This window comes from Perognathus longimembris, chromosome 12 (genome assembly GCF_023159225.1).
Source record: "Perognathus longimembris pacificus isolate PPM17 chromosome 12, ASM2315922v1, whole genome shotgun sequence".
In the NCBI taxonomy this organism is placed as follows: Eukaryota; Metazoa; Chordata; class Mammalia; order Rodentia; family Heteromyidae; genus Perognathus; species Perognathus longimembris.
Window position 1 is genome coordinate 26,573,630 of NC_063172.1, and position 72,089 is coordinate 26,645,718.

Here is a 72,089-nt window from a genome sequence, read left to right on the forward strand (position 1 = left end):
CCGGGGGGGGGAAATGCCTGAACCTCGATTCTGTGGAAGAAACTCCCCCTACCCCTCATACCGGCAGAAGGAGTAAGGTGTGTCCTTTTTGGACTGCTCTAGGCTGAAGTGGGATGCCGAAATCCCTTCCTCGGCCCCCCATAATGTGTCAGGAACCGCAGGACAAAGATAACGGGGAGACGGCTGGATGGTTGAATGAGTCTCAAAGGATTTAATTGGGAGGGGGGTTTATATAGCGGTAATGGCGGGAAAGGGAAGGACTTGGGCCATTGGCTAAGCTGGACTGCCTATCAGGTGATGTCATGAAACTTCCTTTGTGGGCTGGACAACCCTATCATGGTGGCACGCACATGTTCGCCCCCCAGGGGCGGGGAGCTTCTTTTCCGGTTGAAGCTGGAAGGTGGGAGGGACTCGCTGTTACACTGTCCCAGGGCTGGGGGAAGGACAGCATCTCACTCTTGGCGCCCTTCCCCCACCAAGGCCAAAACTGAGTCCCTAACATCCTATAGGCTTCAGTTACCTGGATGGGGTCCTTTGTGAGATTGGGGAAGTTTTCTGCAATCACTTTATTGAGAATATTTTGAAGCCCTCTGCTCTGGTATTCAGCTCCTTCTTCTATTCCAATTATGTGCAGATTATATCTCTTGTCTTTGTCCACTAGTTCCTAGATTAGTCTGCCCTGGAGCTTTACCGTTTTTTGGAGTGTGGTAATTTTCTGGTTCTTATCGGCTGCATCATCGTCCAAGAGAGAGATTCTGGCTTCCATATGGTCAATTCTTTGTGTTGTGGATTCAAGTGCAGAGTTTATGGATGTCAGGGAGCTATTTATGGTTGTCAGTTCAGCTCTGATTGTGGAAAATTCTTCCTTTAAAGAGTTGTATTTTAAATCTATTTTTTCATGCATTTCACTTCTCAGGATATTAAGGTCTTCTTTGATGGAGGTTTGCACTGTATCCATTTTTGCTTCCATTTCTTTCTTGGCTTCCTGGATGTCCTTCGAGACTTCCACTCTGAACTCCTGGAATTGTTTTCTGATTTCGTTTCTGAGGCTTTCCTTCATTTCTGCTAACATGGCCTCATTTGCTTTTTTATTCTCCATCTCCTCTTCAGTCGTGCTGCTTTTTGGAGGTGGCGAGTTGGCTTGCCCTTTGATGAACTGTGTTATATTTCTTTGTGATTTGCGCATCTGGAGATCTGTAGGTGGCTTTCTTGGGTTGGCTTTGTGCTGGTTCCCGCTGGTCCATCAGTGGGAGACTTGTTTGTGTCCTGGCTCTGGGTTTGAGTTTGGCTGTTGAACCTTACTGCCCAGTGGGTGAGCATGCCCGTCTTGGTTGTTGCCGAGGTGTTCACCCTCCCTGCACTTGGGGGCCGGTAGCTTCTGTGTCTTTCTCTGCAGGACAGTGTCCTGCCGCTGTGTTGTGCTGACCCTAGCGTGCCCCTGGTGGGGGGTTGCTGGTTGCTGATTCAGCGTGGCGTAGAGGCTTTTCTCTTCTTAGGTTCTTTTTTCCACTGGGTACCTTGGTTAGAGGAGCTCACCCCTCAGATTGAGAATTGCTGCTGAGAGGTGGCTTGCCCCCCTGTGCGGAGTGTGCCTACCGTGGACGCTGCCGCTGGGGGGCCCTGCCTGCCTGTGTGGCGGGTGTTGCAGCTTGCCTGCCTGTGTGCTCCTGTAGGGGGTTGGGTAGATGATCCTCCTGCTGGAGGACTAGCACGCTGGCCCACGCTGGCCCTCCGGGGGGGCACGTGCGTGTGTACTCTAGTGCTTCCTTTGGGGGCGAGTTGACCCGAGTTGTTGGAGAGTGCTTGTGCCCTCTCCCGAGTTTGCTGTGGGGGGCGGTATGGGTGGGCCCCGGTAGGATCAAGTGTCCGGGTGCGGGTTGGTGCCCACAGACTCTGCGCCTCCACTGTGAGGGGGGCATGTGATCGGACCCAGATGTGCCTGCTGGGCTGGTATTGTACACCCGCGAGTCTGTGGTTGTTGTTCAAAAAGACCTCGAGGACCAGGCGCCTCAGGTGGGGCTTCCAATGCCTACCAGCCCCCGGCCCCTGCTGGGGAGGGGGCGAGGCCCGTGCGGCCAGGTTCTGGCTCCTGTGCTGGGGGGTTGGGGGGGATGCCTTGGCACAGCTCCTTTTTTCCCTCGGAGTAGGGAGGAAGCTCTAGCTTCTTTGTAGGGTTTGGGTCTCTGCTAGGGCTGGTATCCTGTTTGGGGGGGGGTGGGCAATGGGGAACTTACTGGTCCTGGATTGTGTGTGTGTCCCACGCTGCTGTGAGCTTTTCAGGGCTGGGTGCCGGGGTGTGGCGAGTGGTTGTTTGGTGGTGGTGGTCCCAGCACTCCCCGTCTGCGCCGCCCGATTCCCGGCCACTGGGTCCTGCGCTGCCGTTTGTCTCCGTCGGTCTGCGCTCCGTCTGGGGTCTGTGGAACTCATGGCGTGACTTTTCGGCTGTTGCTTCTCTGGTGGCTGAAGGTCTGTGGCCTTGCTTGCCGGCGCTGGGTCTCCTTTCCCAGCCTGGCCCTGTTCGGGCCAGGGTCGGTGGGTGGGTGGGGCTATCCCGGAGATTTTCCGGTTCTGTGCAGGTTATAGGCTCTTCTTTTTTTTGTTGTTGTTGTTGTTTTGTTTTGTTTTGTTTTTGTTTCCTGTGTTTCCCTGTTGCTTCTGGTTATTGGGTTTGCTGGGTTCTTGATGGGGTGTTGGGTGCTAAAGTTCCCAGCTCGCTATTCAGTTGGAGCAAGTTGGGGTACCTCCTTACTGTGGCAGCGCCATCTTCCCTCTTCTTTTTCTTCTGTCTTGATGGCTCTATGGCCTTCTTCGGTGTGACTTTGTGGGCTTTGGAATTCGTTGATTTTCATGAACACTGATTCTCTTCTTTGTCCTTATCCTTGTTCACAGCATGCATTTCCTTCTTCCTGACCTTCTCCAAATATGGAATGACTGATATGCTCCCTTTCAAGAGTGAGAACATGGGCTGGGAATGTGGCCCAGTGGTAGAGTGCTTGCCTCACATACATGAAACCCTGGGTTCAATTCCTCAGCACGACATATAGAAAAATCCAGAAGTGGCGCTGTGGCTGAAGTGGTAGAGTGCTAGCCTTGAGCAAAAAGAAGCCAGGGACAGTGTTCAGGCCCTGAGATCAAGACCCAGGACCGGCAAAAAAAAAAAAAAAAAAAAAAAAAGAGTGAGAACATTCCTGTCAGAGTCCTCTCTGCAGACTTCTCTCTTGTCTCCACGGTCAGGGTAAGAAAACCATGCTTGCTTCTTAAAACAAATTTCCTGATGAATAATATTATCCTTATTCTATTATCCCTATGGGCCGAGCAAGAGAAGATGCCTTCCTGAAGGACACAACTGCTGACACAATGGTGAACATTTGAATTCTTGTAGCAAAGAAGCTAGGTTACTTCCGGTGAACAACTAGAATTGTCTACTACAGAATACTTTCTTTCTAATTAGTGATTTTCTTATCACTTTCCTCTTTCTGTCAACTCAAGAAGGTCTGGTTTATGTAATCTTGCAATGTTATCAGTCCATCCTAGGCATCTTTTGGAAATGAGAAACATCCAGGGAGCTGGCTTAGCATAAATCACCATTGGGAACTAAATCTCTAAATTCAAAGAATGTATCACATGCCATTCAACCATACTAGCCTATGACACCTTCTATTTTCTTCTCTTCTTGTATCAATTGTTTTTCTAGTACACTAAAGCTAATCAGAAAGCCAAGTTCTATTTTTAGAGAATTATCCTTCGCTTACGAGTGGTTGTTATGGAATGTTTTACAGAAGATCCATTTTGTGAATGTTTTTGTACAAACACCAAAAAGCTTATATAAATTTCTTTGCTGACTGAGTGTCTTTGTAATGTGTTTCTTTCCTACATCTCCAAGGAGTATAATCTCGATGGAATGCACTTCTTTTCCTCTTGGGATGATCCTTTGTGGTCCACACTCACTGAGAAGTCTTGACTAGGTCTGGAAAATGTCACTGACATGCTGGATTCTCTGGTAAGCCATTTTTTCAGAAGTATTTTTCTAATTTTCAGTAATTTCCCAAGCAAGATGTTATGCTCTCTCACAATATTCATATTCTTTCCTATGCTCACGACAGTCTTCAATTCCTGAGGGATTGGTCCATTGGCAGAAACACAATTATTGGGCATTTTTTTTGAAATTGTTATCAATGAGTGCTACCATATCTCAATCTCAATAGTTCATACCATTTCATGATGTTACTTGCGTTCAGTGGTTTGTTTCCACATTGGTCTTCACTGCCACAGTGTGGCCTTCAATTCCACACAGAAGTATTAGTCTTTGTAATAAATCTCTCCTTCCAGAGTCTTCCACAAATGTATCTACTGAAAGCAGGGCCTGCTTTTTGTTCTAGTCCCACTTCTAGTCTGCTATAGGCCAGTAGAGCCATAAAACTGAAATGATACGTGATAGAAAGGTGCTCTCCCACTTGAGCCATGCCCTCAGCCCTTGCATTTTCATTATTTTTTTTTAGTAAGATCTCACCTTTTTGCCTGGGTTTGCTTGGACAGCAATTCTCCTATTAACACTTTCTGTTATAGCTGAGATGACAGGCATGTTTCACTGCACCCCACAGTGGGTAGGTTTGGTTCTCAAAATACAATTTACCTGCCTAATTTTTCATCACCTTTCATTAAACAACCTTTACATATAGAGAGAAAATCTGAGTTTTATGTGGACTTAAATACTTAAGAGACTACGGTTTGACAGTTCATTTTTTATGTCCTTCAGTGTTGTCTATTTTTTTTATTGCTGTATTTGCTTTCCCCAGAGATTGCCAGACTGACACCTTTGTAACGTTGTATACCCCCAATGGTTTCCAGGAGTTGGGGTGAGGGGAGAGAGGAAATGGCAGAGCATGGAGGAATTATCAGGGTAGTGAGACTCCCTTGCTTGGTACTATAACTGTGAGTACTTGTTCACAGCACACGTGTGCAAAGCTTTAGAATCTGTAGCACCAAGAGTGAATCCTAATGTAAACTAGAGATTTGGATAACTATATATTTTATTTTGTCAGTGCCATAAATGTGCTACTCTTAATGAGGATTCTGAAAGGAGGGGAAGCTTTGAGCGGTTGGAAGGCAAGGATAAATGAGAAAGCTTTACATCTTTTTTTCCCCCTAATTCTCTTCTAAAAATAATGGGTTTTTAAAAAATGCATATGATCTGGTAAAATAGCAAGGGGTTGACTAAAGGCTGCAAGATATCATAGCTCTGTTCTTTTTGTTTGTTCAAAGGATACCTGGGTCATCTTTGGGACAAAGGCTCCCTAGATTGTCATAGCCAATCACTTCTTGGCTTTGCGCTAAAATCAAAGGAAGAATTTCTATTACTTCCAGTGCAAAAACGACTTTGCTTGTCCAATATGCAAAGAATACCCATGTAAAGTAGCATTTCTTTAAGTACCACAGACTAAAGGAATTCAGGTCTTCACAAAAAGCCTTCAGCTTGTTGTAGACTAGAGGCTCAGTGTCTGTTTCGTTTTCAACCCTTTCTCAGACTGGGAAAATCTTTCAGCTTATCACTTGTCCTTTTCTCGCATTGTTTCCTAATGTTGAAAGCAAAATGTTCAAGGATTTCATATTGAAGGTTGAAATCCCCATAAGCATAAATCACATGTCTCCAGCCAGATGGTTGCTGTTTCTTTCTCTCCACTCTTCACCATCTGTGGTTCCCAATGCCCTCACTCCATGTGAATCCTCCTGTCCTCTTACTTTGCTACTCATTTTGCAGTTAGGTTCAAGTTCAGGATTACTTGGATGGAATGATGGCTTCTAGTTGAGGCCATCAGAGAATCTGTTGCATACTTACTTAGCATATTTTAATTTAAAAAAACTGCCTTTCATGTGACGGAAATTTTGTATTGGGGGTTGTATGTTACCTTCAAGGAGCCAATTATTAAATCCATTAGGATGCTTACAACAAACCAGGTACTTGTAGCTCATGCCTGTAATTCTGGCTACTCAGGAGGCTGAGATCTGAGGATCATGGGTTGCAGCCAGATGGGGCAGACAAATCCTTGAGACTTTTATCTCAATTAACTAGCCAAAAGCTCGCTATGAAGGTATGACTCAAGTAGCAGAATGCCAGCCGTGAGTGAAAACTCAAGCGTGCAAGCGAAGACCAAAGTTCAAGTCTCAGTACTGGCACACACATGCACACCTATGCATGTGCAGACACACAAATGTATATATCAAGTGATCAAAAATTGACTTAATGTGACTTAAATAGTCACCAGTGGCTCACACCTGTAATCCTAGCTACTCTGGAGGCTGAAATCTGAGGATAGTAATTTGAAGCCAGCTCAGTAGGAAAGTCCATGTGACTCTTATCTCCAGGTAACAACTCAAAAAGTCCTAGTGGTAGAGCACTAACCTTGAGCAAAATGAAACTCAGGGACAGTGCCTAAGCCCTGAATTCAACCTCCAGAACTGGTGCGCACGTGTGCGCACGCGCACACACACACACACACGAAAGAAGTTCAGAAGGAGGCTAAATCCAGTTAATTAATTCAGTGACTCACCACATCATAAAGGATTCAGATTGTTTTTCTTCTTTCTGTTTTGCCATTCTTTGGGTTTGACGCCATTATCTCCACTGTGAAACAACTGGTCCAGGTACCTATGCCATATGCATCAACATTTAGAAGAGGAACAGGACTGTCTCTTCTTGAGAAGACGATAGGCCTTCTCAGCAGCCCTTTGTCCTCTTTGTATCTAATTTGCTAATAGTTGGTCATATACTCAACTTTAAAATAATACTAAACCAGTAGAAAAAGATAACCACAATTGATGTAGGCCAACCAAGAAGAAATTTCCTTCCAAGCAGAATAGAATTTCTACTTGAGTAGATTGAGGTTCTCCTATGAACAATGTTGAGGGAGGGACTCAAGGGTGAGTTGGCAATGAGCAGCTTAATAAAAAATGTGTTAAAGATGACTGTTCCTGGGGATTGGGGTGGGGGAAGGAAAGTGAGAGAAAAATGAGGGAAGGGGTAACCAAGTTTGACTAGAAATATACTCACTACCTTATGTATGTAACTGTAACCCTTCATACATCACCCTGACAATAAAATTAAAAATTTTAAAAAGATGATTGTTCCTTTGTCTCAGATGAAGCTCAAATAGGTGAGCTGTACATTCAACAGAGAGGTGCTAAACATACTAATACAATCTTTGACCCTTCTGCAGACCGGCCCATCACTAATGCACTTCATCTAGACCCTGTACTCTTTATGTATTTATTTGTACCTTGTTGCCTTTATTTAGCATAATGGTTTTGGGATTTACCCATTGTTTCATACTTTTTGTCACTGATAATAATTCCAAAGTTTGGTTGTCTATGTACAACCTGTCACCACCCTTTACATTTGAAGCTAAACAATGAGTATTTGTGCCATTGTTGTTTTAATCCCCGCCTCCCCAGCATACTGTTTGAAACTGGGGACTAGAGCTCTACCACTGCAGATTCACTATACCCAAAGTCAGGGGAAAAGGATGGTGAGCACTCCCCCTCAACCCATTGAAGGAGGAAGTCCGGGTGCAAGCTGGATTAACTGAAAGACTCTTGGGGACTCCCCGTGCAGCCTTCCCCTTTCCCTACAACTTATCACCACAACTCCTTTTGTTTGGAGAGTCTTGGGCTTTATATCAGAAGCAAGAATCCAATGGATAGTTAAATAATTCCCCCCTCCTGCCTGACAGAGTCTTGGAATGCAGAAGGCAGAGAGAGACAGGGAGGTTCCCTTCAAGTTAGCTCAACTGGGTGCATTATTAGCAAACTGTTGGCCCTGAAGTTAGAAGTCAAGGCCAGTATCTCTAATTCAATCACAATTTTCTGTTGGATTTACAGTTATCCCAGACCCCAGCACATCCAGAGCTATAAGCCAAACACTTCATCCTTCAGTATATTTAACTCATGTGGCTATGAGTCACTGCTAATACGTTCAACAGATATGTGGGTTTCCAAGCTGCATATCCAAAGTCAGGGGTTTAATTATTTTTCTTAGTGATTTGCTCATGTCTGCATACCAGCAGTAGGGCTTGGCTGACCAGAGACCAAAGTCATCTTGAAATATTTAACTTAGCATTCAGTATAGGTCTGAGACATAGCAAATATTCCTAAGATCTCTATCCAGAGGCCAGGTCACTTGTCAATTCAGTTCTAAACCAATGTTACAGTAGAATGCAAAAGCAAGTAATATATTTTGTTTACTAATGTCATAAATAAATGAATAGCATCTTTATGTTTCAGGAAGAAGTAAATCACATATTTTGCAAAATTGTAGAAAAATAAAGGACGATTTTTATCTGGTGGGCAATTTTGAAAGTTCTAATTTAGCAGATAATGCAATTCATTGGCTATCTTTATTTATATCTAGATATATTTGTGTACATACATATGTACATACATCCACATATAGATACATACACATACTAAATATAGATAGAACTACAGCGTGTCTCTGAATTACTTGAAGTTGCAAGCTTATAAAACAAGTACTAGAAGTTTGCTAAACTTACACATAGGTAACCAAAGTAAACATAAAATACTAGAGGGTTCTAGAGGGTATATATATATATTTTTTTTCCAAGTATAATTTTGAAACTTGGGTTTTTCTTTTCTTGCACTTAATGTCTTGCAGGTGTCCTGTTAATGCACTTAAATTTCATTTCAGTCCTTTTAAATGCCAACCTCTATATATTCTTACCCCGACACAGATTCATTGTCTCCATTATGCTGTGCTTTTTGAGAGGAGATCACACATTTTTGTTTTGTGTTTGGTCTCTAGGCATCTTGAGGGGAACCCCCAAGGCCCCAGAGGTCCCCTTCTCCATTTTGGATGTGTTATGTTCCCTTTTGTGGTTTTTCCTTTTATGAAAAATACTTTGGAGCTGAGAGTAACATGCATGAAGCCTTGGGATTTATATCACCAGCAGCAGCACAAAAACAACACAAACAAAACATCTTTGGACACTCAGTGTCTAGAAGGCTGGCATATGGGGCAGATAGAAGGATCTATCTCTCCTAATGGGATTTGGCAGTGTTAGGTAATGTTAAGGATGTTAGTATTAATAACAAATCTTCTTTGGAACACCCTTTAATGTTTAGTTTTCCTTCAAATAAGCCAAGCTGTTGGGGGATTAGTTTGTCCATTTGACTCTCATCTCAGACCCTGCCCAGAGTACCCAGTCTATTGGCAACTGGCCAGGCTGTCATAATGGCATTCTGCCCACTTTGAGCACTTTACAGATGTCTTGAAGAAACTATACTCCATCCCTGTGCTCCACAGCCACTGAAAACACTAATGCCTACCTCATGGAGCCTTGCTTCTGTCACAACTGTCACCAGAAACAGTAGAGCTCTTCAGCCGTGACTTCCCAATGACCTTGCCAACAGCTTCTCCTGCAAATCCTGCCCCAGGCTTATAAGATCTACCTTCTAGGACCTAAGAGGAGGAACACTGGTTCCTAGAGATAGACAGAAAGGAGGATATACCTATGCAAGCCTTGTGATCCATCCTTAGGCAAGGCTGGGGTTGGTGGAATTGGAGACAGAATCTTAAATTCATGACTGGTGGGATTAGAATCTGAGCCTAAGTATATAATGTCCCTCTTCTGGATTTATAAACTGGATGTTGCTGTGTTTTATAGGTTAGCCTGAGCACATTTTTCATTCCATACTGCATGCAATATTAGCCCCTAGTGTTTCTCTTGAATGGTAGTTTACCTATTTGTGGTCTTTATCTCTGGTACAGCAATATGGGACAACTACTTTGAGTACAAAATAGGGGAAAAAACCCAACTAGGTGCTGATGGCTCACATCTATAATCCCAGCCATTCAGGAAGCTGAGATCTGAAAACTCCTGAGACTCTTAACTCCAATCAACAACCAAAAGACCGGAAGTGGAGCTGTGGCTCAAAATAGTAGAGACCTAGCCTTGATTACAAAAGCTCAAGGACAGTGCCCAGGCCCTGAGCTCAAGCCCCATGGCTGACAAAAAGATTACAAAAACATAACAGTAGAAAAACTCCAGGGCTTTCAGCCCAGGGAATGGCAGTGGCAATGAGGAGGCCACTGAAGAGTTTGTCACTCAGAACCGAGAGCCCTGATAACCACAAGTTACAGCTGTAACACCCAGAGGAGGATAAGCATTCCAGAGAGCTAAAAGCACCAACACTGGAAGCTCAGGAGTTCTGAAGAAAAACTAAGGGCAGAATCAACCTACGAAGGACACAAGTATGGAGAAGCCACAGGGAGGAGCCAAGATTACATGGACTGCAAACTCTGCATTCCAGAAGACTTTGACAGATCCTCACCAAGGGATAAAGGGCTGAGGGCCATAATACCCAAAGCTCTAGTTGCTGGGTGTGAGCACTTTGCCTCAAGCCCCCACAGTAGTTAACCCCCTGGCTTGGAAGTCTCTAGTTTGCAGAGCTTGGAAGAGCTCAGGTTTGGAAGCCCAGCCTGTGAGCCTCTATAACTCCACACTGTCAACCGAAAGGGAGCTGCCCTTGCCACTCCAAGACTTCTACCTCGCTAAAGCACAAGAAGGCCAGCCAGCCACTTGGGACACTCAGTTTGAAGGCCAGTGACAAAGAAGCCATGATGATTGTCACTTGAGGAAGCACAGTCGTGCTGTTTTGTTGTACTGTACTTCCTGTTTGCTTTGAGCCTGCCAACAGGGGCAACTCTAGAAACATGAAACACAGCATGCCTTTCTTTTTCCAGAGCCTCCACAACAGCCAGTTCAGAGGCACGAAAGGCCAGCCAGGGTTCCCCACTGGTCAACTTTCTTTACAGACCTGCCGTTTCCTGTCTAACAAGCAGTTTTCATTTTCATGGGGATTTTTGAACTGGCCTCTGGAAGGCTGAGCATCACTAGGGGAGCTCTGAGTTTGCTGGTCACTTTTGTAGATAAAATGGGGAGTTGATCTATTCCGACTTGCAAATTTCCTGAAAGCAGAAATAAATAGGTGGTGGGATTGGCCCCTAAGGAAATAAAGCCACAAAGTACCCACAGTTTTACTCTAGTTGGTTCTTTGGTGAAGTGATGTATTTTATTTTCTTCTGAGTTTAGAAAACACTTTCCAAACCTGATTCCATGCTCCTTCTGTAATAGTATAGAATAGTACACGTAGAAGCATCAGTATTAAATGTAGTTCAACAGAAGCTTTGCAGTAGATATGTTTTCCTTTTTCTTTTTTTTTTTTGTCGGTCATGGGGCTTGAGCTCAGGGCCTGAGTGCGGTCCTTGAGCGTCTTTGTGCTCAAGGTTAGCGTTCTACCACTTGAGCAATGGGGCCACTTCTTAAATGTTTTGGGTTTTTGTTGTTGTTATTTGTTTTTGTGTTGGTCCTGAGGCTTGAAATTCAGGGCCTGGGTGCTGTCCTTGATTATTTTTGCTCAAGAATAGTGCTCTACCACTTGAACCATAGCTCCACTCGGGATTTTTTGGTGGTTAATTGGAGATCAAAGTCTCACAGATGTTCCTGCCCTAGCTGGCTTCAAACAAGGACCCTCAGATTTCAGCCTCCTGTGTAGCAAGGATGACAGACATGAGCCATCTGCGCCTAGTCTTGCAGTAGGTATGTTGAAATCCAATGTAAGTGGAATATTATTTTTGTAAGTGAAATATTTGAAGTGTATTCAGTGAAGATCATCTAGTGAGGAAATTACCTGTTTGAAAGACAATTTCCTTGAAAACCTCTTTAGGACATTTCTATCAAGAATTAAGTAGGTTCATATTCCCTTACCTCCTTTTGTGGTAGAAAATTAGGAAACATCTCTTCAAACTTTTTTCCTAGTTTTTCTTTCTTTTGCTTTTTTTCTTTCTAGGGATGGAAAAATTCAAACCTTAGATTTGGCTATATAAAATGTGCTCAACAAAAGGAGTGATATTGATCAAGATGCATTGTATTCATAAACTGATTTTTTAAAAGAGGATACTGTATTAGTTGTTGCACAACTATTTAAGGGTAATAAGATATAATTTGAATATGTACTCATCACAGCAACAATTTTCTATTTATTTCCATTCCTATTTAGCATTCACCACTATGTCTTTTCATTTCATTTTCTGGTTCCCAACTTCTCTGATGTTTAGCATAAACTTCATTTACTGTGTCACTTTCCACTGCCACCTAGCCCGAGGCCCTATGATATTTGGTCATTTTGGATCAGTAGCAGTTTGATGCCTCTGTACATGACAGGGCACAGTGGCTGCAGTTAAGGCCTTTACTATCTGGAACTAAAGTCTTTGGCTCCAGCTGTGGGCAGGGAGGTATTAAAGATTATGCTTGGTGCTGGGAATGTGGCTTAGTGGTAGAGTACTTGCCTAGCATGCATGAAGCCCTGGGTTCGATTCCTCAGTACCACATAAACAGAAAAAGCCAGAAGTGCTGCTGTGGCTCAAGAGGTAGAGAGCAAAAAGAAGCCAGGGACAGTGCTCAGGCCCTGAGTTCAAGCCCCAGGACTGGCAAAAATAAATTTTAAAAAAAGTAAAGATTATGCTTTCCAAGCAGAAAAGCAATGGTGGGGATTTCTTGTGGTTATTACAAATTACACCTTTCATTTCCTGAGAGCACCGGTGTATGTCTTGGCGAAATTGAGCTTTCCAGCAGCAGTAAGTAGACACACCCATGGTGGGGGGAGGCGGAGGGGATTTCCAAGATGAAAGTAGAGAAATAGGAAAACTGACTTTGGGGATGAATAGGCAATTGCAAGCTGGTTTTGGTCTAGTTTTACCAGATTCCAGTGGGTGTGTGTTCTGGGTCCTTTTGAAACATGTCATTTTGTACAACTGTGTTGAGAGTTTGTAGCAAACTTTCACTGTGAAATAGTGTTGTAGCAAATCTTTGCTGCTTTTGAGTGTAGTGCCACATTGCCTAGGCCAACTTTATTATTTAAATGTAAACCTGATGGAGTAATTTAAGTGAACTTGATTGAAAAATGCTATATAATTCTAACAAGAATTAACATGGTGTCTTTCTAAGATGCCAGGCATTTTCTGCGTCAAAGAAGCTGGTCCCAAGTCAGGGAGGTGAGCCACTCTGACATTTTCTTTTGAATTAAAGGGTATTTTTGAAGTTGCTATTTGAAATGAGTTACTTGAAATTCAAGCTCAGTAGTTACAAGTATTAAATCTATGGCTGGAAATTTATCTAGACTGAAGAATGTGCAAAGTTTTATCCTTACATATCACTAATAATACAAATGTAGCAGTAAATAAGTATTTCTGTAGAATCTCCACATAGGATGGTTGTTTTTTTTTTTTTTTTTGCCAGTCCTGGGGCTTGAACTCAAGGCCTGAGCCCTGTCCCTAGCTTCCTTTTGCTCAAGACTAGCACTCTACCACTTGAAGCACAGAGCCACTTCTGGCCTTTTCTGTGTATGTGGTGCTGAGGAATCGAACTCAGGGCTTCATGTTTGCTATGCAAACACTCTACCACTAGGCTACATTCCCAGCCCACACATAGGATGTTTTCCTGGGGAATGCTTTGGTGATGGAGTTGTGACCTGCATTACCTGATTTTTAAAAAAATGAGATACTGTTTTTTATTACTTGAAATAATGAGCAACAACAAACCACAGATTTAAGGGTTTGGCAGGCATTTTCTTGCAAATAAATAAGATGAGCCTGTCCTGTGAAGGAAAACTACTTAACTATATTCATTGCCAAAGATACAGTTTTACTTTCTAAATAAAATAAATACCTTTGAAAAAAATTCATCACGATCAGGAAAGGTTATTCAAAGAACTGAAGGATGAGATTTATTGGACTGAAGAGATTTATTGGACACATCACCTTAGTAGGCTGAAATGCAAGCCAATGGCTGGCCGAACCTGTTTCTTCTCTACCAAGCGCTCATCCAGACTACATTTCTCAACCTGTTGCTGTCAGATGTGGATTTGTGCACAAGTTCTGATAAGTGCAACAATATTGGGAATGCCATGCACCACTTCCAGCTTTGGCCTGTGAAACTCTTTCCCATGTAATCTTCCTCTAAAGATGGCAGAGCCCACAGATGGGAATGGTGGACGGAAAGGGTGAAAAATCATTTGGAAGGCTACCTCAGAAACATTTGCATATGTCATATGAATATAACTGTTACATGATTAAGATTTCAAGGGGGGCTGGGGATATAGCCTAGTGGCAAGAGTGCCTGCCTCGGATACACGAGGCCCTAGGTTCGATTCCCCAGCACCACATATACAGAAAAAAACGGCCAGAAGCGGCGCTGTGGCTCAAGTGGCAGAGTGCTAGCCTTGAGCGGGAAGAAGCCAGGGACAGTGCTCAGGCCCTGAGTCCAAGGCCCAGGACTGGCCAAAAAAAAAAAAAAAAGATTTCAAGGACTGTTGATTATAGCAGTTAGCCTAATGTTGATATTGATAGAAAAAGATAAGCAATAAAAATCAAAACCTATAATTTTGTAAGATAATCATTAAGATATCTAGCGAAAAGTCTAACATGGCTTTTAATGAAGTATTTCATGAAAGCATTTTATTAAAGAAACAAGACAAGGATATCTCTTGCTACCACTATTAACAACTGGCTAGAAGCTAATATATAAGAAACTACTATTTGAGGAGAAAAGATTACCCACCTAGAAAATCCAGGAAAAAAAAAAATCAAGGTTGACCCACCAGACACTATGTTGAAAATGATTCTAAAACTTTTTGGGTGGGGACAGGATGGAAAAGCTAGGAGACAGTAGAGGAAGGATGACATTGTCCAAAAAGACATGTACTCATTACCTGACTTAGGAAACTAAAACCCTTTGGCATACCACCTATTTATAATAATTTTTTTAAAAAAACAGAGTGACAAAGGGTCTTTAACAAAATCACTTGTTTAAAAAATAAAATTTAAGTACAAAGTTTTCCATGTAACCTTTAAAAAGTAAATTATATACCTCATATCCATATATTATATGTTAGGATATAGTATTAGGATATGTAATATATTATAGGAATAGGAACATATTATGAAAAAAAGAGCAGACAAGATGTTCTGTAAAATTAGAAAACCAAATCAAAAATTCAATAGAAATGTAGAAGATAAGTGTTTAGTAAATTCTCATAGAATAAACATTTAGAGACGGGGGCTGGGAATATGGCCTAGTGGCAAGAGCGCTTGTCTTGTATGCATGAAGCCCTGGGTTCGATTCCTCAGCACCACATATATAGAAAAGGCCAGAAGTGGCGCTGTGGCTCAAGTGGCAGAGTGCTAGCTAGCCTTGAGCAAAAAGAAGCCAGGGACAGTGCTCAGGCCCTGAGTCCAAGCCCAGGACTGGCCAAAAAAAAAAAAAAAAAAAAATTAGAGATGGGTAAATAGAGGGGAAATAAGGGAAATTTAAGGAAGTCTAGAAAGTCAATTATCACAGTAAAAGGAGGTCCAGTGGAAAAAGAACAAGGAAAAGGGAAATTATTACATGTAATTAGAGGCATTTTACTGACTGGCTAAGGAGGACTAAAGCCCATGCTTTGTTCAGATTTTCTTAGTTCTTGTTTTTGTTTTTGCCAGTCCTGGGGCTTGAACTCAGGGCCTGAGCACTGTCCCTGGCTTCTTTTTGCTCAAGGCTAGCACTCTACCACTTGAGCCACAGTGCCACTTCTGGCTTTTTCTATATATGTGGTGCTGAGGAATCAAACCCAGGGCTTCATGTATCCGAGGCAAGCACTGTACCCACTAGGCCATATTCCCGGCCTTTCTTAGTTCTTTCTTTTAATCTAATGGACTTTTTTCTTTCCCATGCTATCACACTGCTTTTAGTTGCCATGCCTCCTTCAGCTCCTCTTGGCTGTGACAAGTACAGACTTGCCTTGTTTTCAATAATCTTGTCTCCTTTTAAGGAACACTGGACAAGTGCCTTGTAAATGTCCCTTTGCTGGCATTTAACTGACATTTTTCTCTAAAGATTGAGGATATGGACTTCGGGGAAAGATCACAGGGGTAGGTACTCCCAATATGACTTTCACTGTTGCTGTGTGCCTATTTACCTTCATTGGAAGGAGTGGAGCTTTGTATTCCACATCCACAACCGATTATTTATGCACATCAATCAGATAAGCACTTAGGAGCATGCCCATGTCCAGCTGGGATAAAAACTGTCAAATTGTTTTCCAAAGTGGTTGCGGCATTTTACATTCCTATCAGTGAACAGGATTCTGTTATTCTGCATCTTCCCCCAAAATTGGTATTGTCCTTTTTGGATTTTAATCATTTTAGTAGGTATACAGTATCTACCTCATTGTGCTGATACTTTTAATTTACATGATAGATGTCTCATAATTCAGGTACTTGTCATATTCTTCTGTAATCTAATATTGGTGCTAATTGATTCATTTATTCATTTGTGTCTCAGTCCTGGGGCTTGAACTCAGGGCCTAGACATTGTCCCTGAGCTGTTTTGCTCATGGCTAGTGCTCATCCACTTGAGCTATAGTTCCACTTCCAGCTCTTCCATGGTGAATGGGCGATAAGAGTCTCATGGACTTGCCTGCCCAGGTTGACTTTGAACCACGATTCTCATCTCAGCCTCCTGAGTAGCTAGGATTACAGGTGTGAGCCACTGGCACCCAGATCCTGTTTATTTTTGGTAATGTTTTTTGTTGTCCTTCATCATTTGATTATAGAATGAATATTGTATTTTAAAAAGTACTTGCTGGTATTAGAACTAGGGAAGGGAAAGGGAATATCATAATCGAGAGACAAAGGATAAAAAAACAAACAACTCCAAAAGCAGTACTTACAAAACCATTTGGTATAAACCAACTGAACAACTCAGGGGGGTAGAGGAAAAGGGGGAGGGGGAATGAGAGGGGTAACAAATTGTATAAGAAATGTACCCACTGCCTTACGTATGAAACTGTTACCCCTCTGTACATCACTTTGACAATAAATAAGTAATTATTCAGGAAAAAATTACTTCTGGATTTTATAAAGAATAACATTTTCTTTCACCAAGATGATTTTCATTTAGTTCTGCTTCATGTTTGGTTTTGAGTCCAGAACTACCCTCATCTACTGTGAGCTTCTTCTAGTTCACCCAGAGAACCTGAACTAGGATTGGTTTTATTTCCAGTGCATACCTACTCCACGGCCTCTGCCCTCTGAGGCATAGTTCCGTGTGTACGGGAGCTGCAGTTGTCCTGCTTGTCCTCTGCCACGCTGGCCTGTCTTCTTGTCCCCGGGTTTGTTAAACTTTTCAGTCACCTTTCCACATCAGCAAAAACCCCCAAACCCAAGAAACAAGAAAACAAAACCGAAAGCTCTCCAAATGTTGAATTTGACAGTGTAAAATTTTTCTTCTTTCATATACTACCTAGAATTCCTTATTAGCTTTTTTTGTGCTTGAGATGGTATTGTTTGATTTCATGCATATATTTTAGCTTTTGTTTTTTGATGTTTGTCCAAATTATCTAATATCTAATCCACTGCCAAGAGGAAGGGCAAGATCCTGGGTTTCCTTTACCTCACTGGCTTTTCAAAAGTTAGAAATACAGCTATCTAATTTACTTTTGGGGAAAAAGTATAACAATAAATTCTGTACCATTCTCTTCTGTTAAAAAAAGCTTATGAGTTATTACTGATAACATGACTCACCTGAAAAATTACACAACTTTCTAGGCTAACACTACAAAATACTCTATAATCTCTTATACAAAGACAATTTTATTAATGAAAAGTTCACACAAAACAAAGTTCTTGTATATAAAGTTATCTGTTTACAAATGTGGAAAAGTTAATGTTTAAAACATTTTCCATACAGTACATGATATTTTAAACTTTATCCGAGTGTTACATACACAAACAACATCTGAAAATTTTGTTCAAGAAATAATACTTATTGAGAAAGAAAACTAATTTTAAAATACATTGTACAAAATACATTTTGCTTATCAGGACTTTTTCCCATTTTGATTGGCACTAATATTTTTCAGCTGCAGAAATAAATTCTGTGGAATGTCTGAAAAAGAAACTTCATCACAAAAGTGTATCTAGAACTCTGAAGTTAAAAACCTATGCAAAGTTTTAAAAAAGGAAAAGTACAAGAAACTGTGACTGTAAATGCTCATTTTGAGTGTTGATAAAATTTTAAAAAGGGTAATCAATTGCACTTGGCTTCATTTATAAAAGACTAACATTTCATCTACTAATCTTCAGGACATTTGGTATAAAACGTACAAAGGTTAGGGAGCAGCCTAGACAATCAACACTGGCCACTCCTCCAGTAAGCACCGTTATTTGAGTTGCAGGACAGATCTGTGAAATTTCTAAGACAAGACTAAATAAAATTTACATAGGCTGAGATGGCAAAGTAGAAGTAGTTTCTGAAAGTTGAATGCTTATCACAAAGTTTTGGTGCATCAATTATTTGTTTATACTATCAAACAATACAGTTTACAACTTTTCTTAGAAATTCAGTGTAAAAGCTACCAAAGCAGTGTTAAAATATCAATAAAAATAAAAATATTTGAATCAATCTTTCAGGATTTCCAGTAAAGTTCAAATCCATTTAAGCTTATTTGCAAATATATATCTGGTACAACACTAAGTTTTAAATAGTGCTACAAAGAAAAATCATGACTTTATATAAAAAAGTGAAATAATATATATCTTAAAATAATCTCTAACAAGTGTAAAATCTTCATAAGTAGGAAAGAAGACTCCTTTAACTCCCTTATCCCACACAATTTAAAAATATTATTAACCTGAACACTTTTTGTTTTCTGGTATACTGCCGTCATTAACCTTTGTGGAAATTGTGTTATTGTTGAAGTCTGTTGTTTTTTGTTTTCCAGTTTAACAGTAGATAATGCAGTGTTAAGTGCAAAAGAAAAGAGATTTTTTTTTTCCAGTGCTGGGAATTGAACCCAAGACCTTGTGCCTGCCAGGCAGGTGCTCTACCACTGAGCTATATCCCTAGCCAACAGAGATTCTCATAAGGCAGTGTGTTGGTCAGCTCCAGTGTGACATGAATTGTTTCTAGGTTTTCAAGTATCTGAATGACTGCCAGTACCCTGTTCTTTTCTTACCCCGGAAGCCAAGTGAACAAGCAGTGATGTGGGACCCCTGAGGCTGCTCAGCTCTGAAGAACTGGGAACTTGCACATTGCTGCTCTGCACCAAGCCACTCTCAGTAATGTCATTCTTTGGACTTACCCTGGACAAAGGGAAAAAAAAAGTTGACATACGTACGTACACATACATACATACATACATATGTAAACACAAATACAATGCCAGCCATCTTTAAACTGCTTTTCATTTTCCATGAGTTTTCTCCTCTACCAGTATCAACCATTATGAAAAGCTAATCCATTAAAAGTCAGCATATTCTGAAAAGCTAATCCATTAAAAGTCAGCATATTCTATCACTTCAAAATAAAAATCCTGCTTTCAAATACAATTTTTGATGACTTCAGAAGTTTTATCAAGTGTTATTCATATATGAGCGTCGCATGGTGTCTCAGGGGAACACAATTACTAAGGCCAGATTGCTGCCTCCAGTTTAACATATATTTTGTTTTCCTACCACAAATAAACTACCATGAAGACTAAGGTGAATAAGACCTCGGTTCTGCCTTTAGGGAGCTTTTCAGTCTAGTGGAGGATAAAAGCATGGATGTAGTTGCAATGTAGTAATATGGAAGCTATCATGGACACAGAGAAGGCTCAGTTAGTCCATCCAGTCTGAGGGCCAGGCAGTTAGCTGTAAGAATACTAACTCAGTGCTTACTTGTGTTCTAATAGCCTATGGAAATTTGGGAAAATTCATTAAAGATGGCAAGATCTGGGGCTGGGGATATAGCCTAGTGGCAAGAGTGCCTGCCTTGGATACACGAGGCCCTAGGTTCGATTCCCCAGCACCACATATACAGAAAACGGCCAGAAGCGGCGCTGTGGCTCACGTGGCAGAGTGCTAGCCTTGAGCGGGAAGAAGCCAGGGACAGTGCTCAGGCCCTGAGTCCAAGGCCCAGGACTGGCAAAAAAAAAAAAAAAAAAAAAAGATGGCAAGATCTTTCCATGCTCAGGAAGTAAAAACATCTTATTAATAATCATCCCTATGTGAAATGACAGCTTTGAGACAGTAATGTAATTTAGTATTTTTCTTGCCTTTTTGTTTTTGTTGTGTGTATGTGTGTGCATTTTGTATTTTGGCACTGAGTCTTATGTATATAGTCTAGTCCAGATTGGCCTGAATTCAGCCCACACTGAATTCAAAACTCCAGATTCTCCTACCTCTGCTTCCCAAGTGCTGGGATCACAGTGTAATCCCATCCTGCTATAATGCAGTATTAACGAAAACAACCTGGAAGATAAGCTGTAAGTGTTCACCTAAATATACAAATTACCATAACAAACCGTTACTTCCCTACTTAACAATATATTTTAAGACTGTTCTTAAAGCTAAGAATTAAACTATTAAATGCTCTATTTATAAGGCTGAACCTAAACTTGCTTGCACTAAGAGATCTAGACACGTGATGAGATGTTTACTTTTCAGACATGCCACATTTGAATAAAAACGGATAATGCAGTATTTGGAAGCTGTGAATATTTCCGAGAACAACATTAAATCTTACCTTCCTTCACTCTGAGCACTTTCACACACACTGCTTTTCTCCCTCACGCTACCTGCTCGGCTTTTCTTGTCTGCCTGTTCCCCAGAGAGTTTAGAGCTGGATGCAGCTGGGGAGGCAGGTTCACCAGGGTCTTGTTCTCTTAAGTTGGGGGTGCACGCTCTGTCAGTTCTCAGCTCTCTCACTGATGCCTCTGGGGAGGTCTGAATTTCGGTCACTGTTTCTTGTCCTAGGTAATCATGATCAGTGATGGCCACGGAGGAAGTGCCGTGATTTGCCGCGGCCCCAGTGCTGGTTCCCATGGACTTGGAAATCACCTTCAGCTTGTGTGAACTTGGTTTGTAGTGCTTCTTTTTGTGTTTCACTTTGGAATTGTGCTTTAAGAAAAACTCACATGACTCCTGCAGCACTCTTCGACTTTCACTGATGGGGCTGTAGGAAAACCCAAGGAGAATTTACTTAATCCATTTTGAGTGTTATAGTAGAAGCCACAAAGGTTATCCTGTGTCTTTTGTCAAAAAAATCTTCACTCAATAAAGTTAGAAATCTTCAATGGCTGATAGCAGTTATAAAATCTGTAATTACACGTGCTATGAAATAAGTAGATTTCAAAATGTAAAATCTTCTGCATATGCTTTATTGCCCTTTGTCAGCACAAATAGTAAAGTTTAAAGAATTAAATCAAGAGTGAAAAGGGGGGAATACACTGTATACACATGTGCAAATGTCACAAGAAACTCCCTTCCTGTATAGCTGATGCACACTAATTAAAAGAAAAAACCCTCACGGATAATTACCAAGAAAACTGAATTAAAACTATCCTCACATCCAATGTAAAACTGAATTTTCCTTTTAAAAAACTGTACAAAGAAATTAAATAGTCAAAAATCAAAGAGTGAAGGTAAGGGAATTCAAACCAACATAAAACAATGGGCTGACTGTATTGGTATCATATATAAATAAACAAAATATAAAAGTACACCGGAAGAAAAAAGGACAAAGAACATAGTTAACAGTCTGTGTTACCAAGTTACAGTGACATTACTGTGGGTGTATAACAGGGGTAGACATAGGGAAAGTGCAAACAAAGCCCTGTTAAGTGCAATTGTTCAGACTTCAAATGCTCATTAGTAAAAAGGTCTACAGTTTTGAAAAAAAAACTTTTTGGAATTAGAGTTCATTAATCAAACCAATAGGGAACAACTTGCCCCAAACTATAATATAGTACACTACATACAATATCTATAACTAATACATGCATATCTATATTGTGATATGGTATTCCATAACTTGAACTCTTACTCTTTTGTAAAAGCTCTTGGTATTGTGATTTAATTATATTAGAAAAATGTCAGATAATGCAATAGGTTCTTACTCTCGTTTGCGATTTCGTTTGAAAAACCCAGCCCATTCTGCGCATGTTTTTTTGCTTCCAACCCAGAAGACGGCAGAGATGCCGACAATTAATGTCATCAGGTATTTTATCATAAATAAGGCCAGCTCTGGCCGAGCTTTTGTTTTTGCCTACAAACAAACAAACAAACAATGACATACTCAAAATGTAAACTCTACACTGTCAACGTTAAGCTAGAATAAAAACTATGAATCTTCAGTCTATTTTATTGCAAAAAGTTTGAAATAATACAATAAGTAGTACTTTAAGTGCAGTACATTTTTCACCTAAGTTCTGAACAAAGAACGGTGTATGTGTGTCAAAATAAATCTCTCCAAGAGAAACAATCTTCCCCTGCCCATTTTCTCTCCTGTATGTAGAGTACTTTCTTGTAACTACAAAATCATTTCCTCTAAATATTTACCCATTTTCCCCTTACTATAATCCACTATAAAAAGATCCACCCGAATTCATATTTCACAGTATTTTGCATTTACTTGTATGACTAGAGAAAAACATTAGTAAAGTGTAGAAATTTCATAAAAATTATAATGGTTTTGTATCAAGCATAACCTTCAACTATTAGTTTTAAATGTACAAGTATTAAAATATTCCATGTTTGGCACGATAGCTTACTTTTTGTGCTTACTAGCATTTCTGAGCGCATTCTAGATTAGTACAAGTAGGGCCTTTCTATCTTTTTAGTCTTAAAACCTTTTATGAGTAAACCAAAATGTATTCAATTTTTTTGTTGTTGTTGTTGTTGTGGGGCTCGAACTCTGGGCCTGGGCACTGTCCCTGAGCTGTTCAGCTCACGGCTAGTGCTCTACCACTTGAGCAATAGCACCACTTCAAGTTTTCTGGTGGCTACTTGGAAATAAGAGTCTCACAGACTTTCCTGCCCAGGATGGCTTTGAACCTCAATCCTCAGATCTCAGCCTCCTAAGTAGCTAGGATTATAGGTGTGAGCCACCGGTGCCCAGCTTTCCATTCTCTTTTATTTAAAGATATTCAAATTACTTCCAACTTACTTCTATTTGAAAATAATGTGGTAGTGATTATGGAAAATAATTTCCAAGTTGATATACTGTAATGATAGTGCTCATGTTCAATATAGTTAACATCATACTTCAGTATTGAAGAAAAAGGTGCAAAATGTATTATTATTATTACTACTACTGTTCTTTCACAGTGGTAGAGTCACAACTCAGAGCCTCCCATGTGCTAGGCAAGTGTCCTACCCTGGAGCTACAGTCCCAGCCCAGCTGAACCAGCCAGCCTGCCTGCCTGCCTGCCTCCCTCCCTCCCTCCTTCCTTCCTTCCTCGCCTGGCCTCGAACTTAGAATCATCCTGCCCCAGCCTTTCCTCATGCCTCAACCTTCCAAGCAGCTGGGATAATAGGTACACTGAACACTGCAGCTATATCTATCTAATTTTATTTTTCTACTGAGAAACTCCAAATGCTTTCAGAAATTATACAGTTTCAGAAATTTATTTTAATTTTTTTTTTCAAATACCACCTATATATTCATCATAAGTATCAGGACATTTTTTTCAACTGCTTTTTTTAGTTAAGAAATGACAGAATGGATTAGGCAAAAAATGAAATTCTATTTTTGCAAGCATATACCATGTAAAAAGTTATAATATGATGGGATTAAGTATATCTCAATATAGGGTCTTTCTACTAACGGAAGAAGTAAAAGAAGTAAAACCAATCCTTAACGCAGTAGAAGTTACTTCTCTTTTTCTCCCTCTGATGAGCCTATTCTTGTGGCTCTGTTCTTCCTTATTTTTCATCTTGCTTTTGCAATTAAATTAGTGTCAATAGGAGGGCTCGAAGTCAGAGCCTCCTGCTCTCCCTTAGCATCTTTTACCCAAGGCTGGTGATCTACCTCTATCTCCACTTCTAGTTAATTGGCAAGAAGAGTCTGTCTGCGCAGGCTAATTTTGAACCAAGATCCTTAGATATCAGCCTCCCGAGTAGCTAGGATTACAGGCATGAGCCACAAGCACTGGAAAGAATAAACGACTACGACTGAAACTACAGCTGAAGGAAAGAACTTATGGGACACATCTCTTTTTAACTAACACATGGGTAATAATTCCCTGTGTCTGCTGGCTTTCATATCTAATTTTCTGTTCACGATGAATACAAGTATATTCCTAGGAACACTTTCTATATTGAAAGTACACAGTGACAAAATCCAAATGATCGCTCTTACCTGATAAGGACATGGGATATGGTACTGACGACAGTGATCAGAGACCCAGGTTATCTCCCAGGTAAATCTGTTCACTAGCTCATAGATGTAACATCCAAGGAGTGTCACTAACGGCACAAGGTATAGGCCACTGAAGACTCCAATTCGAATCATAAACTTCTTCAGTTTCTCTTGGTTCCGACCATCATGCTGTATAACTTGGCGCACATGATTTAAGGAAATAATGCCAGCTAAAAGGAGAGACAGTCCCACAAACACACAGAGGCACAATGGTAAAAGCACAAAGTAGCGAGAAGCATCCAGGTCATAAAGGCCAATGAAGCACACCCCACTAATGTTGTCTCCTTCCACTTTGTTCATAGCAAGAAGCATAACAGTCAGAAAGCCTGGGATTCCCCAAGCCACAGCATGAAACCACACTGCTTTTTGTTCAATGGCTTCACAACTCCATTTCCTTCCTGCAGCTAAGAACCAAGTGATGGTCAGAATCACCCACCACACAGTGCCAGCCATTGTGAAAAAATACAAAAACATAAATAATACACTGCAAGCCTTATTTTGAGACCCTAGGACAACAGTGTCACCAAGCTCCAGCTTCTCATCTGCCCTATTACAGGCTGTGCTGTTGCCGAGCAAAAATCCAATGAAGTACATAAGAGATACAATGCTGTAACAGACAGAGTAATAAATAATTGGTCTTTCTGGGTATCTGAATCTTCTAACATCAATTAAGAAAGTGAGAAACGTAAAAAGAGTTGCACAAAGACAAAATATTGAAACTATTCCAATAAAACTTTTTGCAAAGTCTAGCTCGTCACTCTGAAAATACATGTTGGGGCATGGAGGTGCACACTGTTCAATCCCCAGAAACTTATAGCCTTGTCCTGCTGAAGTCTTAAGATGCCGCGGACACCAAAACCCAATGTCTCTGTGTACTTGTTCTGTTTTCTTCTGAGGACCAAACGCCTCTTTGTGTGGGTCAGAAGTTACAGGAACCGTGGCATCACAGTACTGCAATCTGTAAGGAGTACAAAAAAATTAGATATAGCAAGCCAACATTTTTGATTTGCTACTTTATCCTATGCTTTCTAACTATAAAATATTTCCTTATGAATTCATAATTGATAGGAAGACATACAGGTCTAAATAGCTTACAGGTTAGGATATAATAGTTTTTAAGCTGATTTAAAACTGTGGCTGTCATACTAATAGATAATGAAATACAAGGCAAGTAAATATGAAGATATACTTACTGGAAAACAATCAAATAATAATTATTAACTAATTTATGTTTTTAGAATTAAGTAGTTAAAGAGAAAACTTAAAATTTATATAAGCAGTAGTCTGACATGAGTACACCTTGCCTACATACAGCATATGAAATGTTTGAGAAATTTACTTTTTTTATTTTGCAGTGCTGAAAACTAAACCTAGAGCTTAGCACTGCACTTTTCTGATGTAATTATTTGATTATTATTTATTCCTTCTGTCTCACAGTAAGGGTAAGACCTAAGTCTGTTGCTAATCATTGTGTCTGCAACACTTAATACCACTGTATTTGGCATGTATTAAGTGTGCAAAATACATTTGTTAAATAAATAGTAAAAGTCTGTCACTAATACTCTGGAGAACTTAATTTATATTATTAAAATGTCATCAGTCATTTTCAGTGAGAAACGTAACTTACCTGTCACATTCAAGTTCCTCAGGCCATCTGATCCCAAATGTGTCAATTAGCTTTTTGCAATCAGAATATACTTTCTCACAAAATCTTCGACAAGGTGGAACCACATGAATTTGCTCTGTGCAAGTTGGTACAAAAGCTTCACAAAGGAATGTCTCAACATTTGGTGAACAATCCAGGTTTGCAAGTGGAAGAAAATGCTGTTACACAAAAATAGAATGACAGAATATAGTTTTGTCACAAATGAAGACAGGTGCCAGTGGCTCATGCCTGTAACCTTATTCAGATGGCAGAGATCTGAGGATTGTGGTTTGGTGCCAGCTAAGGCAGGAAAGTCTGTGAGGCTCTTATCTCCAATAAACCACTCAGAAAAAAACAGAAATGGTGCTGGGGCTCAAGCAATAGAGTGCTAGGCTTGAGCAAAAAAAGCTCAGGGACAGAGCTGAGGCCTAGAGTTTAAGCCTCAGGACCATCAAAAAAAAAAAAAAAAGAATGGAACTAGTTTCCTAAAGTATTTGCTTTTTTACTGCTATCCCCAAATAATCATTTTTTTTGGGGGGGGGGGGGAGTCAGTCTTAGGGTTTGAACTCAGGGCCTGGGCACTGTCTCTGAGCTCAAGGCTAGTTAGTGCTCTGCCACTTTCAGCCATAGCATGACTTCCAGTTTTCTGGTGGTTAATTATCCATAAGAGACTCATGGACTTTCCTGCCTGGACTGGCTTTGACCCGCAAATCTCAGCTTCCAGAGTAGCTAAGATTATAGGTGTAAGACATCAGCACCCAGCTTGAAATCTCCTTTTGAGTACATTTAAAGCTTAATTGTTGTGTTCAAGAATGGAAAAAATGAAAGTAACACATGTACTTTTGCTTAACTAAAATACCTTTCTTACAGGGCAAACATGTTTAATTCTTCTACAGTGCCAACACTGGTTAATCTAATAATGTTGAAGTTCACATATTCTGCAAAGGATAAATCAAATGTTGAAGACTCAGAGTACCTTTGGAGACCTGGCTGGTAAAGGGAAAGCAGTATAAGACACTGGGCATACCTGAGGAGCAGCTGTCACTCAACTCTAGCAGCCTGTCATTTGGAAATGTAAGCACAGAACTGACAGATAACACCCATTTTTCACAGGAAAACAGTACTTGAATTTTGTGTGAAATCTCCCAAATCTTGGATTTTTTTGGAGGGTGGGGTGAGTGGTACTAGGGTTTAGACTCTGGGCCTTAGACTTGCTAAAATAATCTACCACTTGAACCATTCTTTCAGATATTTTTGCTTTATTTTTCAGGTATGGTCTCATACTTTGCTTGAGCTGGCCTCAGACCTCAATCCTCCTACCTATGCCTCCCAACTACTTGGGATTACACACATGAACTACTCTACTCAGCTTGTTCTTTGAGGTAGGAACTATCCTACCCCTCACCCCCTCCCCTCTGTTCTAGCTGATTTTGAACAGTAATCCTCCTATTTCTGCCTTCCAAAAAGACGGAGGTTACAGGTGCGTGTCATTGTGCCCAGCCAGATTTTTGGCACTTTATATACCTAAATACCATGCAGGACAAACAAAACAGTATTGAGACAAATTTAGTTGAGCTAACCACTTGCAACTTTTGTTGCAGACTAATAGACAAAAGAATTTCAGACTTGGGAGGGAGCTGAAAGGACATAAAAGTAAATTTTTTTCAAAGTATCTGTGTGTACATGTGCTCATATCTTGCTTGCCAAGCAGCATTTCTTTAAGTGAGAAGTTACAAAGAAGCCTGAGATATCAAATAAATAGAGGCCCAGCTGCTCTGGCTGAGAAGGAAACCCTGCTGAGCCTTCTCAGTGTTCCCCTGGGCCACCACTGACCTCAAAGCACCTCCATCGCAGGCTGAAAACCACTGCTCTCATCCAAATCTCCGTCCAAATCCCAGTGAGAGAACTAAAGCAATTTCTTATGGAAATTATTATTGAAATTCCAAAATCTACTCTGGGCTAGAATCTAGAGTTCTTATTTCTGATCTCAGACTTTTAGCAACACCATGGCTACTGGCAACAAACCTATGCTCTCATTTATTCAGCACTTAGAAGAGAAGCACGGCCCTTTTCCACATATTACCTATGAGGTACAAGTTTTTATCTCCACCCCACAGATGAAGGAAGTGCCATGAAGAGTCAAGAAACAAAGCATTAAGAGGCAGAAGCGGTCTAAATCCACTTCAAATGGCTGCAGAGTTCGGATGAAATCCCCAGCCTTAACACTATGTGATATGCAAACAATTCTCCCTGAGAAACACCCTTGCCCACACACAAGGACAACGAAGATGAAGGACAACAAAGATGAAGGAATGAAAATGTATCCAAAGGATAAGAATTCTACCTGAAATAAGAATTCTACCTGAAAATAAAAAAAAGAATTCTACCTGAAGGAGCTGTTTAGGGTTGAAAAAATATTCACAAGTCACATTATCAAAGACTCAAGCTGTGCTTATCATGGGCATACTTCCCAAGGCACAGGTATTTGCGGACTAATTTAGAAGCAAACAATAGCTTTTTAAATAATGGGCCACACTACTATTGAATTCAATATACCAATCTAGTATACCAGTCAGTTAATCAACATAAACAGGATGAATATATTTCCTCAGTCTCAAAGTAAAAATCTTGATAGGAATCAATGTTCTTCTATAAAATGTCTAGGCACCATTTTTGGAAGCTAAATCTTAAGATGTAAAGACTACTAATATAACTGGTTGTGATCGTTCTTCCATACAGTTTTAAATTCTGAAATCCATCACAATATTACACTAGTATCAGGCACAGTAAGTGCTGTCTAAACCTATGAACTAAGAAAATATTCAAACGCTTTGGTCTCTTTAGTCTATTCTCCTCCCCCACTTCTTGATATGAGACGTACTGTATTTTTTTAAAATGTTTTAGCCATAGCAGGCACCAGTGGCTCACACCTGTAATCCTAGCTTAGCAAGATGCTGAGATCTAAGGATTATGGTCTGAAGCCAGCCCAAGCAGGAAAGTCTGTGAGACTCTTATCTCCAATTAACCACCAGAAAGCCTGTAATAGAGCTGTGGCTCAAGTGGTAGAGCACTTTCCTTAAACAGAAGAGCTCAGAGACAGGCCCTGAGTTCAAGCCCCAGGATTGGCACATACAAAAATAAAGTGTTTGTTTAAAAAAATGTATATATACACGTGTGTGTGTGTGTGTGTGTGTGTGTGTGTGTGTGTGTATCCTTAAGCAGAGATATCTTGGCAGTACCTTGTCTTCTTTAGTACTGAAGAGTCAGGATATGTACACACCTCTCACTTTTTTGAAGCATGAATCAGAATCCCAATGGCACATGGAACCAAGGCAAGAGACTGCCAATATCTGATCCTCAATTCAGGATTTGTGCTTTCTACTGCTGCCATGTACCCAGTAACTTACATGAAATGGTAAACAATTTACTTCCAGATTTACTATAGCATGGAGAAAGAAGCTCAGTTCTAGTGATAGTGACAGAAATCAAGGAAAGCAAGAAACTTAAAAAGTGAATTAAAATAGTGGCAGACCTCAGTGAAGTGTAAAGGGTTCTAGAATGTTCTCTGTTACACTTTATAGGGCAAATACTATCAAAGAATTTCTAAAATCCAGAGTAATTTCTTTAAGAAATCAATGGACTGCTGTATACAAGTAAAATTCTGTCACTTACTTTGATGAATGTGCTCAATGTTGGGCAACTCAGCTTCTTAAAAAAACAAAAACAAAAAAGGAAGGCAGAGAGAGCCTAAGAAAAATAAAAAGTAGAAGTTGCACCACTTCCACAATGGAAGATCTGTAATTTAATAGAGATATTTCTTGACACACAGCAATAGAAATTTTAAATTATTTCTCCCAAAGAGCTTTCCTTGGAAATTAGAGAAATGTAAATCATACCTGGTTGGTATTGCAAATCAGTTTTAATTTAAAACTTCAAAAATTTGTAAAAAGTTATAATTCTGAGGAAACTACAGATCCAGTTACATGTTCATCAAATGTTAATGAACATGTGACAAATATACAAGATAGAGTAGTAAGGCTTTGTTATCTACATGGCACATTTTCAATGACAGGAAAACAATCACAATGCAATAATCGTCCTATGGTTTGGTGGGCCTTGGGAACAAGCCTCCTGAGGGCATGACTATTAATATCCTACACCACAGAATTCCAAGAAATGGGAGAGAAACTCTAAGAAGCAATCAGGGTACTTTCCCTACAAGGGCAACTCAACATCACAAAGGAAGGTAAGCCTGTAGAACCACATTCTACACAGAAAAAAACAACAGTAGCCATTATATACACTACTGAATTGGAATGCTTTTTAGTATTTATTTTGCTACATGTGACTAATATTTTACTTTCAGAATAGCTACAGCCATGCTAATGTGATAGTCTCTGAAAAACAAAGAGGTTTAGTCACACGAAGCATTTCCTCTCCCAATATACCATGTACAGAATAGAGAATAAGCAGGAAAGGGGGTTAAGTGATAGTGAGATAGGCTCCACTATGTTCTTCTAATCAGAAAAATGAAAATGTGTAAATATTATGGCACAATAGTAACAACTTTTTTAGAAGTCTGTTGATCCAGTTGCCCTCCATTCCTTTATTTTTAATTAAACAGGGACATTTCAATAGTTCATGTTAAAAGGGGAAAGGAAAGGTTTTATGGTTCATTTCCTTTAGACTGCTTAAAAGTGGAATGGCCACATGCTGTTCCAAACACAATACAGGACTTTGCTTTTGCCTGGACCTCAATGAAGGCAATTTAAAATGAAAAATACAATATCACTATTTCCATTTTCCCTAGATCAGTCTTCTGGATGAAATCAGTTTCTCAAGGGATGTCAACCTCACAACCAGAGAAACAATGCTCTAGATAGGAAACAAAAGGAATACAATGGAAAACCAGCAGCCATTTGTTTTTCTACTTAGAATTTACACTGTACAACATCCTTTTCATGACAAGGCTAAGTAACTATTCAAAGTCTGAAGTTAACTCTTTGTACTACAAATGACTTTAGATTTAGACAATAAAATAAGGAAAAACATTTCTCACAGGTTTTTTTGCAGCATTACTAAGAACTATCCCAATCAGATTCTTCTGACTTAGGATACATTTAACTTTAAAAAATTCAGCTAGGCTCCAGTGGCTCATGCCTTTGGCCTAGCAACTCAGGAGGCTGAGATTTGAGGATCGAGGTTTGAAGCCAGGCTGGCAGGAAACTGTGAGATTCTGATCTCCAGTTAACCAACAAAAAGCTGTGGCTCATGTGGTAGATCTCTAGCCTTGAGCATAAAAACCTGAGATATAGCACCTAGGCCCTGAGTTCAAGCCCCAGAACCAGCATACATGCACACAAATTCATGCGAGGTCTGGAAATGTATCGCAGAAGCAGAGCACTTGTGCAAGGCCTTGGGTTTATTCCCAGTACCACAAGAAAAAAAGTTATGTGCAAAGTAAATAACATATTACTCAGGTGACATATTAATAAAAAATTCATGGTAATGTTTATTATATGATATTCTAACATTTTTTTTTCTTTACCTATACTAGGTTTGAACTCAGGGCCTGAGCACTGTTCCTTCAATTCTGCACTCAAGGCTGGTACTCTCCTTCTTGAGCCACATGACTACTTCCAGCTTCTTGGTGTAAGCTTGAAGATAAGAGTCTTAGGGACTTTCATGCCCAGGCTGATTTCAAATGGTAATCATTAAATCTCATCCTCCTGAGCAGCTAGGATTACACGCAGGAGCCACCAATGCCCAACACTTTGAACATTTTTAAGTATATTAAACCAGAGTTCAGCAAATGTATCAAATATGGTCCACTGACCATGTTTGTAAATGCTGCCAAGTTCCACTGAAACATCTCCACTCATTTGTTCATATACTATCTGAGGCAGCTTTTCTGCTTCAACTGCTGAATAGCTGTGAGACTGCATAGTCTGTAAAACCAAAATTGGCACTTTACAGAAACTTCTTCCACTCCTTGCTCTTAACCAGTGGGTCTTAAACATTAACATTTGTAATAAACACTGGACAGCTTGTTAAAACAGTTACTAAGGCTCTATCTTCAGAGTTCATGATTCAGTAGGTGGGTGGGGTCCACACACTTGCATTACTAACAATCCCATAAGCTTGTTATGACCAAGCTATGAACTAAACTGTGAGAACACTGCTCTAAACAATCTCATAGAATCATAGATTAACAACAACCATAAATGCCTAAACTCTATAAATCTAGGCTAGCTGTCACAAAATGAAAAGTGAAACACAAGAGAAGAATGATATCTCCTAACTGAAATGGGATTCTTGGTGGCCACAAATGTAAAATTGAGCCAGATGTAGTGATAGTAATACAACATTCAGGAGGCTGAGGTAGAAGGGTAGAGTTTTTAGGCTAGCTGGGGATATGTAGCAAGCTATGGGCCAGTCTTTAAAAGAAGAGGAAGAAGGATGAGGAGGAGGGAAGAAAGGGGAGGGGGGAGAGGAGAAAAGACAACCAATTGCCATAATCATCAGGCAACTCTTCAGCCCGACTCTAATATTAATTCACTGAAAATTCAACAGTGACCAGGAAACAAAGGTAGTTGGGTCAGACCCAATCTACTACTAGGTACTTAGAAGAGTGTAGAAAGTGGGTTCAGTAGTGAGGCTCGGTAGAAAAGTAAGAGATCTCACTCAAGGCAGAGCTGTTGCTTTAACTGAGACCTGAAGGAACTGAGGAGATTAAGAAGAGAAAAGGGCAGGTAGAGAGCTCACCAAAAGATTCAAAAAGTGCTCGCTTCGGCAGCACATATACTAAAATAGGAACGATATAGAGAGGATTAGCATGGCACCTGCACAAGGATGACATGCAAATTTGTGATGCGCTCCATATTTTAATTAGCATATATTTACAGTAAGAGGATTTTATTGTAATAATTCCATAGATAAAGTATATTTTGCATGTCTATTTTGAATTTTTTTCCATTTCTTTTTTTTAGATTTTTAATTTTTTATTGTAAAGGTGATATACAGAGGGGTTACAGTAACATGTCAGGTAAGGAGAGTACATTTCCTTTTGAACAGTGTCACCCCCTCAATCCTTCTATCCCAGGTTTTCCCCTCCTGATTTCCTTGCCCCTGCCCAAGTTGCATAGTTCATTTCCAACATAGTGTCTAGTGGGCTTCACTGCTGAACTGGCTCACTCTTTGTCCCATATAATTATACAAGAAGGCTTCACTTCAACATGTCAGTTTATGAAGTCAATGTGTCTCGATCAGTGTCACCACTTCCATCATTCTCCCCCATCTGTCTCAACCCTACCTCCCCCCAAGTTGCCTACTTCCATTTGCACATATGACTGTATTCACCTATTCTGGATTTTAAATATTATAAAGCCATTGTAAGTATATAAAAAAGATTAAAAAATACACAAATGTACAGAAGGGAGAGTGGATTTGGGTCTTGCTGAAGTGGTGTGTGCAATTTGGAGAGGAAAGATGAAAGCTGGACAGGAAGGGAGGGTCTCACATGACAAGCCGCGGGTACCACTCTAGAGTCAGGTTTTTAGTTCTCTGATTTTAAAGATTAATGGTAGATAACTTTAACTTCAAGGTGGACTGCAAAGATTTGCATTTTAATAAAATTATCTTGGCACTAGTAAAGCAGAGGGACTGGAGGGTAAGAATGTTATCTAACAGAACAAGAATTTTGTAATCTAGACGCTGATGAGATGAAAAACAAAGAGGTGAAGCTGAATAGAGGTTAAAAGAAGTCATCTAGTTCAATTTTTATCTGAAATTCTTTCATCCACTAAGTCTGCAAAGAAGTAAAAGACTAAATTTAAATAGTACATTCTGAATCTTAGGATATATTATCTGTTCTTCCAATAAGGTCAATGGAATTAAAGATGAAACTATGGGTCATGCAGACAAGATTGTACCAGATCCTACTGCTCAAACCCTGGACAAATCATCATTTCTCTGGGCTTCAGATGCCTCATTTGTATTATAAAGGAGTCATAAGTTCATGCATAAATAACAGTATCTTTCAATATAATTGGCTCATTTTATAATCCTGCTCATTTTATTTATTCAAGATTCTTTAGAAGGAATTAATAGCATAAAATTCACTTACAGCGCTTAAATGACAGGATTTGAGCAATTCAATATGGAAGCTAAAGAAAATGCTGCTGGCAAAGGACAAATAGGAATGGAACAATAAGAAAACACAACACTACAGACTGAGAAATTATATATGGGTGAACAGTCTGACCCAGGTTGATGTTATTTTGCCCCTTCTTTTCCCCTTTCCCTTTTTTGTATTCTTAAGTTAATGCTGGTATTAATACTACTTGGTGGCTTTCTTTCTTCTCACGTATCCTTTTATATCCTACTTAAGAGAGATTTGTAACTAAAACATGGCCAGGTATGACTATGGCTCCTGCCCAGTTACTCAAAAGGCAGAGATGACAGGATCATGGTTCAAATACAGCAGTAAGACTTTAAGTCATCAAATAACTCGAGCATGGGGGCGGCACAGGTAGAAGGATCAAAGTCTGGGACTGACTGGCTCTGGGGAAAGATCCTATCTGTCAAGAAAGGTCTAGGACGTAGCTCAAGTGGTAGAACATCTGTCTGGAAAACTTGAGGCCCTGAGTTCAAATCCTGGTACTTCACAAAAAAATTTTCATTAGTAAATGCTATAAGGAATTTTAATACATGAAGAAAATGGCATAGGACAAAGAGATCAAAGAGATAACAATATGTCACCTTGATATGCCTACACACAAAATTACCTGGGGAAGAAAGTAGGTGAAGAAAAAAATACCTTTTTTTTAAGTCAGAAAAGAAGTTGACATCAGAAATAAATGTGTGGAATAAAAACTTAATTGTTACTGTCTTACAATTGTAGGTGGTTAAAAATAGCAGGGATGGGTCTCTCCACTATCATTCTACTGGCATCCTACAATAAGGAACTTGATCTAAACGATAGGAACTTATGAAATCACTGTTGGCATTGAGACTTCATCTATATGTAGTTACTGCACAGAAGGGAAGTAAAATGCTTTAAGAACATTACTGAAAAATGAGTTATAAAACATACATTGCTCCAGGAAAAGTGCTTTATGGTCTCTCCATGACTACTTAATTTAAATCAGATTAGGGCATTAAATGGTTCTGATTAATCAATGGAAGTCTTGCTGAATCATCTGTTCAGTATTCAAAAAGCTATCTTGCATGTAACAGTTATATTCATATGACAGTTGTTGCTTAGCATATGTAAGGCCCTGGGATCAATCCCCAGTATACATTAAAACCAAACGAAGAAAGAAAAGGAAAGAAGACCTTCCATCGGTTTGAAGCACTATTCAGCAATTTCAGTAATATAACAGTACGTCTATTTTGTATTTGAAAGCTTTCGTATTGTAGACATGAATCTACAATGAGGTAGTCAGACAACCATTCGACTAAACAACATTAGAAGACCACCAAAGCTGCAAAATCAAAAGTAGTTTTTAAACCTGCATCTATATTAGATTGGGGGGTGGGGTGGTTAGAAACCACGTTTACTGTCTTCAAACAGTTTTTCTGGAGAAAGACTACAAATATAATGCATTTGTCTTTTTTCCTCCAGGAAACTTATCAAGCTAACAGATCAGTTACAGGAGGGCAGGTTCCTGTCTGTACAGGCAGCTGTTTCTTCCCACACCTCCCTCCAAATCTGCATATCTCCAAACCAGAGACTGTAATAGGTAACTGAGGTGTACCTGAGGCAATCTTTACTGTCATTCTGCTCCTCACCTAATGTGTGCTTTCATTTAATAAGTATCTTACAAAGAATACTTAAGTGCTATTTTTAAAGTCACTTTTTAGTAAAATACTACCTTTAACCCATATTCCAATGATTTCTTTGCTTTGGAAAAACTGAGCTATGCAAACATTACAACTACTCATTAAAACATGTTAAGCAGGGTAAAGAAATGTACTCTTTACCTGACTTATGTAACTGTAACCCCTCTGTACATCACCTTTATAATAACAACAAAAGTTATTTTTAAAGTGTTTTCTTCACTTTTAGTCCAAGCAGTATAGAGTATATGTTTAGTGAATTCAAAAACAAGTCCAGAAATTACATTTTCTGAGTTTATCATACATAATAAAATGCACAATATAATTGGGAATCACTCATAACTACACTTCATTATAAAACAAACCTTAGCTGAAGCAAATCCACTAAAGGGAGACCAACATGTATACAAATTGTGTCAGTAGGGTGATTTAAATTTTCAAAAGAATTTTTCAAACTGACTTGTATAAAACTTGAAGAAATCCTTTTCTGTTTAGAGGTAAAAGAGATCCTTATAATTTATTCTAGAACAAACCACTTTTCAATGAAGTCATGAAGAACTACTTACCTCCATTTCCACAGCAGCAATACCCTGGTCATAATGACCCATGAGATTGGGGAAAAATGTCATGTTGTAGGTCATTTTCATACATCTGGGAACAGTAATTGGTTCACATGTGAAAAGACTGTGCCCCCTTATGAGGGGTAGGCAAACACACATCAACAAAAATGTGAGCATTTCCATTGTCTTCAAATTTCAGGTTTCACTACATGGCTTAGATTAACCACTCCTTTCATTAGCAGAAGATTCCCATCCAAAGACAAAATGTTCAAGGTCTTCATCTCATTATGTTTACCATTTTGAAGGAAGCTGTTTTCCTGAAAATAAGTTCTGGGGGGTCAATTGCTGTGAAAACAATCCAGAAAGTGTTATCAGCAACATGTGTCACAAAAGTCAAATGCAAGTCAATTTTCACTCTGGGTAAAGGAAAAAATAAAAATGATGGAAAATTCCAAGCTAGGAAGGCATTTCCACCTGCTTTGGCACTTGCTGAGGAAATCTCTTCTCTAGGGGAACTGCTGATGGAAGGTTTCTGCTGTGTGGAAGATAGGGTAGGAGAGGGGAGCGGAGGATGAGTACAGTGGAGAAAAAAAAAAGATCATAAAAGGTAAGAAATGCGCGACACACACACACACGAACGAACAAGGCTGGGGGCATCTCGTAAGACCTAGGGAGTTGTTCCACTTCTCAGAGCTCTAAAAGCCCCCTGGGTGGGGTATTATTAGCCTTCTGGAACTACTCTTCAGAACTTTCCAGAGGCCAAGCCGAGGGAGACCTGTAGGATTCTCGCTGTGGAGGAGCGAGCTCGTTTTCTTGGGCTGGACGTGGCAGCATGGGGGACATCGCGAAGCCCCCGCCCACGGTCCGGGAAGGGAGACACGGGACCCACGGAGGTTGGCTGGGGGCCTCAATGTGTTTTGTTTTTTAATTACCATTGAATTCATCCCGTCCTTCTGTCCTCCAAGTCGTTCTCCCCCACGCCCAGCGTGGCAGTTCCCGAGAGAGGAGGCGACCCCCGTGCCCTCCCCCGCCTGGCGCCCCGTCTGCAGCGCGCCACGCCCGGGCACCTGTCCCCCACCCCCCACCCGCGGGCGCCCGCGCCCCGGCCCGCGCGGCGCCGCGGGGCCCAGCGGGCTCCACCTGGCAGGATCCCGCTTCAAGGTCCCGGGAAACTTGGGGCCGCTGGGGTCGGGCCCGCCGCCACCGCCCGGCCGCCCGCGGCTGCAGGCCGGGCCGGTCCCGGCCGGTGCCCGGAGCACGCCCCCCCCCCCCCCCGCGCCGAGCCCGCAGCGCGCCCCGCTTCCCCAGCGTGTCCCCCCCCGGGGTCCGCCCGGCCGGGGGTGGAGGGGCTCACCTCGGGCGGGGGTCGAAGGTCACGCTCTCCCTCCGGGTCACGAACCCCCCGCCAGCGCAGACAGCCCCCAGGGGAGCGTCCGGGACTCCGGGAGCCGCCGCGGGGGCCGCACGCGGAGGGGGAGCCCAGCGTTCCCGCGAGACTGCGCCGCCAGGCCGGGCGGGCAGGTCGGGGCTCGCGGCTTGGGCGGGGGGGGGGGGAGGGAGGGGCGCTGGCCCTCAGCCCGGCCACGCCCGCCCGCGCCACGCCCGACAGCCCGACCGCCCTCGCCACGCCGGCCCCGGCCCCTCCACCTGGACGCGCGTCCCGGGGCCCAACGACGGGCCCGGCCACCCGAGTGTGCAAGCGTGTAACTTCCTGCACAACTTTCCTGAGAATAAACAAACAAGCAAGAAAACTTGTAGGAATGCAGGAAGTCTGATTGCCACCTTGAAGTGCGGGCGGCCCGCGGCCTCGGTCCCGACCGTCTCCTACCCTTCAGATAAATGGCCTGATCCTGCAGGTCCTCGGGTCCTCTTCTGTGCAGACATGGAGATAGTCATAACGATGATTAATAATAGCTTTGGAGGACCCAAAACAGGGTCAGGTCCTTTTATTCACAAGGGAGCACCTTGCTGTAAGGTAGAGGCATGGAATTGTATGGGAGGCAAATGAACGTGTGTGTGTGTGTGTGTGTGTGTGTGTGTGTGTGTGTGTGTGTGTGTATGCTGGTCCTGGGGCTTGAACTAAATAAAGGCCTGGGTGTGGTCCCTGAGCTCTTTTGCTCAAGGCTGCCACTCTACCACTTGAACCAAAGCACCACTTCTGGCCTCCTGCTGGTTAATTGGAGGTAAGAGTCTTGTGGACTTCCCTTGCCTGGGCTGGCTTTGAATCCCGGTCCTCAGATCTTAGCCTCCTGAGTAGCTAGGATGATAGGTGTGAGCCCCCCCGTGACTTGCAAAGTGACTTAATGGAGTCTGTGAACCGAAAACCATCCGTTATGGGGGGGGTGGGGGGTTCTATTTCCGTACCTGAGATGAAAGACACCATGAAATAACCAGAAGTCCGAGTTTTGGAATCCTCCAGACCACAACATTCAAACAGATTGAATTGGAAGGGAGGAATTCCTCTTCAGCTTTGTGAGAAGCTAAGGATAAATGTGAGGAAAGAGATAGTGATGGAGAAATCTTAACGCCATTAGGAGCTGGACAATTCATGTATTGCAGAATAGCATTTTTTATATAGGATGTTTCTATGGAGGAAGAAAAAATTTCTGTGGAGCAAGTTTCCGTGTGGGAAAAATATTTCCCACTAAATTTCTAAGTTTCCATATGGGAAGACAAGGTCTCAGCCAGGTGTGGTGGTGCTGGCCTGTAGCCTATAATCCTAGTTTTTGGAGGGTAGAGGCAGGAGGATCATGGGTCGGAGGCCAGCGTGTGGTGCTTAGTGAGATGCTGTCTCAAGAAATATTTTTTTCTTACAAAAAGCAAACCTTTCTCTGAACAGGCTAGGACACCTGGACCAAACAATGACATTTCTAAGTGATATATTTGAAAATCATAAGCACATTGTAATCCTAGCTACTCAGGAGGCTGGGGATCTTGATTCAAAGCCAGCTGAGGCAGGAAAATCCAGCTCTTACCTCCAACTAACCACCAAAAAGGGTGGAAGTGGAGCTGTAGCCTAAGTGGTAGCCGGCTAGCCCTGAGCCAGAAAAGCTACCGGGACAGTGCTCCAGGCCCTGAATTCAAGCCCCAGGACCAGCACAAAAACAAAACAAACAAACAAACAAAAAACCTCTCTAGGAATGCATTTAATTAATGAGATAAAAGACCTCTACAGTGAAAACTGTAACACAATGAAGAAAGAAACAGAGGCAGGCAATAGAACATGAAAAGACTTATGCTCCTGGATTGACAGGCCTGCTTATGACTACTGATAAGGATTTAGGGAACAGATAACAGTAAGAGTACTCTCAAGTAGAGGAGGCAGGGCTGAACAGAGGTATGGGAAAGAACAGAGAAAAACAAGTTAGAGAAGCGATGAGGACTTCCTTCCCTCCTAAGTTACCCTCTCAATTCCTTCCTTGCCTTGGCCTTGAAAGCTCTACCCATGACTCCAGGCCCTGCCAGTGATGTTTGTGGATTTAATTTCACATTGACTTAACTTAGGGCAGTCTATGACTATAACATAGAGGATAGTCTTTATTTAGAAAGTAACTTTCCCATGAAGTACATTACCTGTTGCTCCCTGCTCTAAAATCAAATTGCTGCAGTATTTGTAGCATAGCAATTAACCTTGGGGTTGTATCCATTATGGTTGGCTAGAAATAATATAGCTTCTAATTACTAACTCCAGTATGACTGGAAAAATAAAATTTTCAGCACAGCAGTAATATGATACTAAAGAAAAGAGCCACATATTTTTATGACAGTTTGATGTATAAGATTGCCTCTTTAGAGCTCTGGTATAGTCATTTATAAATAAAGAGATTTATAATGCTAAAGAAAAATAACTTCAGCTCTCTTAATGCTGTTAGTTACATCTTGTGTCTGTGAGTTTACCCTGCAGGGTTTGTTTTTAGTGGCTTCAGTATCTACCATCTGGTCATCATTAATAGTTAATATTTTAGCCTTTTTTTTTTTTTAGCAAAGCAGCAGTGTTAATTATTAGAAAGAGTATTTTCCCTAATGCTGCTAACATTTAGAAAAGGACTTTGTGATTTGAACAATGCCTAAATTAATTTCCTTTGATATATAAATCCATGGCCTGTGGCTTTAACATATTGTCCTTAAGACAAATAGGATACAGTTCATGGATGAGAAGAATTAATGTTGTTAAAAAGGTTCATACTACAAAAATAGCCTAGGCCTAATGCTATTCATACAAAAATTTCAATGGCTTTTTTTTTTTACAGAAATAGAAAAATTAACCCTAGAATCTGTACAGCACTACATAAACCTGAAAAGATATAGTAATCAAAGTGATGTGTTACTGTCATGAAAACTGACAGAGAGGCCAGGAGTACATTATGCAGAATCTGAAATAAAACCATGCATACACAGTCAACTAGTTTTAAATAAGAATACACAATGGGGAAAGGACAGCCTCTCCAGAAATGGTGTTGGGGAAAAGGGGATATCTGCATACAAAAAAAATTAAATTACAGGTATAAATTTTAAGTTGAAATGGATTTGACTTCAGCATAAGACCTGAAGCAGGAAGATTCCTAAAAGAAAAAATGGAGAAACACCTTTTGGTACTAGTCTTGGCAGTGATTTTTGGATATGACACTAAAGGCCAGGCAACAAAAGCAAAAATAAACAATTGAGGCTACATCAAACTAAACACGTTAGCATGATGATTATTTAAAAAGAGAAAAATGAAAAATGGCAAGTTTTTTGAGTGTGCAGAGAAATGGCAATACATATGTGCTATTTGTGGAATATAAATTGGGAGAAAAATGATATGGAGGTTTCTCAAAAAATTAATCATGGAACTACCATACAATCCAACAAACAAGCCCACTTCTGGGTATGGAGCTGAAGGAAACTAAATCAGTGATCTCTGAGAACTATCCATATGGTCATGTTCACTGCAGTACTGTTCACATTAGCCAAGGTATGGAAACAACCTGAGAGTTCTTCAGTAGGTGAATGATTTTTTTTAAATGCAGTCTAAGAGAAGAGGCATCATACTATATGATTCCAACATGTGACTGTCTAGAGGAAAACTTTGGACATGTGAAAAAGATCAGTAGTTTACAGGGACTCAAGAGAAGCAAGGAAACTAGGCAGAGCCCAGAGGATTTTTAGGGCAGTGAAACTGATCTGTATGATATTATGATGATAGATACACACACACACACACACACACACACACACACATCAATCATTACACACCTATCAGACCTGTAGCACTGTAGGGTACCAGGAGTGAACCATAATGCAGGTGACAGACTTTGGGTGATAATGACCCATCTATGCACATGAAAATATACCTCTTGGGTAGGGTAGTTGAGAGAGGGACTATAAGTGTGTGAGGGCAGGAAATGCATGGATAGTGGAGGAAATAAAAATAAGAAAGCAAGATAAAAAGGTTTAGACAGCTTCCTGGAACAAGACTGGCACCTGGCTTTTGAGACTCCCATGGGTTAACTAAAAGGGGTAGGAGGAGTTAGGAGGTCCCCATTAGGGCCTTAAAAACCTTACAGGGAGGAAAAGTCGATACTGTAGAAGTATCCTAAACTTAGGTAGGCAATGAGTGAAATAAACAGATGGTCTCTATACAGCTAAGTGAGCATTCAGATTATTCTACATAGAAGCATCAGTGAAGTCACCAAGTATGGACAGAGGACTCCTACTGCTTCACATGAATTCAAGTCAACATTGAGCTCTCTGGTGAGTTTGGGGGGTACTGTGTCAGGATCCTGAGAAGTATCTAACACACATATATGGCAATGGACAGAAAAATGAGTGATGATAATTACTCTAATGGTAAAATCAGACCAGGCAGAAGACATTTCTGGAGAAACATTGTATGTCTTGATTATATTCCATCTAGTTTGGCAAATGAAGTTCTCATTTAAGAAACCACATAGCACAGAGCTATATGCTGGCAGACAGTGCAGAAAACATTGGAATGTACACATTCCTTGGCTTTTTTTTCCTGTTATACTGGTTTAACTATGGGTTGAGGTGTTGGCAGGCCATTGTATTCAGCAAGAAAAAAAGTAATTCGAGACATTCTGTAACTATCATGAGCTACAAAGAAACTGTATCTGGGTGAAGAAACGCACCTGATTACCAAGTCAGCCTTGATCCTTTTACTTAGCATTTGATTCCTGTGAACGCTTTTTGTGTAAGTCCATCTCATATGTTTTTCCAAACCTGATTTGCCAACATTTCCAGTTCTGGGTAAGGTGGAAACTCAAACTGCGGAAATGATTCTCTTTTAAAAAGAATATTTCTTGTACTTGTTCCTATAATTGTGAGTAGTGAGTCTTTTAAAAACACTTCCTCTGATCAGAGGTTCTAAATTGCAAGCTGAATAGTGAGATTTCTCAGAAAAAGGCAGTAAGAAAAATTACTCCAGGCAGGAAAAGCCTGGAAAATGAATGAGGTATCTGATGACATCTCAGACTCAGAGAAGAGCATCTGGGGAAAAGCTCAGAAAATACAAGAACAGGTTTTGTGGCTACAAGTATAGAGCCAGTGGACACTTCTCCCCTTTATGGAGGATGGCAAAGGGCAATATTTTGCAGTTAACAACCAAGACTGTAACTCTAAACCTCTTTGGTTCTAATCCTGGACTGGACTTGTAACTCTATATCTTATTATAATTAGTGCAATAAGAATGATACAATTCTCAGTAGTTGTTGTGAGGCTTAGTGCATTAAGACTATTTCTTGGCAAAGAGTAATACTTGCCAGGCAACTAATAGTCTTGCCAAGTAATATGCTCAATTAATGCTGGCTATTTTAGGTCCACAGGGAAAATCCCTGGAACTTTTTAGAATACAGGTACATGGTGGTGGCATAAATTATTCCAACAGGACAACAAGGCAATCCCTAAATTTTCCTTTAATTCCAGGAAAAGCTTTCCAGAATCACACAGCAATCTTTTATTATGGACCATGCATTTACATGTTAATTAAGTGGTTCTTCTGGTCTTAGCTGATGATTGAGCTGGGAACCCTGCTTCTAACAGTTGACTGCCTGTTGGCTGGGAACACTTTTTTTCCCCCATGAAGTGTCTCATCTTCCAGGAACCTAGAGTTTGTTTACTTGAAAGTCTCAGGATTTCAGGAAGGAGACTGAAACTATGGCAGGCCTTTTGAAGCCTAGAATCAGAAGTAGCATAATACTGCTTCAGCTGCATTATTTTCCAGCAAAGTAAATCAGAGGCCAGCTAGGATTCAAAGGGTGGAGAAATGCCTCTCAAAAGGCAGAATTTCACAGTCACCTTACAAAGGAGAATGGATACAGAAAACATACACTGCCCAATGTAATCTTTTCTCTCTCAGCATTTCTAGCAGGTGGACATGTTCAAAGAGGGGAAGGACACAGTTTGATGGGGGTAGCTATCAGCTCTCTCTTCTCTCTCTCTCTCTTTCTTTCTTTGTCTTTTTTGTTTATTTTGTTTTGTTTTTGAGGGGGAGTCTTGGGATAGTTTTCTTGGCCAATACTGAGAATTGAACTAAAGGCCTTGAACTTGCTTGGCTTGCTTGCTTGGTGCTCTACCACTTAAGCCATGCCTGCAGTTCAAGGCACCTCTCGTTTTATCTTTCTTTCTTATTAGGCCTCTATAGAGACATTGACTCTCATAGAACTCAGTTATAGAGCTAAAGGTCATTGAGACAATTAACTTTTTAAAGCCAGATTCCTGTGCAGGAAGTCTGCACTAACCCTGATTCTACCTTTTGGACCAAAACAAATCGTTATGACATTAACATTTATTACTCATTTATTTTTAAGAACTTCTAATCAAGGCTTCCTAGGACATTGCATAACAGGTGCAGACTCCCTTCTAGATAACAGGTACAGACTCCCTTCTAGACCCCATTTGTTAATCTTTCAGCCATTTATTTATGCATTGAATATCTCCTAAACCTTTTACTTAGGTCAGCTACTTGGCTCATCATGAGTCTCACTATGTAGTAGTATTGAATTTAGTAGCTAGTAGCTAGTATTGAATTTAGAATTATCCTTCCATAGCTTCCAAAATTCTGGGATTACAGTCACATGCCACCATGTCCATATTTAGGCACTCATTTTAAAATGTCTGATGTAGAGTTTTAAGTAGTTTAGATTTGATTCTAAGCCTCTTTTTACCATTTGCCAACTGTGTGACTGTAGAAAATTATTTAACTTCTCTAATTCTCCATTTCTCCCTCACAGAGCAATTGCGATAATTCAGCAAAATAACAAACAACAGTGCCTGGATCACAGTAGACAATGCATGATATTCATCATTATCATTGTTATTAGTATTATTATTAAGAGATAATCTCACATAATGTCTCATTAGGGCTATGATCTCAGCTATGTCTCTTAGGATCTCAGACTCTTCTCCACATCTTGGCACTGCTTCCTTCTTCAGAATGAATAATATTCTGCAAAGATAATAGCGCATTAGGGTCACAATGTGAATTAATGGCCCTTGAAGTCTGACATAACTAACATTGAATTCTGGCTAACTCTGAAATCTAGTCTCAGTTTGTAACTCAGTTTGTAACAAAATGAGGGGGATCATCAGAGAGTTTGCACAAGGATTATATGGTAGAATGTGCATTAAAAGCTTCCACATTGTCTCCCCTCTCTACCACGCTGAAGCTGTGGAATTTCATCCAATGCATTTTCATAGCTAGAAGCCAGAAGGGTCGAGTCACTCTGCTCTTGGAATCGTCACTACAACATGCACGGAAGAGAGCAAATTCTGTGGTCCTTTGGGTACTTCTATATCCAACAGTTGTGGATTCCCTTCCTCCATGTTAATGCATTATTTCTTTTTAAAAATTATTATTATTTTTTGTTTGTGTGGCACTGAGGAATTGAACTCAGGGCCGTGTGCATGCTAGGCAAGCACTCTACCACTAAGCCACACTCCCAGCCCCACTATTTGATCTATCAGAAGCACAACTATGTAAGTTATTATGTAGAGAGCCCATGGAAATGGGAATTCAAAGTCCTTCCAGAGGCAGTGATCCCGTAATTGCGCAAATCTCAGCTCCTCAAAAATGTGTCAGTCCTTCCCCATCCTTGATGACCAAGTGTGACTACGTAAAATGTGTGATTTGAGGAGAAGCTGCCTTTTTTTGTCTGGGCACAAGCCATTTTCATGCGGTGGTGGTGTGAAGCAGAGCATGAAACTTTATAGCAGCTGTAACTCAAAGAACAGACAACTGGCAGTGTGCTTTGCAAAAGGGCTAATTTCTGTTCAGAGACTTAAATATTGTTCAGAGATAGAAAGGAAGATTGAAACACATTGTGCACTTACAATTTCTAGAACCTTCCCATGCTTTGGAAAAAAAATCAAAGCCTTGTCAAAAGACTTCTTCCCCAGATATGAGGAACAGGCCTAATACAAAAGGAGGGAGATTGCCGAACTGTGGGCCTTGTAATTTTTTTTACTTAATGTAAAGAGCTCCTGCTAGTATTATTCATGTATCCACAGGAAAAGTGCAGCACAGAACATGACCTTGCCCAGCTTTGGTAAAGGATGTGCTGCGCCTCTAGACCTGTCATCACATATTAATAACAACAGTCAACCATAACTATATGCAGGCTAATTTTGCTATCATTGGGGTAGGTCCCATTCAGGACTCAGACATTCATTTTTATGTTTATGCTCTCCTCAAAAGGCTCCCTTGGAAGTTATCTAAGCAGTATACCACAATGAGACCAAAGGAGGATACCCTTAGGGGAGTAACACAAAGGCATAAGGCCAATGTGTCTCTGGATCATATAAAATCATATTTGTCACAATGAACTCCAGAAAATGGAAACAAGAGGGGTTTTTTTTATTATTTGTCTGTTTATTTGTCTTTGGAGGGTAAATGGGGGCACAGAAATGGAGGGACAAAGGGTGAACAAATGTAGCAGTGGCACTCACAAGACACTATGTTGAAAATGAACTATACATCTTGCAAATGGGGAGGGGAGGGAAAAACTAGAGAGAGCAAAGGAAGGAGTGGCATTGTCTTAAAAGAAATGTACTTGTTCCTTGACCTATATAACAGTAACTAACCCTTCTGTAAATCATCTTTCTACTAACAAAAGCATTTAATAAAAAAAGAAACATACTACCTCTGATGATGCAGTTGAACAACAAAAGTGTGAGGGTTGTTTGGTTTTGCTTTTTTAATCCCCTGAGGAGCCCTGTACTCCCTGGTGTGTCTCACTAACAGTTTCTGACTTGAACCAAGAACTGCTAGGATGGTTCTGCCTTATGAAATCCCAAAGATTTCAAACTAGGATTATTCTGTAAGCAGCTGCCAACACATAGGCCCAAACAACATGGTTTGTGTAAGAGTTAAATCTCCAGATCCCAGTCTGATCTGCTAAAGCAGAAATTGTGGGAGAGATGGCCAACATTTGCACAAAATACTATATTTTGTAATACATAAAACTTCTGCAAAGTATTAGAACTATTACAAAAGCATTTGGAAACATTTATATAACCCCTTATCTTTAAGAATACAAAGAATTGGGGCTGGGGATATGGCCTAGTGGCAAGAGTGCCTGCCTCGGATACACGAGGCCCTAGGTTCGATTCCCCAGCACCACATATACAGAAAACGGCCAGAAGCGGCGCTGTGGCTCAAGTGGCAGAGTGCTAGCCTTGAGCGGGAAGAAGCCAGGGACGGTGCTCAGGCCCTGAGTCCAAGGCCCAGGACTGGCAAAAAAAAAAAAAAAGAATACAAAGAAAAGTCAGACATAAACATACAGTGAAATATGTTATGGTAAAAGATTCTTAGTGTAAGTCAAAATATCACCCTTGTAAGAAAAACAGTAAACAGCAAGGAATCAGAACTGTTTTAGGCTCAACAAACATTATTTTGACATCATTGTGAACTTCCACAGCATTTGATAATTGAGTCAGTCTTCCATAATGATATGATTATAATGGTATGATAAGTAAATCAAATCAAAATACAGTTGGTGCTATAAGAATAATAAAGAAACCAGACACTTGTGACTCATGCCTAAAATTCTAGCTACTCAGGAAGCTGAGATCTCAGGATCTCAGTTTGAAGTCAGCCTGGGCAGACAACTCCAAGAGGCTCTTACCTTCAGTTAATGAGCCAAGAGGTAGTGCTCATGTGGTAGAGATCCAGCCTTAAGCAAAAAAGCAAAGTGAGGCCCTGAGTTCCTAGTACTAACACAAAAATAATAAATAACAACAGCAGTAATAAAGAGCCTAAAGTCATTTCCTGGACAAAAAAAATGCACAAAAGGAAAAGAAAATGGGGAGCAAACACATTTACGAAATTTTAATCAAAAGGAACTTTTGGAGACACATTGGACTATGATTTTTCCACAGACTTTCTGCATCTTACCCCACCCTTTATGATCAAAGTTTTGGATGTATTTGTTTTGATGACAATTACAATGAACATTTATTGGGAACTTATCATGAGTCAGGCATTTGCTGAATGGTTGCATCATTTTGCTTAGTTCTGACTGTGACTCTATAATCCTAGGTGGTGTTATTCACTTTTATCATTGCCTGTTTTGTTTTTTTAATTCTCAGGCATTGAGTAACTTGCCCAAGATTATGTACAGCCACAATTACAAGATGGACAGAACCAGGGTTACAAGATTGAGAGCTGGGGCTGGGAATGTGGCTTAGCGGTAGAGTGCTTACCTAGCATGTATGAAGCCCTGGGTTTGATTCCTCAGCACCACATATACAGAAAAGGCCAGAAGTGGCATGGTAGCTCAAGTGGTAGATTGCTAGCCTTGAGCAAAAAGAATCCAGGGACAGTGCTCAGGCCCTGAATTCAAGCCCCAGGACTGGCAAAAAACAACAAACAAAGGTGGACAGAGCTAGGGTGGGAGCTTTGATTCCCACCATTCTACCAGCTTGCTCTTAGTGCCAATCCAGCTCCTTCTGTGCTCTGCTTGGCATTGCTGATCCATGCTGTTTAAAATGGAAACTGCTAACCACATGTGTCTCTTCAAATCAAACTAATTTAAAATTAACTACAACTTAAAATTCCCTTCCTTACTCATGCCAGCCACTTTTTAAACACTCAATAGTCCCCATGTGACTGACTAGTGGCTGTTGTATTAAATAGCACAGATTATAGCTCATTTTCATCTCTGAAGAAAGTCCTACTAGACAGAACTGAATTATACATCCTGAAAGCAACATTTCCCATCAAGAACCTTCCCAGTGCCAAAGGGAAATACTTAAAGGGAGGAGGAAGGAGCTATTGTTCTTTCTCTAGCAACCTCTAATGGCTACAGATTCCAGTGTCCCTGGAAAGTTTAGGGGTGGTGGCAATGGGTCACAGCCATTGGTGGGCCGAGAATGGTAGCCACAGACCTCAACAATAATGGTAATAAATGCCTGATAGAACTAGATAATATAGCATCATTTTATTCTTTCTTCCTAGTCATAATCTGATGGTAGATTCCTCAGTTCCTGAGCTCTGTTATCTCATCATTCTATTCTTGCTAATTCAGCCCTCCTCTTGCTTTTGTAACTTCTCTATTAAATCCCTTATTTGAAATAACTGAAGGGTTTTTTTTTATTGTTGTTTGTCAGATATAGGGCTTGAACTTAGGGCCTGAGCATTGTCCCTGAGCTTTTTCACTCAAAGCTTGTGCTCTACCACTTTGAGCTGCATTGCAACTTCCAGTTTTCTGGTGATTAATTGGAGAGTAGAGTCTCACAGGACTTTTCTTGCCACAGGACTTTACTGCCTCAGCTGAATTGAAATATTTTTGACTAGACTCTGACTAGAGAGCCATGGTAGAAATGGAAAGAGTTTGGATTTTTATCAAAGTAGAGTGCTTATTAGAACATCCCAAAAGTGTGTGTGCGTGTGTGTGTATGCATGTGCATATGTGTATGTTCTGGTGGACTGAATCCAGAGCTTCATGTGTACTACGCAAACACTGCACCACTTCATCCCTGGCTCTAAAACTAGAGGAGAGAACCTTTCCACAAAGTGAAGGCATTTGGTCATTCACTTCCTGTCTCCCTTATGTTCATCCTCTCAAATGCTGATCAGAGAAGGAACCAAACTGGTGGACTGAGTTCAAAATATTTTTTCAGGGGCTGGGGATATGGCCTAGTGGCAAGAGTGCTTGCCTTGTATACATGAGGCCTTGGGTTCAATTCCCCAGCACCACATATACAGAAAACGGCCAGAAGTGGCGCTGTGGCTCAAGTGGCAGAGTGCTAGCCTTGAGCAAAAAGAAGCCAGGGACAGTGCTCAGGCCCTGAGTTCAAGGCCCAGGACTGGCAAAAAAAAAAAAATATATATATATATATATATTTTTTTTTTTTTCAGAATTTTTTCAGATTTTTTCAGAAATCATTTAAAGTGTCTGGAAATTTTCTACTGTGGTATGTGTCCCCCAGAAATGGCTCATGGGTAGCTTAGTCACCAGTTAGTAAAGCTATTGAGAGGTAATTGAACCATGACTGGTTGAATTATGAGGACTCTAACTCCATTGGTATTTAATCCATTAATAACATCGTAGCCGAATGGGCTTTGAGGAGGTGGGACCTAGCTGGAGGAAGTAGGTCACTAGAGACATAAAGGGTGTATTATATCTTTGGCTTCTTCCTCTCTTTTTTTGTTCCTTACTACCATGAGGTAAGCAGTTTTTCTTTGCCACACTTTTTCTCTGTGTTGTGGTACCTCACCAGGCCCAGAAACATATAATCAAACAAGGACAGACTGAAACCTCTGAAACTGTGGTCCAGAATAAAGTTTGCTTCTCTTAAATAGTTTGTGGTATTTTGTTGCAGTAATGAAAAATGAATACTTTATCTGAAAGGCATTTAACAATGGAGAAACATTCAAGAAAACCTACTCAGGATCGATAGGGTGGTACATACCTGTAATCCTAGCACTTAGAAAGTAGAGATAAGAGTACTACCAGTTCAAATCCAGCCTTGGATAGAGAGAGCTATCTCAAAAGAGAGAAAAGGAAGGGGTAACACGGTCCAAATAAAGAAAGGCACTCATTACTTGACTTACAAAATGATAAACCATCTATCCAACACCTGAATAATAATGAAACTGTATATTTTTAAAAAAATGATCTGGGCACTGGTGGCTCAGTACCATGGCTCAAATATAGCCTGGTCAGGAAAGTTCATGAGACTTCTTATCTCCAGTTACCCACCAGAAAACCGGAAGTGGCACTGTGACTCAAAGTGGTAGAGAGCTAGCCTTGACAAAAACAGCTCAGGGATAGTGCCCAGGCCCTGAGTTTAACTTCCATGACTAGCACAAACAATGCCACACCAAAGCAACCAGCACAGCCATGTTCATTGCAGCATTGTTTACCATAGCCAAGACAGAGCATCAACCCAGATGCCCCGCAGTGGAAGAATGGATGGAAAAGATGTGGCATGTATACACAAAGGAATTCTATTCTTCCATCAGAAAGATTGATACTATACAATTTATAAGGATATGGAAAGACTTGGAAAAAATTATATTAAGAAAATTAGGCCAAACCTCAGGAAGCATAGGTAGTAACTAGAATGTGGTAACTAGAATATAAGTATATAAGTATAGAATATAAGTATATAAGTATATGGTTAAAAAAATACACTTGGACATGATAAAATATATAGATCTTTAGAAAGTCACAGTGCCTTTGAGCAGATCACAAGGCTCAATAGCTATGTGCATATGGTCATCTTTTCTGAGATGAACTCCAAGAAATAGAAACAAGAGATTTTGTTGTTGTTGCAGCTGCTTCTTCTTCTTTTTTTTTTTTTTTTTTTTTTTTTTTGGCCAGTCCTGGGCTGTTGGGGATTATTATGGCCTGGGAAAGGCTGCCTTTCCACCAGCCTTGGGACAATGGAAGTCCCTCCCACCTTCTGGCCTCCACCCCTTGGGAGGTGAACACGTGCGTGCCACCATGATGGGGTTGTCCCGCCCACAAAGGGAAGTTTCGTGATGTCACTTGATGAACGTGACCCCTAGCCTATGACTGACCCTTTGGCCAGCCCCCTTTCTTTCCCGCCATTACCTCTATATAAGTGCCCTTCCATATTAAAGTCTTTGAGACGCTTCCCACCACCGCAGCGTGTCCCTGATGCCTTCCTTTTCACCTCCGCCCTCGGTAACATGTGGGGGGACTGGGGGGAGGGGAAGCCTCAGCAACCCGTCCTCAACTTAGCGCTTGCCCATGTGAGCACGCCTTTGGCCTTCCGCTGGCGGAGGGCCAGGCTGAGTGCTCTTTCATAGAGTTTGTGGTTACCATTCTCCCCGTGGGGGGGAGAAAGGGATCGTCCAGATCCCAACACTGGGCCTTGGACTCAGGGCCTGAGCACTGTCCCTGGCTTCTTCCCGCTCAAGGCTAGCACTCTGCCACTTGAGCCACAGCGCCGCTTCTGGCCATTTTCTGTATATGTGGTGCTAGGGAATCGAACCTAGGGCCTCGTTTATCCGAGGCAGGCACTCTTGCCACTAGGTCCCCAGCCCCGCAGCTGCTTCTTTTGTTGTCTTTTCTTTTTGTTATGTTTGTTAGTTTATCTGTCTTTGGAAGGGTGAGAAAAGGGAGCACAGAAAAGGTGTGACAAAGGGAGAACAAATGTGGGAAATGAACTATACAACTTGTAGTTGGGGATGGGAGGAAAAAATTGGGAGAAAATGAGGGAAGAGGGTGACATGGTTAAAAAAGAAATGTACTCATTACCTCACTTATGTAACTGTAACCCCTCTGTACATCACCTCTATAGTAACAATAAGATATACTAACATTGGGATTAACACTGTTCTAAAGGAAATTTATACATTACCTCACTTATGTAATGGTAAGCCCTCTATACATCACCTTTACAATAAAATTTTTTAAAAAGATATACATATATATTAATTTTTTAAGAGAAAAGATGAAAGAAACAAAGACTCAACCAGAAAATTAGGTTTTGTTAAGAACAGTGATAGTTCCTGGCATTTGAACTATAATCAGTGGTTGCACTGATCTTTCCTCTGCCTCCACCTTGGTGTTACACAAGTTGTTCTACAAGTATGTGCAGTGAACTTAGGAACAAAGTGAGGGGGTCCTGGCTGTCATGCAGCTCCAATGCTGAGAGAAATAGAATCAATTTCAGAAGACTCTACCACCTGTAAAGAGGAGAGCTAACATGGAGACAACCATAGGGAGTCCAATACATGCCGAACTATTACAAAAAATAATAGAGTCTGAGGGACTTGGTGTGGGCATGATGTCAGAATAAGCTGCTGGGAACCTATGATGTCTGCCTCACGTTCACAGGATTACTCCATCAAGACAAGTCCTGAAAGAACTGCTCCAATAGAAGGCATGTAAGGTTTATCCATGAGATAATAGAATGTCTAGAGTGGCAGTATTAGAGGAGGAGACCCATGTGCTTCTTAGGAATCTCCTTGGAAGGTTCCATCCTGACTTGGGATGTGTTGTCTGTAGTAAGTGCTGTTGATTACCAGCCCATAGCCCATTCTTTTACGTACCAATGGCATCCTGCTGCCAGCACCTGTGATTCCATGAGGGTTTTCTCTTAACCCAGCCACTGGCAGAGCAGTCAAGTTCACGGTCTTAGAAGCATCGCCAGCCAATGACACAGGGAAAATAGATGGGAAAGATCCCAGCTTCCTTCCTCCCTGGAAGAGCCACTTCGGAAATAATCTACTTTACCAGCAGTCTCTATAGTTTTGAGTTCTAGTTGCTCAAGGCAATACCTTAACCATCAATGCACTCTAAATAATACAGAAAATGCTTGAGATATATGACCAAAAGAAAACAAAAACATAAAAAATGTGTATGCTGAATGATTTCAGTTATATGCATGTCTGCTTGCCTGATGGCTTCTCTCCTGAAGATGAGTTTTTCTTTAGTAATTCTCCCTTTCCCTTACTTCTGCTATTTTAAAGAAAATAAGGTTTTGTGAAGAAGATCACCATTCACTGAATTTGGAAATCTCTTCCTGAGATCTCCCTAGGGAGCTGTTGTTTATTCTAATGCAGTATATTTAGTTGTTCTTAGGAATCTGTTCTCTCCCTGCCATTGGAAGGAGAAGCCAAACCCTTCACAAACAGGTCAGTTACTTACACTTCCTTATACACATGGTCTTAGCCCAAGGGTTAACAGACAGCAAAAACATATTGGTTGAATGAATTAGTGATTGCTATAGTTCGTGAAACATTTATTTAGCATCAAACTGTTTTACACAGCAAATTTTAACACAAGAAATCCACACACACACACACACACACACACACACACACACACACACACACACAATCACCCTGAGTAAAACAGGATATTTGCAGGTATGAGGTCCCATGGGGAAACCTTGCTGGGAACAATGAACATGCAGTGTAACAAAAACATCATTAGGAAGGTGAAACATGTCTAGACTGGGGTGTGGGTAGTAGTGGGAGGAGGGAGGTTAATGGAGCAAGGAAGGCTGGTGAATATAGTCATAATAATCTATATACATGTGTGCAAATGGAACAAGGAAACTTGCTGAGACTGATAGGGGAAAGAAGAAGGGGAAGGAGAAGAAGAGGGAAGGATGGAAGCTGTAACTCTGTTCATGATGCATTATATCCATAAATGAACAGGCTGAAATTAAACAATCTTGTTGAAGTAATAGATGTTCATAGCAAAAGAAAGTTATGCCAGGCACTTTCCCTACATTCATTTTAATATGTAAAGAGAGCATGAACTTAAAAGACAATGTACGATGCTGCTTATTATTCTGTTCGTCCTGAACTCATAAATTTTTCAGGAACTTCCAGCAGATGGCACCAATAAATACTGTCATGGGATTGAATTGGAAATTAGTTGATATTTTCCAACATGAACTTACAAGTCAAAATGACTAGACCTTCTTTAGTTCAATTAAATAACGACTAGCATTTGTTTGGCATTTTCCCATTTACAAAGTGCTTTTAAATCCTGTTCTCAAATCCTGCCAATGTATTGAGAAAGTTTTATACCCTTAATTTTCTGTTGTAGTAACAAGATAATTTATACTGGTTAATGATAATGCTAGTCTTTTAAATTTGTAGTACCCCACCCTTTCAGAGACCACACTTCTCCATGGACAATTTGAGAATAATCTTACATGTGAGAATGGAACAGAAGCATACACTATTAATAATTATCTGCTTACTTATCATTGCTGTTATTTTCAACATACCATATGAAATTATGCCTTTTTCTTTTATCTTTCTTCCCCATGGTTTTACCTCTGATATTATTACTGTGACCGATTTTGGTACCCTGGATATTGTATATCCAATATTGTATTGGAACTAGGGACAGAAGGGGAATATCAAAATGGCGAGACAAAGGGTAAAAGACAAACTAATGCAACAGCAATACTTATAAAACTATACACTGTAAACCAATTGCACAATTCATGGAGGGAGAGAAATGGGGAGGGGGAAGGCAGGGGGAAAATGAGGGAGGAGGTAACATGTTGGGTAAGAAATGTATGCACTGCCTTATGTATGAAACTGTAACCCCTCTGTACATCACATTGACAATAAAGAAATAAATAATTTTTTTAAAAATTAAAAAAATAATTATCTGGTTCATTAAACAATAATATTTCCTTCTATTTGTAGAGTGTACTATACACACCCAGCCCTTGCTTAGAAACATAGCAACCTTAGGTCCTTGCAATAATCTTTTCTCATGTGGGCCAAACAAATATTATGTTATGAATCAAGGAAAAATGAGTCTCCTTTCTGTCTTTTCTTCCCCTCATTCCTTCTCCTGGGCCTCACCACATCCTCATTGCAGGTGACATCAGATGTAATATCTCACATATTATTAAGATCACTCTGGTTATGTCTGAATAGCAATTAGTAGTAGTTTCATTTAGCAAATTACAAGAAAATACTTACAAAGGTCAAAACTTATTTGCCAGGGCACATAGTTTTCTGACAGTAGGGTCCCAAGTAGGAATATCACCTTCTCCCCAAACAAATAAGCCAGGAAAGTGCAGATCTGCACTCCCTCAGCCGCAACCAGGTAGTAGAGGAAGGGACCCCTGTGCAGCATCCCACACTCACTGCTCTCGTGGTAGGGTGGTCCTAAAGGCAAGCTGAACTACTCAGGTGGACCTGAAGCATCTTGGTTCAAATCCAGTCCAGGCAGAAAAGCCTGAAACTCCATTTCCGTTAACCAGCAAATACTGGGACCGGAGACATGACTCAAGTTGTAGAGTACAAGCCATAAATGAAAGAGCCAAATGACAAGGCAAGTACCTGAGTTGAAGCTTACACACTGGTATGCACACATGTATATACACACACGTACACACACAAATTTATTCAATAAAATTTAGGAGAAAACTGCAAATTGTAGGAAAGATATAGACATGCATGTGCAGAAGGCATTTAGAATTCTAAGAGATAAGACTAGAAAAGAACTTCTACATGTTACATTGTAATTAAAATACCAAGACTAGAGAATAGAGAAATGTACTGAAACTATGAGAGAAAAACACAACTTACATACAAAGGTAAATACAACAGAGTCCTTTAGACCTCTCAGCAAAAACATTAAAATCCAGGAAAATATGAAACAATATATTTCAGGCTCTAAAAGAAATTAACTGCTAGACAAGGTTATTATATCTAGCAATGTTATCCTTCAAATTTGATGGAAAAATAAAAACCTTACAAGATAAGCTAAAGCTGTTTATGCCCACTAACTCTGCATTGCAGAAGATACTCAAGGGAATTCTACACACAGAAGAAGAATAAAGACTGTCATAAACATGAAAGAGTTCAGGAGAGGATTTTAAGAGAAGAAAAAAATGAACACATGAGAATTAGAAGAGATTCAAACAAAGCAGCAGTCAACCTAAACAAACAAGTTAGTATAGCCCAAAGATAAATAATTTCCTGTTTCCTAACAGATCATAGTTGCATAAAATTAGAAGTTAAGGGCTGGGGATATGGCCTAGTGGCAAGAGTGCCTGCCTCATATACATGAGGCCCTGGGTTCGATTCCCCAGCAGCACATATACAGAAAATGGCCAGAAGTGGCGCTGTGGCTCAAGTGGCAGAGTGCTAGCCTTGAGCAAAAAGAAGTCAGGGACAGTGCTCAGGCCCTGAGTCCAAGCCCCAGGACTGGCAAAAAAAAAAAAAAAAAAAAAAATTAGAAGTTAATAACCAGAAAATTCAAACACATGGGGACTAAGTAGTATCCTTTTAAGTTTATTTTTAATTTTTTATTGCTATTTTAAAGGTGTTATACAGAGGGGTTACAGTTACATAAATCAGGTGAAGAGTATATTTCTTTTTGGACAATGTCACCCTTCCCTGCTCTCTTCCAATTAATAGTATACATTTCTTTTAATGATTAGTAGGCCATTGAAGAAGTCAGAATAAATTTTAAAAATAATTAGATTCAAATGAAAATCCAAATACAATCTACTTTTGGATTCGTTGGGACACAACAAGACAATGGAAGTGCTAACAGGAAAGTTTATAACCATGAGTGTCTATGCTAGCAAGTCAGAGGGATCTCAAATAAGCTAATGATGAATCTCAAGCTGTTAGAAAAATGTGAATAAGCAAAACCCCAAAAGGCTCAGAGACAGCACCCAGACCCAGCAATCAAGCCTCAGACCAGCACAAAAACAAAAAAACCTACTTAGGAACACATTGAATTAATGATATAAAAAGACATCCTCAATGAAAAGTATAACACATTGAAAAAACTGAAGAGGACAATGGAACATGGAAAGACTTCTCATGCTCATGGGTTGACAGAATCAACATTGTAGAAATGGTTATCCTGGCCAGGCGCTGGTAGCTCACACCTGTGACCCTAGCTACTCAGGAGGCTGAGATCTGAGGATTGCTGTTCAAAGCCAGCCCAGGCAGGAAAGCCTGTGAGACTCATCTCCAATTAACAACCAGAAAACTGGAAGTAAGGCCATGCCTCAAAGTGGTGGTATGATAGTCTTGAGCTGAAGAGCTCAGGGATTGTGCCTAGGCCCAGAGTTCAAGCCCCACGATCGACCAAAAAATAGATTATCCTACCAAAGTGATCTATGGATTCAATGCAACTCCATTAAATTCTACCAACATTCTTCACAAATACAGAGAAATCAATCCTAAAATTCAGATAGAAGCACAAAAGACTTCAAATAGCCAAAGCAACCTTAAACAAACAAGCAAAAGCAATGTTGCAATTACAGTAACACTTAAATCCAAATTATACTACATAGTAATAAAATCATAGTGACAAAAACAGACACATAAACCAATGGAATATGATAGAAAACTCAGAAAAAGTCCACAAAATTACAGTCATCTGATTTTCAATGAAGATGCCAGAAACATGCAGGAAAAAGAGACAGTTTCTTCTACAAATAGTGCTGGGAAAATTGGATATCCACATGCAGAACAATGAAACTAGACCCTTATCTCTCATTCTGTACAAAAGTCAAAACAAAATAGACCAAAGGCTGTAATGTAAAACTTTGAAATTACTATAGGTGAACTTGAAAGAATCCCAAGAAGATAAAGGCCTACATGACAACTTTCTGAATAAGATTCCAATTGCTCAAGAAATTAGAGCAAGGAATAACAAATAGAATTGTACCAAATTAAAAACCTGCATATCAAAGAAAACAATTACTAGAATGAAAATGCAGTCCTATTAAATGGGTTAAAAAAAATGGAAACTGTTCATCTGAAAAGGGATTAATAGACACACATACAGTTTCTAATGGGATCCAAATTCAAGTTTTAAAAACAAAGTAAAAAGGCCTTTTAAGATGGAGATCTTTCTAAAATTTTATTTACTTTGTTGTTATTATAAAGGTGATGAGCATAGGGATTACAATTACGTGAGTCAGGTAATGAATACATTCCCTTTCATACATGTCTTCCTTTCAAGATGGGGATCTTACAGAATAGTAATCAAACTTGTACAAAGAGAATCATCTGCAACTATCTTGCAAATTAGCAGGTTTTCAGTTTAATTAAATTAATTGATTAGTGCTGGTCCTTAGAGCCTGAACTCTGAGCTGTTCTTGCTCGAGGTTAAGTGCTCTACTATTTGAGCCACACCTCTACTTTCAGCTGTTTGGGGTAGTTAATTGGAGATTACAGACTCATGAACTTTCCTTGCCCAGGTTGGCGTCAAACCATGATCCTCAGATCTCAACCTCCTGAGTAGCTAGGATTACAGGCATGAGCCACAAATGTCCAGTTTAGATTAATTTTATTTTAAAATTTGAATTATTGGGCTGGGAATATGGCCTAGTGGCAAGAGCGCTTGCCTTGTATACATGAAGCCCTGGGTTCGATTCCCCAGCACCACATATATAGAAAATGGCCAGAAGTGGCGCTGTGGTTCAAGTGGCAGAGTGCTAGCCTTGAGCAAAAAGAAGCCAGGGACAGTGCTCAGGCCCTGAGTCCAAGGCCAAGGACTGGCAAAAAAAAAAAAAAAAAAAATTGAATTATTATACATATTTATAGTGCTTAAAAATTAGATGGTATTAGTGGTTTACCATGACATAAAATAATCTATTTCTTCTATCAAAGGACTTTCCTAGATGTGTGGATGCCCTGCTATTGGGTGATGCTGAGTGCACTGACTGAATGGCTGAGTGAGTGATGCTTCCTAGACAAGCATGACTTCATCCTGCTAAACATTAGCTTACACATCTTACACACACATCGTCCATTTTCAAGAACTTAATTGGCATGTTTGGGCTAAATCCAAGAAGTCTATTTGAGATTTCATGATTTACTTTTTACCCTTGCATCCTTGAGTTAGCAAAGTGTAACCTTGGAGCAAAGAGTATGTTTGCCCTTTTTCCCCTCTCCACCTGCATTTTGTATAGTTTAAATAAACCTTTAAAAGGAATATAAGAAGATTTTGGAAGTCCTTGCTAAATTTCTTAGAATACCAGGATCTGTGTCTCTGATCTCCTTCACTTGGCTCAGAAGGTGTCATGATGTCTAGTGTCTTCATATGTCTGTAATTGTCTAAGGTGAACTATTTGTATGGGATGAAGGGTGTGCCCCTTAAAATACAGAACTTTCATCATTCACCTTTCTAGCCCGTTCCTTTCAGTCCATTAGAGAGACACATTTGGCCTTTGTTTAACAGTGGAGCCAGGAAGGTTTAAGGAATGAAGTCATCTCTGCTGATTGCAGTCATTGTTTAGGAATGCCTTGGTATTCTTTCCTCCAGCTGGCTTGGCGTTCTCTGTGACCTGCTGAGGTGGGCAGGGACTTCTTGGTCCAGACAAGCCTTGCACTGATAGAAACATCTGGTTTTCCTTTTCCTCTAGGCCTGAAATGTGCCCTGACTTCTATTCCTGTTCCTTACCATTTCTCACACCCTCTGGCCATGTCCCTTTATAGTTTTAAGGATTTAGTCATAGATTAGAAGACATTTTCTATTTGCTACTTTGGGTTGGGTGGTTTTTTATTAGAGTATGTGGTGGTGGTGGTGTGTGTGTGCATGTGCATGCTTACAGAATTTCCAGAATAGTCCTAGGCACAGGTTGTAGACTTAGTCTCCCAGGTACAAACTCTAATACCATCCCCCAGGCTGGTATGTCCAGGGAGCTGCTCTAAAGTAGGAGAACAACTTGATCTTGATCAAAGCTTTTACTATGAATTTGGCATTGATTATGTAAATTAATTGCTTTATTATGATAACTTGGAAGAAACAAATCTGTCTTAGCTCAACAGCATTGCAATCTCCTGGGGATTTGTTATAAGAACAAAATCTTCATGCCCCACCCCTACCCTTGTTGAATAGAAGTTCTGATCAAGTCCAGGAATCTATATTTTTACAAGCCTACTAGGTGACATGTAATCAGAGTAACTGTATTAGTTTTTCATTTCTGTAACTAAATACCAGAGGCAGGCTACTTTGTAAAGAAAAGGGGTTTATTATGACTTATGATTATAGAAGTACAAGTTCTAGAGGCTTCATCTGATGATGCAGTGCTTTCTTTTTGTATCACTTCCAAGGTGATCCAAAACAAGAGACAACCAGTGCACATAGTATTATATCTTCAGATCTCTCTTTTTTGAAAGCCACCAGGATTCAGTCATGGAGGCTCCACCCTAAAGATTTTATCTGATCTACACACCATAGTCAGATTAAGTTTTCACCCTTTTAACACCTTATAATAAATACTATATTTCAACATATGAAGCCTTGGGACACTCAAAACTATTCAAGTCATAGCAGTTGACTGTCTTGTTTATCCAAAAAAAGATTTCCTTGCATGTTGTCCTTTGATTGCTAAAACCAGGAGAGTCATGAACAAGCCAGAATAAATCCATCCCCTCAAATGCAGCTTGTTGGGGCTGGGGATATGGCCTAGTGGCAAATGTGCCTGCCTTGTATACATGAAGCCCTGTGTTCAAATCCCCAGCACCACATATGCAGAAAATGGCCAGAAGTGGCACTGTGGCTCCAATGACAGAGTGCTAGCCTTAAGCAAAAAGAAGCCAGGGACAGTGCTCAGGCCCTGAGTTCAAACCCTAGTACTGGCACCAAAAAGAAAAAGGGATAAAAAAGAAATCAAATGCAGCTTGTTTGCAAATAGTCTTTGATGCTTGCTGGTGTGGACTGGAGAGAGTTTCTAGTCATAGATATGAGGTATAGCGTTATCAAAGTGACAGTGATGCCCTGTTTATCAAAATAACTTCCGCTGAACCAGTGAAATGCTCAGTGGTCACTGCTTTTTGTGTACCCTTGAAGGAAGAAGGTGCCAAGATTAATTCTGAATGACTTTCAAAAGTGAGACCTGAGAAGTTGAGAGAACATGAATTGCACAAGTCAGAGACACTCAACTGTATAATTTGTTGTTCCTGTAGCTGATGTTTCCTCTTAAGGTCTTCATTCTGGTGGCATCACTCAGTCCTAGAATTTTAAAGCTCAGCCCAGTCAAACTTTTCTCCCTCACATCAGGATTTTTTCTAGTCAACTCAGTGTTTTCAGTACTCCCTATTTCCTGACTAAATGCTGGGGATCTTCCACATTACAGAGCCACAATATGTGGGGGAGGGGGCGGGCACAGGGGAGACAATCTGTTCCCACTGGTATCTACAATGATGTACATCACCCCAGGAAGACATTTCTAAGACATCTGGGCCCTCCATCTGCTATCCAGCAGTCGGTCCAGGAAGGTCACCTGCATTTCGGTCCCAGCCTTCAGACTGGTGGTCCCTTTCAATCTCATGTGAGAGAGAAAGGGCACCCACTACTGTGGAATCACAGGAACTCTCAACCTTGTCCCGGTTCTGCCTCCCAGACATGCCATTTTGGATCCCATACTAGGTAAGACTGCACCAGGGGGCAAGGCAAAGGACTTCTCAGCTTTTGGATTTCCCCAGTGTCTGAGGACCTCTCTGAGACAAATCTTGGTGGTAAGTTTCAATAAGACTCAGATAAGTCTATTTTCACCCCATTTCCTTTCTGTTCTTGCCCTTTGCCCTTAGTTCATCTCATCTCATGTGGAGTAAGAATTTACTCTAGCATATCAAGGATTACTCTCAATTTATGGTACCAATGTTACATTTTGGGTACTTTACTAATTCATCAGGGTCTACTGTTTTCAAACACCCCCCCCCATACAAGATCTCTTTGTGCTTTACCAACACAGTACTTATTTTTAGATCACACATGTGCCTTACCAATAGTTTATATTTCCAGGCTCTTTTCATGACCACCTGTTTATATTTTGGAAAAGGAAAAGTAAGTCCAAGTGATATGTGGGACTTCTCAGATAGCTGTCTAGTGATTAGTAAGGCTGTGACAATTTGGATACTGAATTTGATGGCAGAAACAATGATTTAGCTTTGAACTCTAGAAAAGCAGAATCAGTTCCAATAAAAATTCAGCAAAGACTTCTGTCTCTATGAATGTATGTCCCACGTGGAAACTCAAGCCTCTCCTTTTATTAGTTATTCATAAGGTATACTTTTTAAGTTAGTATTGATTTTTAACAATGGCTTTTTGATCAGATACCACAGGTATGACTATGTCAGCAAAGAGGCCATGTAACTTGTATTTTTTTCAGGTCAGTCTTGATTTATTTATAATCCATTCTGCCAATAATATAACATCATCCATCATATCATAAAGAATAATTCCAGCTAAACTCAAATACAGAATTGGGACAAGGAAAATCAAGACCAGTCTAAAAATAAAACAACCAGAACAAATGCATACATACATAAAAGCTACAAAACTGAGATGACAATTGCTTCCCAGTTGAGCTTTCAGAAAGCCAAAACAAAAAGTCAGGCACAGTAAGTCACAAATTTCTCATTAATTAGCAAAGGAAGTAGATTATTTCCTAGTGGTCTTGGCACCAAAATCTTAGTGGCAGTTGTCATTTGGGACTTAGTTGATGTTCCTAACTTGCAAAGTGGACAAAATTGTGCTTCACTTTTCTTTTAATTTAAACCAAAGCTGAGAAAAAGTAGTGACTTGAAATTCAGTACCTGCTCTCTCAAATAGATGTTCTAGAAGGAAAATATTCTCAAAAATGTCCATAGGAATGCCATTTTTTTGCCCATCCTGGAGCTTGAACTCAGGGCATGAGCTTCTTTTGTTCAAGGCTAGCATTTTACCACTTGAGCCACAGAGTCACTTCTGGCTTTTTCTGTGTATGCGGTACTGAGGAATGGAACCCAGGGCTTCATGCATGCTAGGCAAGCACTCTAGCACTAAGCCACATGGCCAGCCCAAGAATATCATTTAAAAAAATGTTCTCCATGCTCAAATAAGTTTGGGAACCACTGAATGAATTGAAATTAAGCAGGTTTCTTTGAAAGATTTTTCAGATGCTCTGACAGCTTGATAAACATTGTGGATCTCTACAAAAGGGGAGTGTCCACCTCTTTTTCTAGAACCTATTTTACTATGGAAGTTTTGTTGTTGTTGTTGTTGTTGTTGTTGTTTTTTGCCAGTCCTGGGGCTTGGACTCAGGGCCTGAGCACTGTTCCTGGCTTCTTTTTGCTCAAGGCTAGCACTCTGCCACTTGAGCCACAGCGCCACTTCTGGCCATTTTCTATATATGTGGTGCTGGAGAATTGAACTCAGGGCCTCATGTATATGAGGCAAGCACTCTTGCCACTAGGCCATATTCCCAGCCCCTCCCCCCTTTTTTAAGGTTCACTTAATAATAGGCTGCAAGTTCTGTGTCATGGTTTGGAAAGGATGAGGTCATGGTAAGCAAGTCAATGCTTTTGTAGTTAAGAGCTACTCATGAGGTAGAGATAGGAGGACTACCATCTGAGGCCTGCTGGAGCAAAAGTATGAGGCCCTATCTGAAAAAACAAACTAAAAGCAAAAGCATGGAGTATGTGGTCTAACTAATGGAGAGCTTGTTTAGCAAGCTTGAGGCACTGAGTACTTGAGAGAACTTTGAACCACACAAGTTCAAAAGAATGGTTCAAGAATGAAATAAAAGATCAGAATTTCTCAAGGGTTTATTTATCTGGGGTTGTGGTGCCCATTGCCAATGTAGATATTCATCGATGTCTTTGACACATTTAGCATGCCTTCATACTTATCCCTTTGTGGTTGCAAAATGACTGTATATTACATCTTCATCAGCCTAAAGGAAGAAGAAAGGGAAGGGCATTACTATTGAGAAGCAGTCCATAGTATCCTCACAAGGGGATCATACAAGACTGTACCTCAGAGGATCATTTTGAGGGTTCAGTGAAATAATGAAAGTAGAGTGCTCACATAGGGAGCACCAGCTAGTGTTCAACAAACTAATTCATGAATATGTGCTCCTAGATTCAGCATAAGCCTAGCATTTTCAGTACCTAAAAGGGCCCAGAACTGTACATTCCTTTACCAATGAGCAATATCTCTTTTGTTGGTAGACATTTTGATAGAAGCAGATCAGACTGCCACATTCTCTTTTAAAACTCTGGAATGCAGGTAGGTAAAGCTGCTATCTGAGCACTGATAGTCTGGAAAGCAGACAGGTTGGAGGAAAGCCAGCATCTCATTGTACCAATGAACTACATACCAAAGAAGAGACCCAATCCCAACTTGTATGGAAGCATGATATGGGGTTCCTAGGCCAGACTTTGACTAAGAAGCAGTTCATATAACAAAGCTCGACCAAGCCCCCCCCCCAAAAAAAAATTCATCAACAATACTCAAGCTGATTTGGAAAAGTCACAATTCTGAATGCTCTTCCCATCGTCAGACTATGGCTATAAAGAATATCCTGACTTTTTTTTTTGTTACAAAATACAATAGATAGGTTGCAATAACATTTTGAAACACAGTTTACAAGCATATATTGTGTATTTACCATGAATTCAATACTATCCTGTGGCCAGGTGAAAGTGAGATGTGATTAATGCCTTTTTGAGTTATTTGGGGAAATATTAGGGAAAGTATCGCTCCCTTTCGGAGAAAGTTGTTGGCCTTAAGAGGGAGAAGAAAAGTATCATAAAAAGAACGTCAACTATCATTGTAGATAATGAATCCAGATGAGTATGAAAGACAATGATATTGACATATTGCTAAGGCATAATCAGTACCTACTAAGGCACCTGGCCCCATGTTCCTTCATATCAGACCTGAAATTCGAAGCATGCAGTTTTTCCCCTGTATTTTAAACATCAGCATCTCATTTGACAAAGCTGCTATGTGTCCGGCACCAGCAGGTCGCCTTCCCCTCAGATCTATGGGGTCGGCACTGCCCTTCTCATTGCCAGCATGCACACACTGATTACCAAAGAGGTAACAACTTGAGAGGCTGGGGTTTAAACAGATACCTCCTACTCAGAGTCCAACGCTCAGACCAAGCTATAGATCATAAAATACATTATTTGCATTAAAAACCTCAATCCATCTCTCTCTCTTTCTCTCTTTCTCTCTCTCTCTCTCTCTGTGTGTGTGTGTGTGTGTGTGTGTGTGTGTGTGTGTGTGTGTGTGTGTGTGCTGGGGATTTATGAGTTGAGCACTGCTGAGAGGCAAAGTCAGACCAAATGGTCCAAGTTCACTTCCAGCTGTGTGATTTTTCTTCTTTTTATTATTATAGTGCCTGTATCTAGAGGAGAGAAAACAGTGCAGCAATGAGTCATTTGCTGTGTGAGGCCAGTGCCTTATTCTTTATGCTAAGAGACCTAACCCAGAGTCACCCATCAGACTCTCAGCTCAGCTGATTCCAACGAAAGTTCTGTAAGATCATTACAAAAGCAATGGACTGTGACATGTCCCACATTGCCCAATTGATCTCATGCATTGGCTTACTTTTCTTCTTTGCAGGCTCCCAAATCTATTCTTCCTCACTCCTCTGCCCTTTTGAATCCTTTGTTTCTACTGCCCCCAGTCTGTCCGGATTTCTCTTTTTTCTTCCTGGCATCAAGTGTATTAACAGGTCACAAAGAGCCTCTAAGATCTAACACAGGGTATGAGTCATGTCCTGCTGCTCCAGGTTTTGTTTGTTTCCCAGGGGCCTGCATGGCATCATCTTCCTCACAGCTTACATTTCAAGACATTTAGAGAACACTCTCAGTGCTATTTCCAGAAAGGTGGACAAATCCTACCTAGTTTTTTTTTTTCTAGAGCTGTGAAGGAATAGGTGGAATAATTTGGATTCATTACCTTTTGCCAAAATGAAAGAATTTAACTTAGCTTCCTCTAAGTGGGTATTTTCCACTGGTACTGTAAATGTCTGAAAAGTTGTAAGTTTTCCACTGATTACCAACATTATTGAGCAAGCAGATAAAAATCAATGGAGCAGAATGTCGATGTCATTTACAATAGCCAAAACTTGTAGATGTTTAATACAAAGATTCCCTAGTAGGATCTTACAAGATTTATTTAAATAAACCATACCACAATGTCCTAGAGACTATGATTTACAACCCTTAGGATGTTCCATTACAGAAAATTGCAATTTGACTTCATTCTCTTTATTGGCTACTCTAATTGAATATGACTTTGCTTCATTCTAAATGGAAGGCTTGTAGAATTTGTCCCTTTTTCTCTAAATGATCATCAGTGACTCTTAAACAATCCAACAGGAACAGGTCCAGGAACTGGTGGCTCATGCCAATTATCCCAGCTATTCAGGATGCTGAGATCTGAGGATCAAGGTTTGAAGCCAGCTCAGGTAAGAAAGTCCGTGAGACTATTATCTCCAGTTAATCAGCAAAGATCTGTAGGTGAATGTACAATTCAAGTGGTAGAACACCAACCTTGAATGAAAAGGCTAAGTGAAAGTATATAGCCCTGAGTTTAAGCCCCAGTACCAACACAAACAACCCTCTTTCCCTGAAATACAAAGACATGAAAGGGGAGGAAAAGCACAAACACTTAAAACATTGTGTATTAGGTAATTTCACTTTTATATAGGCTAGTTGTCTTATTTAATTTTTCATAAAGGCCCCTTCAAGTTTACTGTTTGACAGAACAAAGTAGACTTATGATCATTAAGTAACTCATGCAAAATTGCAGAAGCAGTCATTAGTAGGGCAGGATTTGAACTAAGCTTTATCCACTGCCTGTGGTATCTCCTCTCTACCTAGGGCTCTACATCCCAGCTTTATGTTGGGATCCCCTGGTGCATTAGCACTCATTTTATTTGCTACTGCTGCTGTTAGAAATGTAATCAGTAAGGCTCTCTTCAGGGTAGAAATCTGAAGCCAGAGTAGGAAACTGAGCAGACATTGCAACTATTCTCTCTGGCTGCCTGGGTAGTGAAGGGAGAACTTGGCAGGTGAATAAGAGAATATTTAATCTGTGATGAGTTGAATGGTGGTGTCCCCTCCCAAATTCATGTTGAAACTTGAACTCCCAAAACAATAGTATTAAGAGGTGTAGCCTTCGGGAAGCTGAGTTTTCTAATCTATGCCTTCTAAACTAAAGAAGTGACTCTGAAACAGACTATTCTCTTGGAAGAGCAGAGCTAGACCACTGCCGGCTGGTGGGGAAGATGTCTGGAAAGATAAAATGGTATTAGTGATGTCATCCATGTTGCTTATTTTGCACAGCCCAGCTGTTTCAGGTTAGTTAAGAGATTGCTGTTTCTCCTTTTCTGAGGAGCCTGCTGCCAGAGCCTGGGGCAAGAGAGGACTAGTCAGAGCTATAAGTGAAGTTATTGACATTCCCTCTTAGGGTATAAAGAAAATGTCTTCCTCCAAATTTGTGTTCCCATATAATAAATTTCCTCTCTTCTCAATATCTCCACATAAATTTCCCAATGACTCAAAGTCACAACCTGATTTCTTAAAGGGAAAGTTAGTACTTGAAATGGCCATAAATAGGATACCTGTTCCGGTATGTTTGCTCTCAGATGCCAGGTCTCGCTTGCACTTTCAGGGCTGAATCACATCCCTCAATAATAAACAACCTCATGTCTATCTTCATACTCTAGGAATGGTGGTAAGTGCTCTATCTGTATATCTTTTCTCACCTCTAACAAATACCAGGCAGTTTATGAGCACCATGTTAGACATGGGCTAACAAAGCATAGAGAAAAGTAAGGAATTTACATCGTCACAAAGTAAGTACATGGCTGTCAAACCCAAAGGAGTCTGATTCAAGATGTCCTTATGATTTGTGTGTTTGTGTGTGCACGCGTGTGCACACAGACCCATGGTGCTCATGGGGCTTGAACTCAGAGCTTGGGCACAGTCCCTGAGCTTTGCTGCCCAAGGCAAGTATTTGACCATTAGAGGCACAGCTCCACTTCCAGATTTTTGATGGTTAATTGTAGATAAGAGTCTTATAGACTTTCCTGCCTGGAGTGGCTTTGAACTGTGAGCCTCATATCTCAGCCTCCTGAGTAGCTATCCCCATGTTTTAGCCTCCTGAGTAGCTAGGGTTATAGGCATGAGCCACTGGCAGCTGGCCTGTTTGGGGGGTGTGTGTGTGTGTGTGTGTGTGTGTGTGTGTGTGTGTGTGTGTGTGTGTGTATGTATTTACTCCTTTATTAACTTTTTTTTTTTTTTGGTGGGGTTTTCTTTCTTTTTTTCTTTTTCTTTTTTTTTTTTTTTTTGCCAGTCCTGGGCCTTGAACTCAGGGCCTGAGCACTGTCCCTGGCTTCTTTTTGCTCAAGGCTAGCACTCTGCCACTTGAGCCACAGCGCCACTTCTGGCCGTTTTCTGTATATGTGGTGCTGGGGAATCGAACCCAGGGCCTCATGTATACAAGGCAAGCACTCTTGCCACTAGGCCATATCCCCAGCCCTCCTTTATTTACTTTTGAGACAATGTCTCACTGTGTTTTCCAGGCTGGACTTAGTCCTGAACTGATGCTATCCTCTTGCTTTCACTTTCTGACTAGCTAAGACCACAGGCTGGCATTTCATTTCTCCTTGGAGACCCAGCCAACTCAGCTCTTTTCTTATTCTGGAACAGAGGAAGGAGTGATTGTAATGGTAGTTCAGTGATCCTTCAGTTTATCTTAGAAAGAGCCTCTTAATTTGTTAATAGTGCTCCAATATTAAATTCAAAGGCATTTTAATATTGTTGTACAAGATTGCCATGGCTGTTATTGTTAAGAAAAAATGTTGTATCCAGAGTGTCTCCTCAATTGGCACGGACAATGTGGAGGGGCTGAGATACTGGTGCTATAAAAAGAGCTGTAAAGTTGCTTATCTTCCCTCATGATCAGAAGATAATGAGTGGCCACTCACAAGCCAGTGGAAAGATCATAGGCTTTCAGCGGCAGGAAAACATAGGTTCAAAGCCCAGCTCTGCTGCTTCCTAGCTGTAGGACTGTGAGCTTTCAGTTTGTTTCCTTAAGCGGAGAGTGGGGCTGGTAAGGCTCACCTGGCAGCCCTGTGTGATGGAGGGATCATGTGTGAGGCACCTCCACTGGTACCTGACAGGCTACGATAACTATCAGGTGGCAGACACCATTTTATCTACATTTGTCATCTCACTTAATCCTCAAGTTACACCCTCAAAAAGATGATGTTATTTCCACGGAAGGGAAGTGAGCCTCCCAGAGCCTCCACAATGACCTCGGGGCCCACAGCTGGAACATATCAAGTTAGGATTTGTCTTGTTGCACCTGAAACCTGTGCTGATTTTTGTCTTTCTAATCCACTGGCTGCCATCTTTTTCCTTACAAGCTATGCAATGATTGATTTGTTGATTAGAATATGAAGATATACTCTATCGATAATGAAATAAAATGAAAAAGACAAAGCCCACCACCAGTGGCTCACTCCTGTGATCCTAGCTATTCAGGAGGCCAAGATCTGAGGATCGAGGTTCAAAGCCAGCCTAGGCAGAAAAGTTTATGAGACTTTCATCTCCAATAAACTATTGAGAAAAGGCCAGAAGTGGCTCAAGTGGTAGAGTGCTAACATTGAGCAAAAGAAGCTCAGAGATAGGGCACAGGCCCAGATCTCAAGCCCCAGGGCCAGCAAAAAAAAAAAAAAAGACAAAATTTTAACCTCTCTCCCTAGTACATGGTAGTGTTATAAAAAGGGATATTTGGGTCAAAAAGGGCCATCTTGTTTACTCTTCCCCTTTAACAAAATTCCATATACACTTATCTAAAAAAAAGCTGAAACTGCAAAGCTCGTGTTAGCAATAAATACCTAGACTTTACTGAGAATCTACCTGATCCATTGTCTGATCAGACCTGATCCTTTAACAATTACACATTCCCAAGAGATTGAAGCATAAGTTCTTTCTAGTGTTGGCTTTTATGGTTTCCTATGGAGATGGCTTTTGGGCAATTTGAAGTAAAACTCAGTATTGCTGAAATAGTGTAGGAGTCCACAGTAAGGAAGCCTGGGAGGCAGAGCCCAGCTTTGTGTTCAGGAACAAAATAAAATAGACGGCCAGAAGTGGCCCTGTGGCTCAAGTGACAGAGTACTAGCCTTGAGCAAAAAGAAGACAGGGACAGTCAGTGCTCAAGCCCTGAGTTCAAGCCCCACGACTGGCAAAAATTTTTTTTAAAAATCAATAAAATCGGGGCTAGGAATATGGCCTAGTGGTAAGAGTGCTTGCCTCATATACATGAAGCCCTGGGTTCGATTCCTCAGCACCACATATATAGAAAACAGCCAGAAGTAGTGCTGTGGCTCAAGTGGCAGAGTGCTAGCCTTGAGCAAAAAGAAGCCAGGGACAGCGCTCAGGCCCTGAGTCCAAGGCCCAGGACTGGCAAAAAATATATATATAAATAAAAAAATTCAAAATCAAATAGGATTCCTTGCCCCATGGGCCATCAAATTGAGCGTGTCCAGTGGTCTCTTGGACATGTGCCACAGGAGCTTGAGACTGAACTCAGGACCTGGGGTAGTGGATCCATGAGGCTACAGGATCAGATGAAATTGTCCAGGAGTTAAAAAAAAAATAGATGGAATGGAATTAAGAAAGATGCGGGAGAATAATGGAAGGGATGACATTGATCAAGATGTGTTGTTCTCATAATCTGACTTGTTGAATAGAGTCCTCTTGGTACAATTATTTAAAAGAGGACAGCATTTTAAAGGTTGATAGGGCATTTATGAAGGACAGGGACGATAATCTCACACAAAGAGGTGAAGCAAGATGAGGGCTCCTAAGCGATCGCTGGGCTTGGCAATTACATGATCAGTGAGCCTAGAGAAGAAGGCTTCTGTCAGAATAGTGGGACCAGGAGCTTGAGAAGGAAGTGTTAAGGGATGGAACAGAGCTAGAAGGTACAGAATTATGGACATTTCTGATATTCCATGTAGCTAATTATAACATTTCTCATAGTAAACATATGCTATGCATTATCTATCCTGAAATACTGTATAAAATATTTTTAGTTAGATTCACTAAGGTGAATGAATTTCTTTATTGGGGAGAGTAAGCCATGGCACTTGACTGTCTCAGCATGGTGCACTGAGCCCTTCTGGAATCTTCTTACTTGTGCTTGTTCTGGGATGTTCATGGGAGCCAATGAGGCAGGGATGGGCATACACATTCAATTTGAGGGGTTCTATAGACCAAGTTCAAGTAACAGAGGCATCTTGGAAATATCAAGTATAAGCAGTGATTAAATACCATTAGTCCAATCAGTTTTTAATATTTAAAGTTATCTGGTCCCATTCTAAACCTATAGCATGGGCTGAAATAAATCTTGGTGCACTTGTTACCCTAGAAGCTTTTTTTCAAACTTCAGGTCCCCTTAGGAAGCCTGTACTTTCCTTCTTAGGTCTCACTCTGCCTAATTGTCTACAACATGCATCTGTGTCCCTTGTTCATTTTCCCCCCTGCAAGCATGTAGTTTGTAGCTGCTGTTCTTTTGGTGACTCACATCTCTGAAGCAAAACAGAACACTTAGCTTGTTATTTTTTTACCTTAAGATATATGTTTGTGGTACAATATACATAAACCAGAACATGTATAGATATGAGGAGGTAGGATGTCTACACTGTGCAAGTGAGAAGATAGGGGGTTACTTACTGGTGGAAACTATGTCTTAGAAAATATAGTGCTTGTCTATTATAAGAGTGATAGAAAAGAGGAATGTCTGCATAGAAGACTTCAACTACTGCAATGTACTTCTCGTGGAGATTCATCAGACAAGTATTCAATGAAGGGACAGGTTATTAAACCACCTAGGTAACCGGAGCTTGATAAAGCTAGAAGAGCCCTGGGAGCCCTGAATAAAACACATCTCTTAGCCTTGCCCCATCTAAGGTTGAAGGAGCTCTCATCAGTCATTGACTAAAGAACGCTGGCCTGGGAGGGAAGTGAATAAA

At 40.6% G+C, this 72,089-nt stretch overlaps 1 protein-coding gene, 1 long non-coding RNA gene and 1 other non-coding gene across 4 annotated transcripts; 2 read left to right on the plus strand and 1 right to left on the minus strand.

Annotated features, from left to right (window-relative positions):
- Positions 1-18,825: 18,825 nt before the first annotated feature.
- Fzd6 (frizzled class receptor 6) lies at positions 18,826-37,862 on the minus strand. 2 transcript variants are annotated; one of them, XM_048358727.1, is made up of 7 exons: positions 37,690-37,862; positions 36,342-36,652; positions 25,918-26,114; positions 24,231-25,248; positions 21,988-22,136; positions 20,616-21,044; positions 18,826-19,192 (listed from the first exon to the last, which is right to left on the minus strand). In XM_048358727.1, exons 2-7 carry the CDS (start codon positions 36,516-36,518, stop codon positions 19,024-19,026), a joined length of 2,139 nt encoding a protein of 712 aa, XP_048214684.1. In that variant the 5' UTR covers positions 36,519-36,652; positions 37,690-37,862; the 3' UTR covers positions 18,826-19,023. The 2 variants fall into 2 exon arrangements, with proteins under 2 accessions (XP_048214684.1, XP_048214683.1); XM_048358726.1 differs by having other exon boundaries at positions 36,342-36,680.
- LOC125360685 lies at positions 28,672-52,244 on the plus strand. Its single transcript, XR_007212790.1, has 3 exons — positions 28,672-28,812; positions 38,224-38,226; positions 52,227-52,244. It is a non-coding gene; the product is annotated as an uncharacterized LOC125360685 (long non-coding RNA).
- On the plus strand, positions 32,716-32,822 carry LOC125361107. Its single transcript, XR_007212894.1, has one exon. It is a non-coding gene; the product is annotated as a U6 spliceosomal RNA (small nuclear RNA).
- Positions 52,245-72,089: the final 19,845 nt, after the last annotated feature.

Bases quoted from the DNA above. Each gene is read 5' to 3' on its own strand.
- Fzd6 (XM_048358727.1), bottom strand. From the start codon at position 36,518: ATGGAAATGCTCACATTTTTGTTGATGTGTGTTTGCCTACCCCTCATA. The intron at 22,137-24,230 runs GTAAGAGCGATC...GTTTGTTTGTAG, and splicing joins ATATCCCATGTCCTTATCAG to GCAAAAACAAAAGCTCGGCC. The intron at 21,045-21,987 runs GTAAGAACCTAT...GTTTTCCTACAG, and splicing joins AAACGAAATCGCAAACGAGA to CCCCATCAGTGAAAGTCGAA.